This window comes from Phascolarctos cinereus, unplaced genomic scaffold (assembly GCF_003287225.1).
Source record: "Phascolarctos cinereus isolate Bilbo 61053 unplaced genomic scaffold, phaCin_HiC Scaffold_2;HRSCAF=192, whole genome shotgun sequence".
Taxonomy (NCBI): Eukaryota; Metazoa; Chordata; class Mammalia; order Diprotodontia; family Phascolarctidae; genus Phascolarctos; species Phascolarctos cinereus.
In genome coordinates, this window is record NW_027555625.1 from 392,841,723 (window position 1) to 392,913,811 (window position 72,089).

Sequence of the window (72,089 nt, forward strand, 5' to 3'; positions counted from 1 at the left end):
GGAGATGTCTTAGACCCTTGCCTTGCTGAGAAGGGCTAAGTCTATCAACGTTCGTCATCATGCAACGTAGCTGTTACTGTGTACAACGTTCTCCTGGTTCTGTTCACTTCATTCAGCATCAGACCACACAAGTCTTTCCAGGTTTTTCTGAAGTCAGCCTGTTCATCATTTCTTATAGCACAATAATATTCCATTGCATTCATATACCACAACTTGTTCAGCCATTCCCCAATCGATGGGCATCCCCTCAATTTCCAATTCTTTGCCACCACAGAAAGAGCTGCTATGAATATTTTTGTACATGTGGGTGCTTTTCCCATTTGTATGATCTCTTTGGGATACAGCCCTAGAAGTGCTACTGTTGGGTCAAAGGGTGTGCACATTCTTATAGCCCAAAGGGCTATAAATTGCTCTCCAGAATGGTTGGATCAGGTCACAACTTCACCGACAATGCATTAGTGTTCCAATTTCCCTCCATCTTCTCCACATTTATCATTTACCTGTTTTGTCATGTTGTGCCTGGAATTATTAGGTGCTTAATAAATGCTTGTTGATCGACTGATTTCTTCTCATCCATGAGGCCTATGGGATAGGTCACCTGCATCCATGTTTTTCCTCCCTGCCATATAACTGATGCTGAACTCAGAGATGGTTAGGACTGCTATCCATCCCTAGCTGGTGAGATCCAAGTTAGTGCTTGTCAGATTGTTAGTGTCGTATTTGGAATCAATCTTTACACACATAGCCTCAGAACCTATCAGCATCATCCTTCCAAATACATTGGACATATCCAGAGAAACCAGAAAGTCTAAGTCATTGATGTCACCAATTCATTTTTCTATGATCTGCTGAAAAGCATCAGGACCCATAGGACATGTAAGCAAATTGGTAGAGTCTCACTGGAATCCAGCTTTTTCCTTATCTTCCTCTGCCATGGGGACCTGATCATATCCACTGCGCAGGACCAAAACTGAAAACCAGTTCAGAAGATAGTTCAAGGAATCTTGAACTCTTGGTGCAATATACTGCTTTGCCTCGGTCTTCTTATTCAAAGCCTGAGAGTCCACACATATCTAAATCTTTGCAATACGCTTCTATTTTACTACCGTGGCACATAGACTGTAAAGTCTTCCAGTGATCTCTGATGGAGAATTTTCTAAGATCACTTTCAAAAATGTCATGAGTTGTTGAGAGGGATTGTATGTGTCATTCTGAGGACACATCCTGCATATACACTGAGAAGGTACCTGCTGAGTTTTGTTTTGTTTAGTTTTTTTAAACTCAGATGATCCTTATATTCCTCAGGCAACGGAAAGTCTTCGAAGTCAAACAACTCTGGGCTCACCCTTGAGTTGGAATGTTAAATACTTTCTTGATGTCATCTGCTAGCATTAGCCCACATGTTACCTTAAGCTTCTGAACAGGGTATGTTAAGTACTGAGTGAGCCGCAGGCACTTCAGACAGTATTCTGCAAGAACTCTGAATAGGTTGGAGTGGGTCCCAATTAATGTTGAAACTCTAGCCCGAAAGACCTGATCACAACGCTCAGTAGAGTCAGGGCATATCTCTTTTGGCGCATGCACATAATTCCACTAAAAATGATGCCATAGACTTGCTGGATGTTTGCTGGATTTGGAGGTTCCAATACTATGTTTATTTTCTTGATCACTCCACACTTCAATCAATCAGTCAACATTTATTAAGCACCTACTATGTGCCAAGCACTCAATCTACAAGCAGTTATTAAGCAACTACTAGGTACCAGGTAGGTTAAGAATACAAATACAATGATACATTATGAGAAAACCTATCTATGAGTACTTCTCACATAGTCCAAAGAAGCCTAGGCCCTGCATAGAATCAAGGGTTCTTAACCTGGGGTCCACGAATTTGATTTTTTTTTTTGTATTTTGGTAACTGTATTTCAATATAATTGTTTCCCTTTGTAACTTCATGTATTTTATTTTATACATTTAAAAATATTAATCTGAGAAAGGGACAATAGGTTTCACTAGTCTACCAAAGGAGTTTGTGACACAAAAAAGGGTAAGAATCTTTGATGTAGAAGTGTCACAAAAATCCTTCATAAAATATAAAATATTTGTATAAAATATGTAGACTATAATTGCCATGTGGGATCCACTGTACAGAACAGCAGGACAATCTACAACTTCTATCCTCAAACTTGTCTTTGTTTCACATGGTCCTTTGAATACAGGTAGGAAAAACCTGGGAAATACTGATGGGTTAGAGGGTGAGCTATTTCAGCAGAATACAATTTTTTTTCATGATAGCCTATTTTCGTTTTTCCTTAAGTGGGTGTCTTTAGCTTCAGGTCTCAAGCCCCTTTGACCTTCTGGGAGGAGTGGCTCTGTATACTGATCTAATCTTCAGCAGACTTGTCTTGAGGTTCTTCAATGAAGTCTGCTTGGGCTCTTTCTTTGGTCTCTGTAGCCCATAGTTGATGATACAGGTCAATATTTATCACTTCCAGTCACTTTCTCTGTCTACTGTGGTCAACCTTAGATTCCCTTGACCAATCTTATGTAAAGGAGGAAGATTCCCTCTTCCTTTCAATTGATGTGGTCAAGAAGGGTACAGAGTATAATCAAAAGGTTTAAAATGGGTATTAAAGGATTCTCCTACAACCCCACAACAATGTGTGAATAAATCTTTAATCAATTTGAGAAACTTAGAAGACCTTGGCCACTGAATGAATGCAACTGACACCACATAGGAAATATCTTGTAATGGTCAAGAAAATAACCCATGCCCCTTAAGAATAAATATGTACATATTAAGGTGCAGCTAGATGGTGTGGTGGACAGAGAGCTGGGCTTGGAGTAAAAAAGACTTCTGGACTCAGTTACTAGCTGTGTGACCTTGGGCAAGTCACATAAGTCTCTGTTTGCTTCAGTTTCCTCATGTATAAAATGGGGATAACAACAGCACCTATCTCCCAAGGTTGTTGTGAGGATCAGATGACATAAGAATTGTGAAGCACTTACAACATAGTTCAGTACTGTGTGTTTGCACCAATGGCTCATTACTAACTTATTCGGGTGCCTCGATCACAATGGACTCTAATCTTCAGGTGGATACTTTTTATTTGTGCCTGTTACACTAACAAAACAGACAATATTTACATAAAGCAAATGCCAAATTTAATTTGGACACAACAGCCAAGTAAATCATAGGTATAAGTTAAACAACAGCATAATTTTAACCTTATTCCTCCCACTCAAACAGCAATGAGAATAATTTTCAATAGACAAACGTTAATAGGGGAATGGGTTAGGTTTCAAGGAGCAAATTCCCGCAAAACTTACACTCTGAAGTGCTAACAAGGCCTGTTGTTAGCCTCAAAGCCTCATCAGGATGGCACACAGTAGGACTCCCTAGGCAGATGTAAAACTTCTGCACCATAAGATTGCTATATGCTGATATTTCAATGGATGGTCCCTCACTCATTATAGCACCTGAATTCTATTTATCTGTTTCCCACCTCAAGGTATATGTAGGGTGCCTTCTACGTGGTCAGCACCTCCTGGGCCAATGAGACCCTAGTTCTTAGAGCCTGTGCTGTGTGTTTGACTTGAGGCAATCACTTACGTAGACTTAGAAAAATATGCAGGTATTGTTGTTAGCCTTTTGTTAACCATGTAGTTAAGAGAACAGCTTTTGATTGGCTTTTGAGCATAAACAGGCATGCCTTCAAAAAGCACTAATAGGCCAAGGAGTCTCCTCTTTCTTACCTGGTTGTGTTTGAGTGAAAACCTCTGGACGAAAGGAAACCTCAGGTCCTTTCTATCTGTCCAAGGAAGATATGTGGCCTGTGAATACAGGCCTCTGTTCTTTGCCTCTTTGCATTTGTTTTTCCACTTGTAGGTGAAAGGGTATTAGAGACAGTTATGATTTTGTGAGCTTTTGTCAAAGAGATTTGATAAAAGAGTAAGAGAGTGAAATACCACAAGTCCAGGGATGGAAGTCTAGGTCAGTTTCCTAACAGCAGAGGCATCACTGCAGGCCTGAGGAGCAGAAGCCAGGCCCAGTTATAGCTAGGATGCATATTCATCCAGTGGGGTGTGTGGGGTGTTCTGCTGGAGGACTAGCCCTTCGGTGTAAGGGCTTGCCGTGCCCTTTTCAGGGCTGCTCCATCACCTTTGGTGTCAAGCTGATTCACTCAACTCTTCTCTGTGGCTCCAAGAAGCTGCGGCATGCACAGCGGCACACCTGGTAAAGCTGTCTGGGCAGAAAGGCTAAAGCAGGTTGTGGGTAACTGACAGGCCTCAGACCTGTTGGTGAGTTAGGGGGATGTCTACCCTAAACATGTGAAGACTTCCCCCTGCAGGATGGGTGAATGAGAATAATTTGTTTCATTGGCCATGAAGATGACTGCAGTAGGCACTGTGGAGTACTAAAAGTGTGGTCAGACATCGAAGACAACACATTCTGAGTTTTGTCTGGACTTGAAACTAAAGGACAAACAACAACTCGGCCAGTGATTATGTTGAGTCTCTCAGATGGTCCCAGTCTTCAAATGGCTTAACAATTTATAGATACCCCTTAGGGAATGACAACAATTTCTATGACCAATCTGAACACAGTTCCTGTACAGTATCACTAGAGTGGCACTTAGTTTAAAGCCTATGATTGACTGATTGATTGAAACTCAAACCTAATACAGAGATTGATTGATTGAGACTTCCTTAAGGTATCCAGGAATCTCATCATTTACTTTAAGTAAGTGTTGGAGCGGAGTGGGTTGATTTGATTGATACACTCCATCAGTGCCACTCATACACTTATACCCCTTGCCATTTGTCTTTCTAACTACTATTCTTGGCAAAGTCCATGCTCTCCTTACCTATAAGACTTAAAATGTAGTGTCAGGAGTAGTTTGATAATCTTAGGACTTGTGTTTTGGAAATAATAATTCAGCTACTATGTGGAGGATGGATTAGAGGAAGGAAAGACAGAAAAAGGGAAACCATTTAATAAGCAATGGTCTAGGCAAGACAAACGGGTACTTGAATTAGAGTAGTCATCATGAGAATGGAAAGATATTGTAAACATAGAATCTAAAGACTTGGAAACTAATTGAATATAGGAGTGGTGTAAGGGAGAGGGAAGAATAGAGTATGACTTTGAGGTAGTGAAATGATTGGCTGCCTAGAAGTATGGTGGTGCATTCAGCAGAAACAGGGAAGTCTGGAGAAGGGTTTGTTTAGGGAAAGATAGTGAACTCTGTTTTAGATATATTGAGCTTGAGATACCAATGGGACATACAGATACAGAATTAACACCAGGAAGCTGGTGATGTGAAAATTCAGTGAGAGATAGGTATATAAATTTGGGAGCCATCTATATAGAGATGATAGAAGTCAACTCATAGGAACTGAGAAGATTGTCAAAAGAGAAGAGGAGAGGTTCTAAGCCAAAGCCTAGGGGACACCTACATTTGGTTTTCTAGAAGTAAAAGATGATTTAGTATAACGGACCGAGGAGTAGTCAGAAGAGAGTTGTGAATTGACTCAGTCATTCTGCAAAGCAATTTAGAGCTATGCTCAAAAAAGTCACTAAAACGTACATACACTTTGATCCAGTGATAACACATCAAAGCATTCAAAGAAAGAGAAAAAGGACCCATATGCACAAACATTTCTGTAGCAACTCTTTTCATAGTTGCAAAAAACTTGAAACTAACATGGTTACCCACCTATTGGGGAATAGCTAAACAAATTACGACATATGAATGTAATAGAATATTACTGCGACGTGCAAAATGATGAAATGGACACTTTCAGAGAAAACTGGGAGGACATGGATGAACTGTGCAGAATGAACTGAGTAGAACCAGGAGAATAATTCCAATTTATACAATGATAAAAACATTCTAAAGAAAAACAACTTTGACAGACTTTAGAACTCAGTCAATAAACATTAAGAGCCCACTATATGCTAGGAACTGCGCTAAGCACGGAGGATACAAAGAAGGACAAAAGATAGTCCCTGCCCTCCAGGAGCTCACAATCTAATGAGGGAGACAAGCAAACAAATATGTACAAACAAGCTATATTCAGGACAAATAGGAAATAATTAAGAGAAGGAAGGCACTCGAATGAAGAGTGATTGGGGAAAGCTTTCTGTAGATTTTTAGTTGGTACTTAAAGGAAGCCAGGGAAGCCAGTAGGCAGAAATGAGGAGGGGGAATATTCCAGGCATGGGGGGGGGCGCAGCCAGAGAAAATGCCCAGAGTCAGGAGATGGAGTATCTTGTTTGAGGAACAGCAAGGAGGCCAGTGTCACTGGATCCAAGAGTATGTTTCAGGGATTAAAGGATGAGAAGATTGGGAGGGTGTGTGTGTAGGAGGGGAGTAAAGCATGAGGTGTCTGAATGCCAAATAGAGGATTTTTCATTTGACCCTGGAGGTGACAGAAATCACTGGAGTTTATTCGGGGGGGGGGAGGGGGTGACACGGTCAGATCTGCACTTTGGCAGCTGAATAGAGGCTAGGTTGGAGTAGGGAGACTTGAAGTTGGCAGATCCGTCAGCAGGCTATTGCAATAATCCAGGCGTGAGGTGAGGAGGATCTGCATCAAGGTGGTGCCAGTGTCAGAGGAGAGAAGGTGGACTACTCAAGAGATGCTGCAAATGTGAAATTGATAGGCCTTGGCAAAAGATTGGATATGGGAGCTGATGATGAAGAGTTAAGGGTAACACCCAGGTTACAAGTCTAAGGGACTGGGAGGATGGTGTTGTCCAGTTCAGTAACAGGGAAGTTAGGAGGTAGGGAGGGTTTAGGAAGAAAATAACGAGTTTGGTTTTGTACACGTTAAGATGCCTATCAGACATCCAGTTTGAAATGTCTAAAAGGTAGTAGAAATTCGAGATTGGAGGTTAGCTGAGAGGTTAGGGCAAGATGCATAGATCATTAGCAAAGAGATGGTAATTAAATCCATGGAAAGTGATGAGATCACCAAGTGAAGTAGCCTAAAGGGAGAAGAGAACGTGGCTCAGGTCAGAACCCTGTGGAACAGCCATATTTAGAGTAAATGACCTGGAGAAGGATCCAGCAAAAAGTTCTGAGGAGAGGTCCGATAGGTAGGAGAACCAGGAGAGAGTAATGCCCTGGAAACCGAGAGAGAAGAGAATATCAAGGAGAACAGGATGATCAAACAGTGTCAAAGACTGCAGAGAGTTCAGGAAGAAGAAGACCGAGAAGAATCCATTCGATTTGACACTTGAGAGATCATTAGTAACTCTGAAGAGAGCAGTTTTGGAAGCCAGATTTTAAGGGATTAAGAAGTGAGAGGAGAGAAAGTGGAGGCACCTACCACAGGTAGTTTTTTCCAAGGAGTTTAGCTGCAAAGGGCAGAAGGGTTATAGGATGATGGCTAGTGGGGAAGGAAGGATTAAGTGAGAGTTTTCTGAGGATGGGGGAGATATGAGCATGTTTGTCAGCAGTAGGGAATGAGTCCATAGACAGGGAGAGACTGAAGATAAGTAACAGAATGGGGATGACAGAGTGGGGAGTCTGTTGGAGAAGGGATGGAATGAGACTGCTCCTGCAGGTAAGAGGGGTTTGCCTCTTTGTGCAAGACAGGGGTGAAGGAGGAGTTAGTAGCAGAAAGCATCAGAGTGATATAAGATGAGGAAGAAAGAAGAGGAAGCTCATGGTAAATGACCTCAATTTTTTTCTGTAAAATATGAAGCAAGGTTTTCAGCTAAGAAAGGGGCAGGGGAAGAGAAACCACGTGATGTTTGAGGAAGAATAAAGAGGTTTGGAAGAGCCGCTATCCAGACTGGGACAGTGAGTTGATAAAGGAGGTTTAGAAGAACTGCCTAAGCAGCAGAGAAGACTCCCTTGAGGTTATGTAACAAATGTATAGTGACCCAGTTAGAATGATTACATGATTTTCTCCACCTACATTCAGCACATGTATAGAAGTGAAGGTGACAGATGGTGGTAGTGATCCAAAGCTAAGGTCTGGCAAGGCACATTTCGTTACATAAAGGGGCCAGGAACTCAAGAGAACAGGATGGTGTAGAGTTGACTGGTTCCCTAAGAGGTCAGGATGAGGAACAGAGCAGAAAGTGGGTAGGTAGTATAGGGAAGATGGCCTGGGAGAGAACTGAAGGATTGAGGTCCTGGAAGTCAAGGTGCAGATGAAAGAGTAGGGCTTGGTAATGGAAGACAAAGAGAGAGGTGGAAAGTCAATAGACAATGATTAGATCAAGAGATTTCAGCTTCATGAACCTGCAGGTGGTGCTTTTGTGGGTGATGGCAAGATCAATGTATGGCCATGTGTGTGACTGAGGTGGGGTGGAAGCGGTCAGGTGAAGTGAGTAGGCTAAGGGCCTCAGTGGTTAGGCTGTTTGAGTGGGCGTCAACACGTGTCTATGCCGGAGTCCTCTGCTGTGAGAGCAGGAGTTGGGGACGAGGGTAAAACCGTTAAAACTCAAAGTGCTGAGGAAGGGAGTAACGTGAAAGTCTGTAGACAACAGCTACAAGGACTTCGAGGGGGAGGGGACGAGAGGTGACTGAGGGCAAAGGCAGGAGCCTTCCAAGTGCCCTGTGAGTTCAGGCACTGACCTAAGCAGGGGAGAGGGCCTGGCCTTGGATTCGGCTTTTCCTGAAGGGAGCCCAGCTCTCGATTAGCACGCACAGTTTACACGATGCTTTCCTCGGCTCACCTGACGAAAGGGGATGAGCCTTCCTCACCGAAGAGGAAGGGGACAACAAGTATCATTATCAATCCCATTTCAGAGACAAGGAAACTGAGGTTCAGAAATAGGAAGAGACCTGCCCGAGGTCATACAGACAGATACACGCTGCGACAGGAATTCGATTCCGGGCATTCTGACTCCAGGCCCTGATGCTCCCTGGTCTCAGGACCTCGTGACGTACTCCGCGGAGGGCCGCATCTCTCGCGACCCGGGACCTGGAGAGACGCCTCCGAGGCCCAACGGCCCAAGCCGCGCAGCCGGGCCGTGACAGCTCCGCCACCTGCCCGCCCTTCCCCCGCCCAGCCTCTGACGCGCAGCGTGCTCATGCGCAGTGCGGGCAGGGCGCAGGCAGCCGTCAGAGCCTCGGGCCATCTACATCCGGGTCGCAGCGGCCCGAAGCCTTCGACTGCTCCTCGAAGCGGCGACTTCAAGCGTTAGCTCTCTCCGGGGGTTGCCTGTTTCCCTCTGAGGACCACTGCATTGGTTCTCCATTCCCTTCACCTATCTTCTCCTCGCCGTCCCGACGTCTTCCCTGACTTCCGGTTCGGACGACCAATTCCGGTTCCTCGCCGCCACTTCCGGGCGGCGCCGCCGGTTCCGGTGTGGCAACTTCTTGCATCTGCCGCCGCTGCCAGTCGGGGACTCCGTTCCAGGTGAGAGGAAGGGACGCGCTGCGCTGCCCCGAAGCGAACTGACAGAAACCGGCGGAAACCTCTGTGGGGAGCCGGTCATCCCCTTTCCCTCCCGCGTGCGGTCCGTTTCTCCTTTCCTGCAGGGCCTCGGGGCCTGCGGTGCGGGGACCCCGGCCGGAGGCCGAATCCGCTGCTGTCCCGCGCAGTCCCTGTGGAAATGAGCGAGACGCGAGGGGAGAGGACGGGGCCTGGGTGTTGGGGAGGGGGGCGGGAGGGGCCGGGGCAGCTCCCCTACGCGTCCCCCCGCCCCAGGGCTCGTGGCAGCCTCAGCGCCCCCGTCAAAGGAGACTTGTTTCCCCATCCTCTTTGAAAGCCTCCTTTGCTGAAGTCCTGCCCTCCCGCTTCGTCTGTACCCCGCATCTCCACAGTCCTCCCTCCTCTCCCCCGCCCCCGTCACCCCCGGCAGTTCTGTTCCTGGTAACTCCCTGCACCCCCCCTGAGGCAGCTCCAGCCTTCTGCACTGGTCTGAGGAGAGAGACAGAGACACACGAGAGAGAGAGATCTCGACAGGCTGACTGACTGACTGACTGACTCCCAGTGCTTTGCACAGAGCAGATGTTTGATAAATGTTCGTTCAGTTGGATTCCCCCTTTTTTGAACTTTTCTTCAAAGTGTGGGTAGTAGCATGCCATTTATAGAGCTATTACAAATTACTAGAAGTAGTAATGGTGTGAAAAGAGCTCTGGATGTGGCATCAAAGGACCTGGGTTCGAATCCCGGCTCTGCTACTCATATACCCTGTATGACTTTGGTCAGGTCGAATACTCTTCCTCAGCCTCATTGTTCTAATCTAGATTATGAACGGATTGTGCTAGGTGAACTCTTAATGTACCTTCTAATTAAAAATGCTGCCTCTTTTTTACAGTTATGCTAATTTGAATTCTGATCTTTTGATTATAATTGTTCATTTGTTTGATGTGTTAGTTTTTCCCTAAAGTTTTTTTTAATGAGTTTTTGTAACTATTGATAAAAAAAGTTTGTTGAGGGGAAAAGAAAAGCCTAACTGGAAATATAATTATGTATATATAATTAGAAGCGTGCATTGTTGCTAGTTTGCTGATTTTCATTTGAACATCATGCAGTACAACCCCTTCATTAAGTGGATTAAGAGAAAAGGTACTGTTGTTACCTTTTGCATTGTTACCTTGCTGATACAGTTAAACCCTTCATTTTGCGGAAGAGAGAACTTCTTGAAGCCAGACAGGTTAAGTGATTTACATGGTCGTACAGCTAATTCATATTAGAGTTGAGATTACAAACTGAATTCTTAGTACTGTGCACTTTGTACTCTACCATTTTCCTTTGAGGATCTTAGGATTTTGAGCTTGAAGGGACCCTAGAAATCATTTAGTCCCATCCCCTTCTGTTTTACAGATGAGAAAAGTGATACAAGAAGTTGAAGTCATAATCCTAGGGCAGCAGGTTTGAATTTCATCATTCATCTGTTGCTTAGTATTTATGAATATTTAAATATCTTTTATATTTATAGAGATAATATTAATTGTAATACTTATACTACCAAATATGTTATATTCTGTTCTAGTGAATGATACTTCAGTAACTGGCATTATTATGCTACACATTTGACTTTTTTTCCCCTTGGAGGAAATTGATTTTATATTAAGTTATAGGTTAGCATTTTTATGCAAAATAAATAGTTCATGTCACTTTTATGTAATGTGTTATTGGGGCTCATAACATTGAGTAAATAACTAAAATAGTCAGGTATCTTGAATTATATTAATAGTAACTTGAAAATATTTAAAAATGCATCAATTTTGTTGTAGCGTAAGTATAGTGTGTTTAAATAGTTATAATAGATCTTACAGCTAATAGGTCATATTGAAGATGCCAACAGATAGTTTTCATGCCAGTACTGAATGATTTTGAAATTTAGAGTTTACTTTTACCCTGCTATTTGCTTATAATAAATGGAGAGAGGAGGAAGTAAGGGACTATATTTTGGAAGAATTTAATTAAATGTTTCATTAGTCAAATGAAAGTGTTTAGAAATAGCTATATATATTTTTTTAAACTAGAATACCTTGACTTATGAGGAGAAATGAGTTTGTAAAAAATCTGTAAGTGCTATGTAGTGTTAGCTGTGGTGATGATGATGTATGGGAGTGGAGAGAGAGAAATACATGATGCTACTGAATAACAGTGTTATAAATAATAATTTTAAGCTGCCACCAATAACCAAACTGTTATTTTAAATAACATTAATATATTTTAAATAACATTACTTAACATATTTAATATATAATAATAACATATTTAAATAACATTAAATAACATTTCACCACTAAATTTTAAAACATTATTCACATCTTAAAGTATTGTGTATATATATTCGTTTTAAGTTTTTACTTGCCCATTCCTTCCTTTCTAGGTCTTTTGACAATAAACTGCTTGATCGCATGCTTCAGGGATGTCTCTCTCTCTCATAATCAAATGGGGTGGGCAGGAATATTCAATAACCACACTTTCCGAAGAAGACACAGTGCTAGACCTCAAGCAGTCCCTCAAGACACTTACAGGAGTGCTACCAGAACGACAAAAGTTGCTTGGTCTCAAAGTTAAAGGTAAAAAACATTCATTTTTTTTATAGCAGTTTCCAACCTTCTTCACTGAAATATTTATGTATTTTTTTCTTGAATGTTACTATAATTTTTAAATGTCCTTTTACTTTAGTACGTTATTTTTCTTCCGCTTTGGATATGTATGGTAAGTGGAGGTGTTATTACTCTTAAGTAGCACAAATAAGCCTGTAACATTTTAGTAAGCTGATATATGAAAAGCTATTTGAAAGAACTGTCAATAATGATAAGATTACTTTTTATTCTCTTGAGAATTGCCAATCCTTATCCTTTTTATAATTAACTTTTTCTTAGAGTTCAATTTGTTACACAGAAGCATTAGGTGAAACTGAATCTAGAATATTTCTTAAAGTTCTGGGCCTTTTGTTCATCCCATATAATCTTGTCTGCTTTTAAAGTGAGGAAGGTGTTCCCTTCACACCAACTCTGAAAGGGCCTTTCACAGCGTTTATGGCATTTATCTTTTGTAATAATAGCTTTTGAAGGATAAATTTTGTGTAGTTGAAGTGGTGACCATGTTGGGGAGGGGTGGTGTTGTGCTTGAGTCTTTTCAGAAGAATATTTTCTTTATTTTGAACTAGTAAAGGATGAATTTATAAAGGTAGGATTTTTTGTGGGGCAAAGGGGAAAATAGCACTAAGATCAGCTGCTGCTTTTTAGTATTTTAGACATGTGGCTGTTACTCTACAGTAACATATTGCTGTGCCAGTTTAGTTTCACTTGCTGTGAAATTGTACAGATGTTTATTTTAGGGTTTGTGTCATGGAATAGTGAAGTTGGCTTTTGAACTTTAGTGAAAAAACAGTCATTTGCTTGTATTGTAGGCAAACCTGCAGAAAATGACGTTAAGCTTGGAGCTCTCAAACTGAAACCAAATACTAAAATCATGATGATGGGAACTCGAGAGGAGAGCTTGGTAAATGTTTACAAACCATTTGTTCCTTTGAAGATGTTACATTCTACGTTACACTGTTGTACCTGAGATATAATTGTGATAGGGTTGTCACAGTTGAGGAGTAAATTGAAAAAAAGTAGCATAATGTTATAGGCAAGGTATTAACTCATAGCAGAACATAAGTATATATGGTGCTGTTTCATATAGAGCCATATGTAGGTACTAAAGTAGCTGGCATGGGGATTATATTTAATATGCCAAATCTTACAGTGAAATGTTGTCCTTAGAAATCTTTCACAATATATTTTGAAAGACATTCTCCCTCAAATTGCTTACTGTTATTTGAACTTTATAACATATGTTTTTAAAAATAGGAAAATGATAGATAATTTTGGTTTAATTTGTTAAAATAAAAATGACAAGAAATATTAAAATCAAGGCTCTGCTCGTTTTCCCTACTTATAGGAAGATGTCTTAGGCCCACCACCTGACAATGATGATGTTGTCAATGATTTTGATATTGAAGAGGAAGTAGTTGAAGTAGAAAATAGGTGAGTGCTCAGTACTTTTCATAGAAAATTAGATTTAATGTGAAAATCAAACACTTCCAATTATGTTTTTACTTTTTGCATTAGGGAAGAAAACCTGCTAAAAATTTCTCGAAGAGTTAAAGATTACAAAGTGGAAATTTTGAATCCTCCCAGGGAAGGAAAAAAACTTTTGGTTCTAGATGTTGATTATACATTGTTCGGTAAGTCGGCTAATAAGAATTTTCCCATTTTGGGGGAGTGACCTTTTTTTGGGGGGGTTAGGCAGTGGGGTTAAGTAAGACTTGCCCAAGGTCACACAGCTAAGTAAGTGTTATGTGTCTGAGGCCAGATTTGAACTCAGGTCCTCCTGACTCCAAGGCTGATATGATACTCTATCCATTTTTTTTTAACCAATGCAGTGAAATATTTTAAATTTATTTTTGACTTTATATCCCTCTCTTTTTACTTTTTAGTTATTCTCAAGGTTTTTAGATTTTAGAATTTGTCATATTGATTTGGAAATTAATGACTTAAAAAAATTGTACTGTGCAATATTGCCAAATGAACGTGTACAGTTTATGATAGAAGAATAAAAATATTGCCATGCTACCATCCTGCTTATTAGAAGTGTATTTGCAATCAGTAAATAGTAAATTGGTGCTTACTCAAAATTGAAACCAGTTTATCAGTGAATTAGCCTATTTCTTTTTTAAATGAGGGAAGCTGGGTTTGGTTTTTCACTGGGAATTCTTGTAATTAATCCAAATACATTTTTCAATAATTAAACTTAATTGTATATTTACACACTTTTCTTGTCTTCCCATCTTGACTTCAAACACTGATATATAAATGTGTTTATATTCTTATTGACTTGACAGAATATCTCTCCAAGATCAATTTTACTAAAAGGACAGTATTCTTTTAGAATTTATGATGCTAGCATGAAGTTCATGGCTTTAGATTCTAAGGGGATAATTCTATCGCCAAAGAATTAATTTTTTTCTCTAGCAAATATTTGATATGGCTTTGTTTTCTGTTGTTTACAAATGTTTCACTCATGTTTATGTTCATTAAAATTCATTTCAACATTGGCATCTACTATTTGCAATATATTTTATTAAGTCCTGCAAGTAAGAGAGATACCAGAATAACTAAGACCTGGCTATTGCCCCTCAGAGATTTTCATTTAGTAGGAAAAATAGAACATGAACACACATAACTGTTATGCAGCATGGAACATTATGTGTGCGTAAAAGAGGTAAAATGAAGTCCTGTGAGAATTAAGAGGAAGAAGAGATCTCTTCTACCCGGAGGCTAAACCAAGGCTTTCTGAAAGAAGTAGTGGTGGAACTGAGTTTTGAAAAATGGGGAGAATTTCAATAGCACGTATGGAGGAAAAAAGAGGGAAGAAAGAGAAGAGCATTTTAGGCCTCTGGTATGTTATGAGTATCACAGTGCAAAGAGGCAAGATGTCTTTATTGAAAGACAAGTAATCCAGTTTGGCCAGTGTATAGCATATAGATTTCATTAAGGGGAATAGTATGAGATAAGACTACAAAGGTAGTTTGGGGCCAGAATAATTTTGCACTAGTCCAGGATGAATTAAAAGGTGGAATAAATTAGAGTTAGGACAGTAATCCTAATAATCTTAAATTAATAATTGTCTCACTGATTTTCTTGATTTTCTTTGTAGATCACAGGTCCTGTGCAGAGACCGGGGTAGAATTAATGCGGCCATATCTTCATGAATTCTTAACATCTGCATATGAAGATTATGACATAGTTATTTGGTGTAAGCTACCTTGTTCACTTAAAGATTTCCTTCCATATCATTTCACCTTCCTGAATGCTAACTCCTAAGCCCACAGATTAGGATAGACCTAAAGAAGGGAGTCTCCTTTGGACATATGTAAGAGGAGGAGAACTAAGTGAGGTTGAGTGAAGGACTTTTTAACTTTCTCATATGGTACAGTATGATGTTTTGTGGGGTTAGCATGGGTAAATCAGGACCGTCTTCGTTAGTGTTCTTCCAGTCTTTTGAAATGATGCCATGTTTAATGGGAAAAAGTTATTCTCCACAGAGCGTGGTGTTAGATGAATGTTTTTATAATTTTTTTTATTAGGGAGTATTTTCATAATATGACAATATGGAATTAAAAAGTAGAATGTAGCATTCCGGCAGAGTGTTTGTCTACTTCACTGTTATTCCCATTGTAGTTAGTCCTTAAAGCTTTAGCATTTGGGTTAAATTTTTCCGTTGACTTTAAACATTCTGATTGTTTTCAGTTATGTGTGTGTGTGTCTGTGTGTGTGTGTAGTAATTCTTTTATCACTTTTGAACTTTCCCCAAAATTTTAATTCACTGGCCTCTTTCCTAACATCTTGGTAATGGTTTCATGTTCCTTCCACAAACATTTACTTTGTATATTTTATGGACGAAGTACTATGTTAGTTCCTTGAGGAGATAAAAAATTAAATAAGACACTGTCCTAGCCCTCATGGAGTTTATTCTCTAGTGGTGATCTGTATGGCTTGTTCCACTGTTCTTTGGACCAGAGGAAGTTGTCTCTTATCATTTACCTTTGGCCTACTCATGAACCAGTATCTGAATAGTTGGAAAATGAGCACATTGTGTATAAGTAGTTTTGTTAGTTTTTGGTGTCATCAGTCAAGGCTGCCAAGGTTCAGCAAATGTTATATTTGTTGACTCTGGCAGAGGACTGATATGGTTGGGTAGTAATCAATTTGCCAACACATATAGGAAGACACTTAGAATTGTAACCAGGAATTCTGTTTGGTAGCATTTGCATGAATGAGCTAGAGCCCTGTGTACCCCAAAATGTACAAATATGTGGCTTGGGAATCATAAGGTAAGGGTACCATTTCTGAAAGGGAATTTGCAATCTGACTTATAAGTGTTCTTCATTTGTAACTATTTTAAGCAAAGGATGTCTGTTTGTTATAGATAATAGGAGTGTAGATTTAGAGTTGGGAAATATCTAAGAGATTCACTAGTGGAAAGAGCTGGAGGATGGCCTGGGATTGAATCTTGCCTCTCCTATGTGTGACCTTAGGCAAGTCACTTAACTTCTCTGGACATCAGTTTATTTGTCTGTAAAATGAGGTGATTGAACTAGTTAACCTGAAATTCTTCCCAGCCCTAAGTCTATCATGTATTCTGCACAGTGGTACAGAATTTTCTTTCTTGAAGATATGCCAAAAACAATTGCTGTACTTTTTTTGTTTGTAAAGGTTGAAGATAATGCTACACTAATGGATATCTAATGTGATTGCTTTGCTTCTGGCATTTTTCAGAAGAAAGCTCTGTTTGCACAAAGAGATTGAAGATTTTACTGTTATATAATTTGAATTCTTCATATTGCATTATTTTCTTTTATATTTTAGCTGCTACAAATATGAAGTGGATTGAAGCTAAAATGAAGGTAAATGTTAGAAAACAATTTTTATGACTACCAAAATTTCAAGTTCCTAGAAACTGTAAAAAATGTACAGTTTTAAGTATCATTAGAATGTAATCAACAAGATAAAAAGCAGTACTGTAGCTCTGGGAGAAGAGATGTTATTACAGTTTATTTGGATTTGACATTCGATAGTTTTCAACACAGACTCGCTTCTCTGTTGTAGCTATTTTGTGTCTTAAAATGCCAATTTGAGTCTCTTTCACTGACTACAATTGTAATGATTGCAAAAGAATGATATTCTGGACAACTAAGAAGTTATATGTTTTTCTTTCTTTTTTTTAGTTCAATTGTGTCTACTCCTCACTGATCTTTTTAACTTCATTTAGTAAGATTTATCAGCTCAGCAGAATGTTAGTCATATGGGTAGAAAATTGAAGATGCAGGAAATGACAATTGGAATCTTCCTCTAATTGAGCTGATGTTCTTATGTATTGATATTGTAGAAAAAAAAGCAAGCCAAGAGCTGGGGAAGAGCAGCAAAGTCTTTCTGAAACAATTGTCACTTCAGTCATGGGTATTTTTATTTATAGGAGCTGGGAGTAAGTACAAATGCAAACTATAAGATCACCTTCATGTTGGACAGTGCTGCTATGATAACAGTGCATACTCCAAGAAGAGGCCTAATAGATGTAAGAAGTGTTTTTATTTGAAAATGTATTTACCTTTTGTTATGCTTGCCAGGGTTCCCACAAAATATTAAGAGAATTAGAAGAAGGCCTTTCATACATTGAGTATATCATCTGTGTAGCACTTACAGAAACCCAAGAATAAGGAGATATGGGTGGTGTAATAGGCCAGGCCTGACTTAGGCCAGTGTGATTCTTCAGGTTTAGTATTGGAGCAGAATGGGACACTTACAGAACATCTGATAGTTACCAGAAGGAGGTTTACTTAATCATGTCAAAGGAGAGAGATGCAGAGCAGGTAAAACATATCCTACAGCAATATAATATTGATTTATTTGTGTGTACCTTCCTTGGCTTTGCATTGTCCATGATGGTCTGCTAGTCAGAAGGCTGAAGGAGGAACCAGTAAACTCCTATGCCTTGGCTTTTGAAGTCACGAGACCAGGAAATTATATCAAACTGATTCTTTAGTCCTTTGAATCAGTCAGATTTAAAGATTGTCTTAATGCCTTTTTTTTTTTTTTGCTTTTTGGCCTGGCAGTTGGGGTTAAGTGACTTGCCCAGGTCACACAGCTAGTAAGTGTCAAATGTATGAGACCGAATTTGAACTCAAGTCCTCCTCACTCCAAGGCTGGAGCTCTACCCACTGTGCCACCTAGCTGCCCCATCTAGATGCCTTTTAAGGAAAAACTGGAGTAGCTTGTGTCGGGGAGAACCTTATGAAAAGCTAAATCATCTTCTGTGGCAGGGCCCTAGGAATATTGTTTCTACAGCAGATAGGTTTTGTTCTCAGTTGTTGAAGGGAATGGCCACACAGTGTAACTTGAAGTATATGATGCTTCACATTATATTCTTTTGGTTAATAAAGAGCCAAACTGATATACCGTAGGAAGAGCTTATGAATTTATGCAGATGGACAGAAAAGTGGCAGATGAGTTTTGATTTGGCCAGTACGAGGAAATTCAGTTATGGAGAAAAAAAGCCAAACACAGACACACAGACTCACACACACGCACACACACACACCCTTTCTCTCCTCTTGCTCTCTCTCTCTCTCTCTCTCTCTCTCTCTCTCTCTCTCTCTCTCTCTCTGTGTATGCATATATGTGTGTGTGTATATATATGTGTGTGTGTGTGTGTGTGTGTGTGTATGTACATATATTTATAGGTAGATATGCATCTGTCTATATAGCACACTAAACTGACAGCCTCATAGAACAAAGAGACTATCAAGTCTCTTCTGGGCCGTAACTGGTGTGTATGTATGTATGTATGTATGTATGTCTGTCTGTATGTATGTATGTATGTGTGTGTGTGTATGTTTGTGCGTGTATGTGTGTGTCTGCCACCAAAATCAAAAAAATGTTAGCAAAATATTACATATTAAATTAAGGAGGGTATTAAAAACAAAAATAAAAAACATTTTCCTACATCTGTATAGAATTATGATTTATTGACATCTGAAATTACATGTGTAATTTTGGTTGTTGCCATCAAGAAAGACATAATAGGCTAGAGAAGGTCTAGAGAAGAGCAACTATAAAGATAGACATTAGGGAACAGGTGTATGTGGATAGATTAAAATGATTAAGAACTGGGAATATAAAGAAAGGCAAAAACATAATCTCTACCCTTAAGGATTTCAGATGGATGAGACAACGTGCACATAATTGTAGAAATATAAGTTCTATGTAGAGCAATTTAAGTCTATGAAAAATGAATGTGAAACTATACATGGCAGATGATAAGTGTGTGTATCCATCTATCTATATTCATCTATAGATATAGATATTTCACTTATAACAAGAGGTATTTTAACTGTATTCAAAAAGAATTTGGTGAAACGATGAATGACTACTAAGAGAATCTGAGATATGTGTAACCTGAATCTGTGGATTGTATTCTATCATAGCATGTCCCTCAGGCACTTTGTTAGCAAAAGACTATATGAATCTAGTATTGTCCTAATGTGATATTCCCTATATATTTCTCTCTAAATATTTGTTTTGTATTTTTTTCATTCACTAAGGTGCATGCAGATAAAGATTTAGGAAGAAGAAAAGTTGTCAACAACAGTTTTCTTTGCAGTGGATAGAGAATAAAATTGAATAGTAGGCTTTTCCAGAATGAATATTAAGCAAGACTCTGTGTCAGTGAACTTTGATTGCAGGATTCTGTGCACCATACTACACTGCCACCAGTGAGGGTGCAGTAGTATTGGTTGTGTGGCCTCACTTTGTAAATAAATGATTTCCAAAAATAGCAAACTATTAATAACCATTTTAAAGACTGCCCCAAATCATTAATAATAAGAAAACTGTATATCAAAAGAATTCTGAGGTTTTAGCTCATACCCAGAAAATTGATGAAAAGGGAGGTGCCATGGAAAGATAGACATACTAAAATACCATTGGTAGATCTGTGAAGTGGTCCAACCTTTGTGGAAAGGAATGTGAAATTATGCTAAGGGAATAATTATATCCTTTGTCCCAGAGATCCTGCTGCTAGACACATACCCCAAAGAGGCAAAGCCAGAAAGATGTCATTTACAGCAAAATATTCATCAAAACACTTTTTATGGTAGCAAAGAAGTGGAAACACAGATGATTCCCATTGATTGGGTAATCGTTAAATGAATTGCGATACATGAGTTGAATGGAATATTACTGTATTGTATGAAGAATTCAGAGGAGAATGGGAAGATATATAAACTGATGTAAAAAAGGAAGTGAGCAGAACCTTGAAAACAAAATACACAAATGATTGTGTAATTATATTAGCCAAGTTTGACCTTGAGGGTGCAGTAAGGAAATGCACTTATCTTCCATCTTTGCAGAGACAAAGGTCTATGGATGTGGAGCATGGCATATGTTGTCAGACTTGGTTAATGTGTTTGTTTTGTTGAGATGTATTTTGCCCCTCTTTTTTATTCTTAGTTACAAGGAATAAGTTCCTAGGAAAAGACAGGGAGGATAGTTTTGAAAAAGGAGGTGGCATAAATACAAGAGATGTCAATAAAAATTTTTGAAAGTATGGTGGTGGGTGACATCATAAATTAGAGGAGTACAGAAGAAATTACCTTTCAGATAAGGGAAGAGTTCATGAACAAACAAGGGATAGACAGGTTCACAGGAGGTAAAATGGACAATTTTGGTAACAAAGTTTAAAAAAAAATTGTACAAGCAAAAACAATTCAACTAAGTTTTGGCTATAAGCAAGAAATTGGGAAAAAATCTTTGCAATAGGTTGCTCTGATGTCTCAGTTATAAGATTTATAGGGAGCTGATTCAAATTTATAATAACAAAAGCCATTTCTCAGTTGATAAATAATCAAATGATATGAATAAGCAGTTTTCAGAGGAAGAAATCCAAGTCATCAACAACTATATGAAAAAAAATTCTCTAAATCACGCATATTTAGAGAAATATAATTTTAAACAGTTCTGAGGTACCACCTTGGTACACCTGAGGTGCACCCATCAGTTTGGCTAAATTGACAAAAGAGGAAAATGACCAGTGCTAAAGAATATATGGGCAAAACAGATACATTAAAGTACTGTCAGAGCTCTGAACTGGTCTGGCCATTCTGGAAAGCAATTTTGACCTATGCCCCCCACTGCTCTGAAACTGTGTACTCTTTGACCCAGCAATACCACTGTTAGCTCAAAGAGATTTTTTTAAAAAAAGTAAAAGGAAACTTGTACAAAAATATTTATGGCAGCTCCTTTTGTGTAGTGAAAAATTGGAAACTGAGGGGATGACTGTCAATTTGGGAATGGTTGAACAAATTATGGTATCTGAATATAATAGAATACTGTTGTACAATAAAAATGATGAAGGGGATGGTTTTAGAGAAACCTGGAAAGACATGTATGAACTGATACAAAGTGAAGAGAGTAGAACCAGGAAAACAGTGTTATTGGAAAGTCGAACAACTTCGAAACACGTAGGTGCTATGGTCAACGCAACGACCTCCCACAGTTCCAGAAGACTCAGTGAAACATGTTACTCCAGATAGAGAGGTGATAGACTTAGTGCAGATTGAGGCATATTTTTTTTGGAGGGACATGGCTAAGGTTGGAATTTGTTTTGCTTGACTATGCAAGTTGTAAAGAGTTTTTTTTTTTGTTTTCTTAGTTGGGGTAGGGAGGTAGAGAATTAGGAGCTGAAAGTAAAATTGAATTTAGAATGTGTAGGGGACTAAAAAAGGAAATTTAGAGTTAAAAAAAATTTGAAACCAGTTATGTTTATTAAAAAGAACTTGTCACCATTATATCTACTATCATCTGTCAGGAAGGGGCTCCTATCTTTTTAAATGCGATATCACTGCCAAATTAAAGGCAAAATAATGATTTTTAACAGTACAGAATTTTGAAATTGTGAAAACAGACACTAGAAAAACTAGGAACTAAAATGTTCTTCACTAAGATGCTTTTTGGTATCTTAATCAAGATTCCATGATTTGGATGTCAAATGAATAAGAGAAAATATCCAAAAGTATAGGCCCATATAATCAGAGGCCTCTTGAGTATTTTCATTTGTTATACATTTTAGAAACTGAATGGCTTTCTTGTTAATCAAAAGATTGACTCAATTTGATGGTAGAAGATTTTTATTTTATTATTTCAGAGAGACTACTTTGGCTTTAATTTTGTTTGGACATCAGTGAACTATCTAGAAGTTGATTTTGTATTTTCTTACTTAGAGGAAAATGTCTAAGCATCATAGGTTTTTTTATTATAGAATTTGAAAGTTACTCAAAACAGAGACTCCATTTTTTCAGTTATCATAATTTGTTAATTTGCTGGTCACCAGAGAAAATGAACACTTGCCATTTGGCATTACAAGTTGTTATAGTTCTCATTTCTTTTTTAGTGGAAGAATTTTTGTTTAAGACTTTGAGGTCATATGTAAACAAAATTTCCTTTTTATCCTCAAGGTAAAACCACTTGGTGTTATATGGGGAAAGTTTTCAGAGTTTTACAGCAAAAAAAATACCATTATGTTTGATGATATTGGAAGAAATTTTCTTATGAACCCACAGAATGGATTAAAGGTAATCATTGTATTGTTATTTTATATGACCTAGAAGAAATGGCAGTAACAGAAATTTGGAGAAACAGTTGTTTGGAACTATTCTTAAGACCACAGGCCAAAAGAAGCTTAAATTGTTCATAAAAAATTCATAAAATTTAGTAGTTCTCTCTGTCTTACTGGTATTTTTTCTAAAATCTATAAAATCTGTATGTGACATACAGATTTAACCTGAGGTTAAAATAGCATTTGAGCACTTGAATCTTCACAGTTTAATTTTATCATATAAGACATTTATAGCAAAATAAGTAAGATAGTTAAAAATACTTTTTTACTTCATTCGCCCTGTATGTTTGAGTCATGTGTCTTTGATTAACTGACTCATCCAGGTTTTTTTTTAATTGCTGTGAAAGCAGTCTAACTGCAGAACAACATGTACTGACTGACATTTGACTCACATCAAAAGTAAAATTATCAATTTATTTATTAGCATAACATAGAAATGTTGGCAATAAAATTTTTAGTTATCTTCTGTTTTTCCTAGCAGCACATAAAAATAGATTATTAATTAAAAAACAAAACCTAAGGCAAGCAAATTTTGGTGCTTTCCTCACAGATTGACATTGGACAAGAATGCTAGTTTATTGAATTAATGGGACACAGTTGAAATTTAGGCTTGGAAAAGAATGTACTTGAAGATAGTATAATCTATATTTGGTAGTGATGACTTTACTTTTTTAAGTAAATAATGTATAATGCTTAGGGGAAAATGCCCTTCAAGAATTTGAAGGTCAACATGTATTTGGAAGTATAAGTATTTGCTTTTTTCAACAAGATTTCATCTTAATATAAGGATAATAATTAAGAATTTTTGCTTGTGTGGACAGGAATGTTAATTAATGGCTGTCAAAAGCATGACCTTTGAGTAGGAAGAATCCACTCTGTTGGCTGATTGATGGTTAATCTAGTATCTGCTTGAAAATATTTAGGGAAATATTTGCCTCATGCCACTTTTAGATACGTTACTAAGAAGATTTTCCTTAAATCAACCCTAAATTTGTTTCTTTGTGATTTTCACTCCACTGTTCTTAATTCTGCTCCCTGGGGCCAACCAGAACAAGCCTTTGAATATTTAAAATTAGTTGTCATGTCCTCCTTGAGTCTTCTTCAGGTTAAAAAGCCTCACTTCCTCCAACCAGTTTGCATGGATTTGAAGCCCTTTACCGTTCTCATTTCCCTTCTTGAATATTCATCAGCTTGTCAGTGTCCTTTCCAAAACGTGTTATCCAGACTGCAACACAGTACTTTAGATGTGGCCTGACCAGGGCAGACTACAGGAGACTACACCTCCTTATTCCTGGACAATATGCTTTTCTGAATGAATCCCCAAAGGTCATGAGCTTTTAACTGCCACATCGTTGTTGACTTGTATTGAGCCTGCAGACCACTAAAACAAGCTATTGTTGTCTAGTTATACCTTCCCTGTCTTATATTTGGGAAGTCATTTTGATCTTATGGTATCTGGCCTATTGTTACAGCTTATCAAAATATTTTTTGATCCTGATTTTGTCATCTGTTGTGCTAATGATTCTGCCTAGCTTTGTGAATCTGTAAATTTGATGAGTATGGCCTCTATGCCTTTCTTTATGTTATTAATATAAATGTTAAATAGCACAGAGTGAAGCACACATCTTGGTGCACTCCTTTAGAGACTTTCCAAGTAGATATTGATCCATACCTACTCTTTAGGTCTAGCCATTCATCCAATTCCAGCTGTATTAAGTTAAGTATTAAGTATGACTATTTAGAGTACACCTTTACCACAAAAATATTAGGAAAGACCTTAGCAAATGCTTTGCTAAAACGTAGGTGAGCTTTATCTACAGCATCCCTCTGACCTAGCAGTTTAAAAACATGGTAAAAGAAGGAAATAAGATTCATTTAGTATGTGTGACCTGTTCTTGATAAAATGATCCTGGATCTATGTACAAATACTGCCTCTTTTTTTGATTTTTTTTTATTGTGACCTTAACAGTTATCCACAAATTCAGATATTCAAGCAAACAAAGAACAAAAATAGAGAATTACATATGAAACTGAATTTCTTTTGCATTTACTGTATCATTTTCTAGGTGTTCACTAAATGTCTCTTTAATGTTACGTTCTAGAATTTTGCTAGGAATCAGGCTCCATGCCCTGTAGTTTGCATATCAAATTCCTATCTCTTTTTTGACCTTTAATTCTATGGTATTTCTCACATTCTTCATGATCTTGGAGGTGTGGTTCAGAAGTCAGTCTTGCTAGTTATTTCAGTATTCAAGAGTATAGTTTGGGTTAAGTGACTTGAACTCATTAAAGGTAGCTGGGTGCTCTCTGATTATCTTTCTGTTTATCTTGAGTATCAGCTCCCCATTGACCATTTTTGTTCCGTTCTTTCTAGGTCACATTACCCTTCTTTACACTCATATGTTCCAACCGGGTTGAACTACCAGCTGTTGTCTAATCTGGTTCTGCCATTTCCTATCTATGTGTATTCACAAAGTCCTTCACTCTACCCATTATAACTCTGCTTTTCTTTTGAGACACGGCTCAGTGCTACCTTGAAACCTTCCCTGCTATTTCAGCTTAGAGCATTTGTTCCTTCAGGTGTCCTAAGACACTTTGCTAGATCTCTTCTTTCTGCCCATAATATTCTGCGCTGTGTTGAAGTACTTGCATGTGTGACATATCTGTCATAGTAGACTACCAACTCTTTTAGGGCACGATTTTCCTGTTTTCTCTCTTTGGCTCCTCAGTGTCTTTCATAGGACCTTATACGCATCGTTGTTGAGTTTTTCACTTGTGGCTGACTCTTTGTGACCCTGTGGACCAGAGCATACCATTACTGTCCATGGAATTTTCTTGGCAAAGATACTGGAGTGGTTGGATTAAGGCAGACAGAGGTTAAGGGACTTGTCTGGGTCACATAGCGAGTAAGTGTCTGAAGCTGGATCTGAACTCAGATCTTCCTGATTCCAGGCCTAGTGCCGTAGCTACTGAGCCATCTAGCAGCCTGTACCTTACCCAGAGCAGGGACTGAGTGAAGGTTTGTTGGCGTGTGTAGAGTTGTGCTGGGCAGCCGCTTAGTTCACCTAACCTTTCTTGACTTGAGTTATTGGTAGGTAGTACAGTTCTTGTTTGTGCTTGCTGCTGCTGGCCACAGAATGAGACAAGTGATTGAATAAAGACGATTTGAGGTCATTGCCATTCTTATTTCTTGTTTTTGTTTTGTTTTTTGGTTTTTTTTTGTTTGGGCAATGGGGTTAAGTGACTTGCCCAGAGTCACACAGCTAGTAGGTATTATGTGTCTGAGGCCGGATTTGAACTCAGGTCCTCCTGAAACCAGGGCCGGTACTCTATCCACTGCGCCACCTAGCTGCCCAGCCATCCTTATTTCTGAATGGTAATCTGTATAATTTAGAGTTGACATTGTTTTCTTAATTTGATCAAAATGAGGGTAGATCAACAAAGATACTGCAAAGTAAGATTTCTTTTTGTAAAGTCACCATAAATGTTGGAGGAACGTTTTTTTGTTTGAGGAACAAAGTTCTATTTTGTGGCATAAAATAATTCTTGGACTTTTCTAAAGGCGGACATTCTTAATGCTTTACACTTAATATGCAAAATATGTCCATGAACCCCTTAGTTGAAGAGAAGATAGCAGTAACGGTTACATATAATTGTTTTTGCTTAAACATCGCAGGAGAGTTTGTCAGTTCTTTAGTTTACTGAAATGAAATTGAGTCTGTGTTTGAAGTTGATGTTGTATACTCCAATGTCAACTTGGAAGGTCTCTAGAGAAGTGCACCAAGATGTGTGTTCACTTTGTGCTATTTAATATTTGTATTAATAACATAAAGGCATAGAGGCCATACTCATCACATTTACAGATTCACAGAGCTAGGTGGAATCACTAGCACAGGGTCATTACTTTGTTCCAGCGCCTATCCTTATAGCTTGGAAAGACGACTTGTAAACAAATATTCCTCATTCATTTTCTTTATTAAAGTCATCACTCTAGCCTTGACACCCAGGCAAGGGATGAGAAATAATGAGATTAGATTATATTTTGGCTAATTTCATCTGAATGAAATTATCTATATTTAAGTAGTATAAAATTTAGTTGAGAGAGCTGCTTAAATGTTAGAAGGGGAAATACAGAGCAGTAGAACTGCTGTACGTAGTAGACCTTTGGGGATGCAAAAGTTAGAAGAGAGCTAGAGTTGTATTTCAATCCCTGAAATTGATACTTTACGGTGAAGGAGGTGGCACAATGTTGTTGGATTCTGAGGAGTCTTCAACTTGCTCTGTGACTGTCAGTTCAAGATCTGAGACTATTCATATAGAAATATTGCTGTTAGTGTTCAAAGGACTTAGTAATTTTTATAAACTTAATTATCTCTTGTAAATAGTAGACCATTAAATGATTGCTATAGATTTCTTTCTTTCAGTCTAAGGTGTTGAATGATCTTTGTTTCCTCATAGATAAGGCCTTTTATGAAAGCTCATCTAAATAGAGATAAAGATAAGGAACTTTTGAAGTTAACCCAATACCTCAAGGAAATAGCAAAATTAGATGACTTTTTGGAACTGAATCACAAACACTGGGAAAGGTAAGCACTAAATTTCCATTTTTCCTCTTTAACACCAACATGTTTACAGAATTAACTAGGAAACTTAAATATGCTTGACACTTTAACTTCATTTTTGTTTGGAATGGGTCATTCTTTAAGTGTTTTACAATTTAGGAGACCAAAGAGAATTCTTTCCCCTTATCTCGGAAACTTCACCTTTTTCAGAAACTGTCTTCTAAACATTTTGCTCCACTAGCAGTACATGCTTTAAAAACCTTTTATAGGATTTAGAAAAAATAGCCTGTCATGAACTTTCTGTTTGGAAGAATGGGAAAGAGTACTTTTGTTGTCTCTTCTTTATTGCAAGGATTTCCTGAGGTAGGTACTATTGGTATCTAGTCCAGCACCCTCACTGAACTGGGTTTAACACATTTGGGTTATAGTCTTATACCTTGGAAGTAGTTGTATGACTTTGGGCAAACCACTTAGCACAGCTTGATGGGAGAACAATTTTACTGGGCCTGCCAAGTTGTGAAGGTAATGTAAAGCATTTAAACACATATCAAAAGTTAAAACTCCAGAGAAATTCAAGGAATTATTATGTCTTGCATGTAATTGAATTCCTGCTGGAATCAAATCTTTAAGTTTAATATTTTAATAGCTTATATATTTAACAATACTTAATGTTCATTTTGTTCCATGATCGTAACAATAAAACATCGTTCTTTTAATAATATCGCATTTTTATAATGCTTTCAGATTATATCAAAATCCTTCATATGCATGTATATGTAATATAAACATGCACATATAAAGTTTTATTTAATGTTTACAAGTACTTGCAGGATTTACAGAACAGCTGTTATTATTGTGATCATCTCCCATTTTTCCTATACAGAAAACCGAGTCTTAGAGAGATTAGGTGAGATTATGTAGTTAATGGCAGACCATTACAAACTAATTTTTTCTGGTTTCCAGGCTGGCCCTCTTTCTACCCGCCATGATACGCCATTTATAGTTGGAAAATGTGAAAAAGATTTGGAAGCATATATGGTAGTCTAATGTAATTTCACTATGGCAATAGGGAAGAAAAAAACCTTGCCTCTATTATCTGGGCATCTTTTCCCATTTCATATTCATGATTAAGATCTTTTGGCTCATTTTTTGCAGTGATTGTCATCTACTATAAGGTTTTTAAAAGTACTTTGAAATGAATTTGTATATCACAGTAGATTGGGGTTCTTAGCTTGGGGATTGTGAGCTTGTTCTAAAAAAGTTTTGATAATTATATTTGAATGTAATCTTTTTTTGGTAATCTTATATATATTTTATTTTATGCCTTTAACAGCTTTATTCTGAAAAGGAGTCTGTCAAGTACCCCTGTAGTAGATCTACATGTTTATTTCTGCTTTGGCAGGCAAATCCTCATTAGTTTTAAGCAGTGCTTTCATGCTATGCTTTTTTTTTCTTTGGAGGAAAAAATGCTAAAACTTTTTTTAGGGTTTATATTTGGATTGTTTTAATAATCTTGGTGTGAGATAGCTTTTAAATCTTGATAATTTAATTTCTTGCAGGTATCTCTCAAAGAAGCAAGGGCAGTAGTTCTAAGATGCCTCGGCATTTGTAACTGAAGATAATTGACATCTATGGACCTTTCCTTGCTTTTATGCTAGATGTTGTGATGGTAGTGCTGGACACTGAAGCAGACACCAGACTGACTGACTGCTTATACTTGGTCTTCCAGTTTTTTATTTTATTTTATTTTGTATTTTTTTGAAGATCACAGCAATAAGCTAAAAAGAAAAAAAATCAGTTTCTTTTTCTTATGTACACTTCAATGTTACTATTTAAAAATAATACCTATTTCTGCACTGCTACCAAGGTATTATTGTAAATGTTTTGTTTTGTTTTTCCCCCACAAAAATGGAGGAAAATGTATTTACTGATTTTCCTAATGATGTCATTCAGTAACTTTGGAAACAACTTCAGGCTTTAGGTTTTTGTTTCACTATATCTCCAAAGATCAAAACCTGTCTTGAAACTGGAAAGCAAGATTTTATTTTATATTTTTAAAACCAAAAAATTTGTGCCAGGAGCCAATTTTGGTATCCTTTTAAATTAGACACAGTTTTCCTTCCCTGTTCCAATATTTAAATTTCTAAATACAAACTATCTCAGTTTGGTTTGTATTTGTGTGTCAGTGTTTCTTTTTGTAAGACAGGAAAGCACCAGCCCTCAGGCAGATGTGCCATATTGGGAAGAGGTGGATCCTGGAAAATAATTACTGACAAACTAAATTTGAAGGGGAAAATAGTCCAGCTGTATTTGATGGCTAAGTAGAAGCATTTCTGCCTAAAAACCATTGTCATAAGCAGTTTAAAAGCACTAAATTTCAAATAGGACACGTCACAGATTCATCCCTAATAAAGCATGAACAAAAGCCCTTGTTCTGTTCTAGTTAAATCTTGTCCAAGTGCAAACACCATGTCTCAATTGAAATACCTAGCCATACAGTTTTCAAAAAGTCATTTACTTGCGATGCTTAAGCCTGCACTATAGAAGTGTGATGTGACTGCTGTTTTGCATTATTGACAGTGTTACATTATACAGTTCTTGTATTTGAAAGAAGTCCAACTCTTTCAAATAAACATGGCATATATTGTTCTTAAGGGACTATAGCAGTGGTGTAAATAATAAATACCTTTTCTTAAAACATTGGATATCTATTTGACGTGGTCTTATGTGTTTTGCTTTTTTTTGCCGCATTACACAGTAACATCAAGGTTGGGTGGTGACCTTTTGAAAAACAATTAAAATTTTATGATTTGAGAAGTGCATTTAGTATCTTTTTGCATGTAGAATAATGCAGAATAGGCTTTAGTAGCTAAATGAAATGCGTTAAAGCCTTTCATTTTTGTAAAAGGTTGACTATTTTGAGAACTTTTTTTTTAACCTGAGAAGCTACAGTGTGCAAGAGCACACTATATCTTCACTTAGAGATTAAAATATTATCGGAAGATAATTTAAATTCTTAAGCTATGTTTAAGCTAAAGGTTATTTTTTTTCTGAATTGTTTTTCTTTTCTTGGAATATACTCACTTGCAGAAGACAATTATCGCCATTCCAACCTTCATTAGTGATTGAAATGACTTGAAAACATCTTTAAAAACTAGTTATTTTAAAGAATTAAATGACAAACATCTGGGATTTTATAAGTTGTTTCAAATGGAATAATGCAGGGTGATAACTCAAGATTTGATAGATGAAACTAAATTTTATTTTCTGCCATTAGGTGGTGCCAAAGCCCCGATTAATTAGCCACTGTGTCTAATTAAACAGCAGAGGGAGAACTAGAATAACAAATTTAAGTGTGTTAAGAGAGTTCACTTAGAAACTCATCTGAGGAAAATACATAGCATATTGATGTAAGGAAGTACAGTTTCAGGATTGCTGTATATTATTTTTCCTCAGAGTTGACTGCCAAATAGCATAAATCAAACTACATGGAAGTACAGAAAACTTTTACCAGAATGTTAAGAGAAAATGGTGGTCTAGTTAATTGTCTGTAATGAAGAGTTACTACTTTAAATATTAAAGACATTATGGCTTACCAATTTTCACCTAATTAAAACACAATTAAGTATATATCAGTAAGAACACTGGATACAGTTTAATCCTTAATTTAGAAATATTTCAAGATTTGAAGTGCTCAGTCCTTGTGAATGTTAATTATTGTACAGATTGAGTACCTAAGAGTCAGAAAATTTTGGAACATAGATTTCCAGGGAAAACTTCTACTGTAATGTGATTTTAAATTTTAGGTTTAGAATCTCTGGATACTAAATAGGAATTTTCATTCTTGAAACAACTATCATTAAGCAAAAACATCTACTTCGTGCAATATTTTGGAGGCAATTTGTATGAGAGGGTGAGTCAAGCAAAAAGCAAACAAGAAGAGGTCCTGTTCTTAGGTAGTTCACAATCTAATTTGGATCTGGTGGGGTAGAAAAATCAACCATTACGATGTCACCAATAGGAATATGTCCTTAATTTATATCTCACATTAGAGCAAGATTCCCCTTCTTACCTCATTTTGGGGAACTGGTGGAAATGGTGAAGTGGTGGAAAAGTATGAATTAAAGGTAATGAATGGGTATTATTTGTATTTATCTACCACTAATAATAGCTAAGATTTATATAGTGTTTGCTTCATACCAGGCACTGTACTAATCACTTTACGCCTATCTCATTTGATTCTCACAACAATCCTTCGAGGTGGGTATTATTATCCCCTTTTACAGTTGAGGAAACTGAGGCAAACAGGTTAACTGAATTGCCCAGGTCACACAGCTACTAAGTATCTGAGACTGGGTATAAACTCCACGCTGGAAGTCATAGATGTTTGCCTTCTGCCAATTGGTAGGTGAAGATCTTATGCTGTTCTTTATGTTCACAGTTTTATTTGGTATTTCATAACATAATTATATAATATACATTACATAATATATTATAAATAAAATGATTTATAAAAAGTAGGACTAAAATGTGAGTGTAGAATAAGCCAGTCATTATAGTCTTTTCTTATTTCAGGTAATCACAGCTCTCTCTAGAGGCAGATTATTACAACTTCCTCTGAAGTGTTTACATACTTCATCTCATTAATGTAGGTTAGCTTGAATATCAACCCAAGGGGCCCTCTAAAAAGGTATTAAACACTGATTAACACTGTATAGGAACTCATGCTTTGGGGCTTGACTGGGGGAAGGATATGTATTTGTCTTGAAGAAAGAGGTAACTACTCAGAGCTGGTGTAGTCTTCTTGAGCTTAGTTTCATAGCAAACAGTGGAGAATTTCTGGAAAAGGAGTATGAAATTTGAGAATTAGGCTGGAAATTTTAGGGGTCTAGTATCTCAGCAATATAAGAAAATTAACAGTTTGAAAAGCATTATGTAAAAAAAAATTAAAATTATTTTACTGTAAAAAGAACCCACCCTGAAGTCAAGAGGATCTGAGTTCGAATGAGGCCTCAGACACTTGACACTTACTAGCTGTGTGACTGTGGGCAAGTTGCTTAACCCCATTGCCTAGCAAAAAACAAAAAGCTCCCTTATTGCATTCAAAATAAAGTTTTTTTGAGAACTTGCTTATTTCATAAAGTGAGGCATACCTGTAAATTACAGAGTGAAAGCAATCTTTCTGTGCTAACCCTTTTTACCCTTAACATCTTGGGGAACCTCTGAGTGTGTTATGCAGCTTCTCATTGCTCATCTCTAAGAAAGGCAAACAACAACTGTTTACTTCATAAAGTGGTATGAGGAACCAAGGACGTGGCAAATATTTTATGCATTTAACTCTTGAAATTATGGATGACAAGAATTGCGCGCTATTGGAAAGAGAATTTCATCATGAATATCATATATCTTTTGCAAATGCTAATGTAGTTTCTCAAGATCTAAACATTGGACCATACACTTCATAGCAAAGAAATCACTACAGGAAATTAGTTACCTATAGAAAGAGTGCTATTACTGTTTCTAGGCCTGTCAAAGACCATCTAATAAAGTGACTTCTCTAGGGCCTGGCACAAAATAAGCACTTAAAAAATGCTTGATGGCTGACTGACATTAAAAGATCTTTCCTGTCCCATCTTTTTTAGTTTTTAGTTTAATTTTATTTTTTTTTCTATTATCAAATATATATATATATATATATATGTATATATACATATATGTGTGTGTGTGTATATATATATATATATATATTTTTTTTTTCCTTTCTCATCTCTCTCCCCCACTGGAAGAAGGCAAACAAAAACAACCTTTTTAACAAACATACATGGTCATGCAAAACCAATTTCCATATTGACCATGTCCAAAAATGTGTGTCCTATTCTGCACATGTAGTACACCACTTGTCAGAAGTGGGTAGCTTTCTTCATCAGTGATCCTCTGGAATCATAGTTGATCCTTATGCTGGTCAGAATTCGTAAGTCTCTCAAATTTTCATATTGACAATGTTGTAATAAAATAATTTGTTCTTTCAAATGCTTATTTCACTCTGCAAGTCTTCCCATGCTTTTCTGAAACCTATCATTTCTTATAGCATAACTATCTTATTACATTCACAGACACCTAATTTGTTCAGCTGTCGCCTAAATGAGGGGCCCCCCAGTTAGTATCCAGGTTTTGGCCACTACCCAAAGAGCTACTATAAATATTTTTGTCTTGTAGGACCTTTTTTCCCCCATCTCTTTGGAGGATTATAGGTCTAGTAGTAGTAGTGTTTAGATAAAAGGTATGCAAAACAGTTTAACTTTTTTGGGACCAATATCAAATTGCTTTGCAGAATGTGTATACCGATTTATAGCTCTCTACCAATAGCATCAGTGTGCCTGTTTTCCTGTGGCCCTTCCAACAACTGTCATTTTCCATTATTGTCATTTTTGCCAATTGGCTCTATGTGAGGTGGAACCTCAGTGTTGCTTTAATTTGCAATTCTTATTATTAATGACTTGGAACATTTTTTTCATATGTTACAAATAAATTAGGTTTCTTCCCTTAAGAAATGCCTGTTTATATGTTTTGACCATTTGTTATTTGGGGAATTGCTCTTTTTTATGAGTTAATATTTTAATATAATCATACATTTAAAACAATACATATATGGTACTTACATAGCCTCCTTTTTTAATTGGCTACTTTATTTATATTTGGATATTCACCTTTCAAAGGTGGACAACTGAAGAGTTATTATAAAACTTACTCATACTTATTTTCCCTTTGAAAATATCCTTGTTTGTAATTTTATAATGGCATCTTTAAAATAATGTATGCTATTTAACATTCTTAAGTAAATTATGGAATTCATAATTTCTACCATGTATCTTTAGAATCTGCAAGTATTTAAAAAAATCAGAAATGCTATTTTTAGAATTCACTATTTGGAAGGAAAATTTCATTCTATTCACTGTAATTTATAATAAAGGCAAATCATTTTCTATATGCTTATCTTTAATAGGCATTGGAATGTACTGTGTAAATTTTAATTTGGATTTAAACTTAGTTTATTAAAATTTCATATCAATTGCTAAGATAAACAGTGCCAATAATTTTTTTTCTAAAAAAGCTCTTATTTAGATTGAATATGCTGTAAGTACTTAAAATTTAGAAAATTGTATTTTGATTTTAAAGAGATAGTAGGGAATTCCATTTTAATTTTTGGACACCTGTTCTCTGGATGTTAATTTAGTCTGTATATCTTCTCAATAATAGTTCCTAAGCGTACCAAGTATATAATACCATCAAGGTATTCTAGAAATTTAGCCCCAGCTTTGTCATCAAGGCAAGTTGCTTAATCTCTCTTGGTTTGGGATTAGATATTTTCTAAAGTCTCTTTTCTAGATATTGAAAGGGAAGTCACTTCCTCTGATTTAAATCTGCATTTTTCCAAGTTGATTTACAAAAGAATTTCAAAACGTACTTAATGTTGCACTTTAAGATGAGGCATAAAATCTAAATTTAAAGAAATGTAAGGATGTACACTATTACAATATTGAAGCAACGGGAGGCGGCATGGTATTTGGGAAAGAGTACTGAATCAGTCCAAGAACTTGAGATCAAGATCAAATCCTGGATTGCCATTAGCTATCTATGTGACATTGGGCATTTTACTTTCCTTCTTTAGGTTTTAGTCTCTTCAGGTTTAATGAGATTATCACTAATGTCTCTTCCAACTCTAAACTCCGTAAAGTCTTCCAAATACATACTAAAATACATTTGTGTATAAATATATCTTTAGGATGCTTTTGAGTATACTTGAAATGTGTATTTTAGTGAATATTCTTTGTGAGATTTTTTTAACTAATGGAAACAACACATCTTTTTATTATATAAACCAATTTAGCAATAACTTATTTTATAGTGAGGAATTGCTGTTAATCTTACAAATTGGAATCAGCTTCTTAGATATCTTGAAACTGAAACCTTTATTGGAGAAACTTGCTTCAAAGATTTTTTCCCCCAGGTACCTTTTCCCTTCTAATCTTAGCGACGTTAGATTATTTTGTGCAAAAACATTTTTTTTTTGTATAATCAAATTGTCTATTTTATCTTCTTTAATCCTCTCTGTCCCTTGTTTGGTCATGAACTCCTTTCACATCCTTAGATCAGAAAGGTAATTTCTTGTTCCTATAATTTGTTTATAATGTGACCTTTTATATTTAGGTCATATATCCATTTGGAGTTTATCTGAGTGTGAAGTGTTGGGCTAACCCTAATATCTGCCAAACTGCCGTCAAGTTTTCCCAGGAATTTTTATTATCTAGATAGTCATTAACCTAGTAGCTGAGATCTTTTGGTTTGTTAAATACTAGCCTGTTAGGTCCATTTTCTTCTCTATGTTGTGTATGCAATCTGTTCCACCGATCGTCTCTATTTTTAAAAAGTATAAGTTTTGACAACTGATGTTTTGTAGTATATTTTGAGATCTGATCCTACTAGACCTCCTTCCTTTGCACTTGTTTTTTTTTTCCCCCTTATTATTTTCCTTGAGATTCCTGACTTTGTTTTTCAAGATAAATGGTTTCCCCTACTAGTTCTATAAAGGAATCCTTTGGTAGTTTTATTGGAATGGCACTAAATAAGTTAACTTAGATAATGTCATTTTTATTATGTTGTTTTAACCTACCTATGAGCAATTAGTATTTCTCCAATTATTTAGATCTGTCTTTTGTTCTGTAAAGAGCACTTTGTAGTTACATTATATTATTCATATATGTCTTGGCAGATAAACTCCCAAGTGTTGTATATATTCTGTAGTTATTTTAAATGTAATTTCTCTATCACTTATTGCTGGGTTTCATTGTTGATATAGAGAAATGCTGATAATTTGTAAGTTTATTTTATATCCTGAAACTTTGCTGAAGTTATTGTTTTAATTAATTTTTAGTTGACTCTCTAGAGTTCTCTAACATTTACAAAAAGCAATATATTTTTTCCCTCTTTGCCTATGTTTATGCCCTCAATTTCTACTTTTAGCGCTGTATTATATAGTAATGGTGATAATGGTCATACATGCTTTAGCCTTGATCTTATTGAAAAAGCCTCTAATTTATCCAAATTAGTATAATGCTGGCTTTTTGTTTTAGATAGATACTATTTATCTTATGAAGGAAAGGTCCATTTGTGCCTATGCTTTCTAGTGTTTAATTCTTTTTATTGATATCTAATTTTTCTTACATTATTGTAATTATCCTAAGTATTTCCCCCTCTCCCCCACCCAGAGAGCCATCCCCTATAACAAATAGTATTTTTTAGAATGAAAAAAAAAAGCACAGCTGACCAATATATTGAAAAAGTCTGAAAATACATGCAGTGTGTATACCTGTGGGCCGCCTACCTCCATGAAGGGGTGGATTGAGGGTGTCTTCTTATATTCTTCATCCAAGTCCTGCTTGATCCTGAAAATTTTGTTATGTTTACTTTTGATTTTCTGGCACCCAGTTCTCTCCATTTGCATTGTAGTTAGTGTACACTGTTTTCTTGACTTTTCTGCCTTCGCTTTGCATCAATTCCTATAGCTCTTTCCATGTTTCTCTATGTTTATCACATGTATCATTTCTTACTTAACAGTAATATTCTATCCCATTCAAATGCCACAATTTATTTAGCCATTCCCAATTGATGGATTTCTACTTTGTTTCCAATTTGTAACTATCACAAAAAGTGCTTCTATAAATATTTTGGAGTATATGGGGATTTTCTTCTTATCAGTGACTTCCTTACAGTATGAGCCCAGTAATGGACTCTCTGGTTCAAAAGGTAAGGACATTTTAATCTCTTTATTTGCATAGTTCCAATTGCTTTCCAGAATGGTTGTATCATTTCATAGTTCCACAAGCAATGTATTAGTATGCCTATCATTTTACAGTTGCTCCAGCATTGATTATTGCCATTTTTTGTCATTTTTGCCAATTTTCAGAGTGTGGGGGTGAAACCTTAGGATTGTTTTGATTTGTATTTTTCTGTTATTATTAGTGATTTAAAGCATCTTTCACGTGAATTTGAATATTTTGTGATTTTTTTTGAGAGCTATTTATTTATGTTCTTTGACCGTTTATCTAGTGGGGAATGTCTATTAGTCATAGCTATGTATCTATAGAGAGATATCCATCTCTCCATATATCTCTGTAGATATCTGTACATACATAGGTATAGCTGTATCTACACACACACACACACACATCTTAGATACCAAACCCTTATCAAAGAAATTTGATACAAAGATTTTTTTCCCCATTCAACCACTTTTCCTTCTTATCCTAGGTGCATTAAATTGATCTATGCGAAAGTTTTTCAGTTTCAGATAATCAGAGTTACCTGTTTTATCTTTTGTAATTGCTTCTATTTCTTGTTTGGTTAAGAATATATCTTCTGCCTATAGTTGTGAGAGGTATATGATCTGCTTCTTTTCTGTTTTTTAAAAAATGGTATAATCTTTAATATTAAGGACATATAGCCATTTAGAATATATTATGGAATATGGTATAAGGCATTAGTTTAAGCCTAATTTCTGCCAGATTGCTTTCCACTGTTCTAGCAATTTTTTTTAATCAAGTAAGGAGTTTTTTTTTAAAGGTAATGTATGTTTTCCACTTTATCAAACAGTTCTATTGTTTCTAATTCTTCCTTGTCTAGTCTGTTCCACTGGCCTATATTATTTTTTAACCAATACAAGATGGTTTTGATGACTTCTGTTCTATAATATAGTTTGATGTCTAGAAGCCTTGTAGTGTTTTTAACAACAGTGTATATTATATCTTGTCAGAAGCTTTTCCTTCAGCTAAATGACGTAATCAAGATTTTTTTTGTTACTAATGTAGTATATAATGTTGTTGTTTTCCTGAAATGAACAAACCTTGCGTTCTTGTTGTAATTTCAGGCTGATTATAGTGTATAATTTCTGTAATATGTTACTGTAATCTCCTTGACAATATTTTATTTAAAAATTTTGCATTGATATTCATTAGGGATATTGGGCTATAGTTTTCTTTCTCCATTTTGAATCTCCCCAGTTTAGGTATTAAGAGGCTATTGTAATAGTTTGGGTAAAAGATAATGATCCTGTAGCCATGGGAGTGGAAAAAAGGTTATAGATGCAGATATATCATGCAAGAAAAATTTAAAAAAATGGCAATTAAATATACTAATTATAAATAAATTTATACACACACACACATTACACATCTGTATATACACACATATATTGAAAGTGGAAATTTGAGAATGACTCCAAGGTTGTACATCTGGGTGGTGAGGAGGATGGTGGTATCCTCAATAGAAAAAGGTAACATGATATAGTAGAAAGAACTCTGAATTTGGAGGCAGAAGGTATGAAAATTGGCTCCAACATTTCCTGGCTATGTAAAATTGGTTGCCACTTCAGCCTATTTAGGTAATTTCATCCCCTGCAAAAGGGTGGTATTACTACCTATTTCATGATGATATCATGTAAACCTTGAAGTGCTTTATGTGAGTCATTACCGTTAAACTCCAAAGTGTAAGAATTTATGCTTGTTTCAAGTGACTTCTTGTCCTCAGAACCAAGGGAGAGCCTGTCTGCAAATAGGCAGGTTTCCATCTGCCCTAAGACTTACATTTCTTTGACCTAAAAGTGCATTATTATATACTATAAAAGGTATTCTGTCAATGTATGAGGATAAAGCAACCATGCTAAAGCAATTCCAAAGTGTCAATTTTCCTTTATACAAGGGGCAAGGGAGACAAACCAAGATGGCAGAGTAGGAGGAAGCAATACACACACACACACACACACATACATACATATATATATATATATATATATAATACATACATACATACATACATACACATATATATATATATAATATATATACATATGTAGATATAGATATAGATATATGGCCCACCTCCCTCCAAAAAAGTTCTTAGAAGAGTGCCAGACTGACTAGTGCTTGGAATATATAAGAAAACGCTGTAATTGGTCAATTTTCCAGCTGAAAATCACAAAAATTAACCCATAAAAAAGTAACCAGGACAAGAACTGTAGAACAGGAGTGGTCCAGGATCCCCAGATCCAGAATACAGAACAGGGCCCAGCACTATCCCTCTGGCACAGAAAGGGAGTGCAGAATTGACCTTAGCTATCCTTGTGACCCTAGAACAGTATTTCAACTCTCAAAGTTAGAATAGGAAATGATGAACAGGCTGACTTCAGAAAAACCTGGAAAGACTTGTATGGTCTGATGCCGAGTGAAATGAGCAGAACCAGGAGAATGTTGTACACAATAACAGCCACATTGTGCGATGACTAATATTGATAAACTTAACCCTTCGCAGCAACACAAGGATCTAAGACATCTCCAAAGTCCTCGTGATGGAAAATGCTATCCACAAAGAAGAAAGCACTATGGAGTTTGAATGCAGATCGAAGCATACTATTTGCTATTTTTTTCCTTCTGTTGTGTTTTGTTTCCTCTTTCTGGTGGTTCCTCCTATTGGTTCTAATTCTTACTTACAGCATCACTAATGTGAAAATATGTTTAATAGGAATGTATATGTATAGCCTTTATCAAATTGCATGCCATCTGGGGGAGGGAGCTGGGGAGGGAGGGGGAGAAAAATTTAAAACTCAAAAGCTCATGGAAGTGATTGTTGATAATTCAAAATAAATTAATAAAAAAAGAAATTAAAAAATGAATTATTATAAATATTTTTGTACATACAGATTTTTTTCCTTATCCTTGATTTCTTTGGGATACAGATCTAGTAGTGGTATTACTGAGTCAAAGGGTATGCACAGTTTTATAGTCCTTTGGATGTAGTTCTAAATTGTCTTCCAGAATGGTTCAACCAGTTCACAACTCCACCAACAGTTTATTTGTGTCCCTATTTTCCCCTATCATCTCTAGCATTTGTCATTTTCCTTTTCTATCATGTTAATCAATCTGATAGGCTTGAAGTGGTTCCTTAAAGTTGTTTTAACATGCATTTCTGTGATCAGTCGTGATTTAGAGCATTTTTTCATGTGACCATTGATAGTTTTGATTTCTTCTTCTGAAAATTGTATGTTCATATCCTTTGACCATTTATCAATTGGGGAATGTCTCTTATTTTTATAAATTTGGCTCAGTTCCCTATATATTTCAGAAAGGAGTTCTTTATCAGAGAAACTCATTGTAAATTCCACCAGTTTTCTGCTTTCCTTCTAATTTTGACCGCCGTGTGTGTGTGCGTATGCGTGCACGCGCGCGCGTGTGTCTGTGTGTGTGTGTGTGTGCACGCGCAAAAGCTTTTTATTTCATGTAATCAAAATTATCCACTATGCATTCTATGATCCTCTCTTTCTCTTGTTTGGTCATAAACTCTTTCCTTATCCATAGATTTGACAAGTAACATTTTCCATGCCCTTCTGATTTGCTTATATCATCCTTTATTCTTAAATCACGTACCCGTTTTGATCTTATCTTGGTACAAGGTGTGAGGTGTTGGTCTACGCATATTTTTCTAGTTTTCCCAGCAATTTTTGTCAAATAGTGATTTCTTGCCCCCAAAGCTTGGATGTTTGGGTATCAAGCACTGGATTACTATGGTCACTTACTTTTGTATGTTGTATGCCTAATCTATTCCACTGATCCACCACTCTATTTCTTAGCCAGTACCAGATAGTTTTGACGATTACTGCTTTGTAATATAGCTTGAAAGCTGGTACTTGTCGGCCACCTTCCATCACCTTTCTTTTTCACTGATTCCCTTGACATTCTTGATGGTTTGTACTTCCAGATGAATTTTGTTATCATTTTTTCCAGATCCATACAATAATTATTTCATAGTTTGGTATGGTACTGAATAAGTAAATTAGTTTAGGTAGAATTGTCATTTTATCATATTGGCTCAGCCCACCCATCAACAATTAATATCTCTCCAGTTGTTTAGATTTGTCTTTATTTGTATGAAAAGTATTTTGTAATTGTGTTCGTGTAATCCCTGGGTTTGTCTTGGCAGATAGACTCCCAAGTATTTTATATTGTCTACACTTACTTTAAATAAATTTTTCTTTCTCTCTCTTCCTGATGTGTTTTGTTGGTAAATATGTAGAAATTCTGATGGTTTATTTTATATCCTGCAACTTTGCTAAAGTTGTTAATTTTTTCAAGTAGTTGATAAGGCCTTTCCTGACCTAAAGTTGTTAGTGCTTTCCCTGTCCCCAAATTACTTTTCAGTTACTTTTCTTTTTTTTTTTGGCTAAGCAATGGGGTTAAGTGACTTGCCCAGGGTTACACAGCTAGTAAGTGTTATGTGTCTGAGGCTGGATTTGAACTCAGGTCCTCCTGAATTCAGGGCTGGTGCTCTATCACTGCTCCACCTTGCTGCCCCATGTGCTTACTTTTTAAAAAAAATTATTTAATTTTAGTTTTCAACATTCACTTCCATAAGATTTTGAGTTTTAAATTTTCTTACCTTTCCTCACTTCTTTCTCTCCAAGATGGAATGCAATCTGATATAGACTCTACATATACATGCATATTAAACATATTTTCACATTAGTCATGTTGTAAAGAAGAATTAGAACCAATGGGAGGAACCATGAAAAAGAAGAAACAAAACAACAACAAAAAAGAGAGCAAGTAGTCTGCTTCCATCTGCATTCAGACTCCAGAGCGCTTTCTCTGCATGTGGACAGCATTTTCCATCATGAGTCTTTTGGAGTTGGCTTAGATCCTTGTATTGCTGAGAAGAGCTAAGTCTCTCAAAGTTAGTCGTTGTACGAGGTGGCTTTTACTGTGTCCAGTGTTCTCCTGGTTCTGCTCACTTCACTCAGCATCAGTTCATATAAGTCTTTCCAGGTTTTTCTGAAGTCTGCCTGCTCATCATTTCTTCTAGCACAATAGTATTCCATTACATTCATATACCACAACTTGTTCAGCCATTCCCCATTTGAAGAGCATCCCCTCAATTTCCAATTCTTTATAACAGAGCTGCTATAAATATTTTTTGTACATGTGGGTCCTTTTCCTTTGCACTTAACTTTTTTACATGCTTAGTGTTTACTTATCTTTGTACAAAAACTGCACCTTTCCCAACTCTCTGCACCCCAAATCCTCTCCCCCACCATGTTAACTCTTTGAGAGCAGGGATTGTTTCTTTTGTTTGTTTTTGTATCTCCAAAGTTCAAAATAGTGCCTTGCATATAATAAATGCTTGTTGAATTGAATTGATTAGGGCTTCTGACTTAAATTTGATAGATTATATCTTGCTTAATGTGAACCACTTTTTTTAGCCTTTCAAAATCAATAGAGAAAAGTCTGTGTGTCATACTTAAATTTTACTAGATTTGGATGACCTTAAATTTTTCTTTGCACTTGGACAGGATTTGTCTGGTCATTTGACAGGGGGTAAAAATGTTAACTCTTGGAGGGGCAAAACTATGCTTCTATTTCCTTTATATCGTCATTATCAATAGAGAACTGGATATAGTTTGTTCTTAATAAGAGCTTACTGAATTAACATGCATAAATGAATTAACCTAATTACAAATGGGCAGAGTCCCTAAGAGTCATAATATTTACAATTATAAATATGTGATTTTTGAAGTTACTTCTTTAAAGGCCCCCAAATTAAATTCAATCAAGTACAGAGTGTATTCCTCTCTCCTTTTTGCATCCACATTTCATTTTCACTTTCACTTCACCTAAAGAGGAGAATACACTGAATTAAGGGGAAAAAAATTTAAAAGCGTGTTGAAAAAGAAAAAAATCTCTCTTGCCATTCTGGATGCTCTTATGGTGTTGGATAGTCAATGCAATGATTTCATGTTTTTTAATTGCAGTAAGGTTAGATGGGGTTGATGAACTTAATTTGTAGATCACTCTTCAGCCTGTCACTTGTATTGTCTGAACTCTAGAGAAATTCACATTTTTCTTGTAATTAATACAATTACAGTCTGTTTCTCATAAATTAATGAATTCACTCAAGTCACAGCCCCAGTTTATTAAATCTCATTTTTTCAATAACTGGAGAAATCTTCCTTCTCAATAGTAATTACTCCTATTTCTCTAGTAAATATTTATTTAAATTTAAACTTATTAAATATATACAATTTATTATTAAATGAGTCAATAACAGACATAGCAATTCATAATATTTTACATGTGCAAAAGATCACAACCAGAATCTCTTTCAAGACTTAACTATAAGAGCAGGTTGACTTTTGTTCACTTGTGAAAATAAAGTCTCATGTCATTCAGTAACGTCTCCTCCCTTGAGGTTCATACAATCCATATCTACCACCCAATCGAAATCCTGGTAACTGTTGTCGTTGAACTTCCAGGATGCCCCTTTCTTCCTGCCTCAGTGAGTTCAGCACCTGACTCACAGTCTTTCTCAGTCTTCATCCTCCTTGACCTCTCCACAGCCTCTGATACTGTTGATCACTCTCTTCTTCTTAGATTTTTAGGACCCTACTCTCTCCTGCTTCCCCTCCTACCTGACTGCTCCTCATTCCCCTTTGCTGGATCTGCCAATTGTTGGTTAACCACAGGGCTCTGTCCTGGGCCCTCTTTCTCTTCTCTATTCTATTTCACTTGGTGATCTCATCAGCTCCTATGGATTAAATTATTTATCATCTCTATGCTGATGATTTTCTTTTTCTTGTTTGTTTTTAATTTTTAGGCAATTGGGGTTAAGTGACTTGCCCAGGGTCACACAGCTAGTAAGTGTCAAGTGTTTGGTCTGAGGTTAGATTTGAACTCAGGTCCTCCTGACTTCAGGGCCAGTGTGCTTTCCACTGTGCCACCTAGCTGCCCCCTATGCTGATGATTTTCAAACTTGCTTATCCAGCCCTTACCTCTCTGCTGACCTCCAGTCTTGCAGCACTAACTATGGTATCTCACATCCTCAACTGCTTATTGTATGTCTCAAACTGAATCATTTGTAGACATCATAAATTCAACATGTCCAAAACTGAACTCATCATCTTTCCCTCAAAATCCTCCCCCCCTTTCAAACTTCCATATCACTGTTGTGGGTAGGACTGACTCTCCTCTCAGTCTCTCATGCTGAAACCTAGATGTTCTTCATGGCTCATTCTTTCTCATCCGCCATGTCCGATCTGTTGCCATGGCCTGTCAATTTCACCTTTGCAACATCTCTCATCTCCCTCTTCTCCTCTTACCTCTGCCACCACCTGAACGTATGCCTTCATTTCCTCACTTCTGGACTATTGCAATAGCCTGCTGGTTAGTCTGCCTGTCAAAAATCTCTCCCCACTCTAGCCCATTCATCACTCAGCTGTAAAGGAGATCTAACCACCCTACCACTCAGTAAACTCCCTATGGTTTCCAAGATCAAATACAAAATCCTCCGTTTATTGTTCAAAACTCTTCATAACTGAAGTCCCCCTTAACCCTCCCCCCCTCACCTTACCAATCTTCTTACACCACCACATACTCTTTGATCCAGTGACATTGCCCTTGCCCTTTCTCAGGTCTGGGCATTTTCCTTATCTGTCCACCATGCCTGGGATAGTCTTTCTCTTTAGCTCTGCCTACTGGATTCCCTGGTTTCCTTCAAGTCCCAGCTAAAATCCCATCCTTTACAGAAAGCCTTTTCTAATTCCTCTTAATTCTAGTGTCTTCCCTCTTTTAATTATTTCCTACTTATCCTGTATATAACTTACTTGTACTTAATTGTTTTGGTCATCTCCCCCACTAGATTGGGAGCTCCTTGAGGGCAGGGACAAGTGACTTGCCTTTCTTTGTATCCCCAGTGCTTAGCACAGAGCTTGGCATATAGCTGGTGCTTAATGCTGTTCATCCTTAGAAGAGGACCAATGATATCACAATGGGATGGGTGATACCTTGACTTGCATGTAAATGAAGCAGCCTCACTTCATTTTCCCCGAGTCATGGAAGTCCAGAGCAGGACAAAAGTCAAGACTACTGGTGATAGCCCAGGGTACAACATTCTGTGCTTCACCCACCACAAAGGCACAACCACTGAATGAAAATTTTGCTACAACTAGTCCTAGACAGTCAGCAGATCAATCAGTAATCATTTATTTAGCATCATAATTACAGATTGACTGGCTCACTTTCCAGGACTTGGAGGTAGCAAAATCCTCATCCTTAGGACCCCAGATAAACACACGTTATATTGAATTTCATAGTAGAAGACCCAGCAAGAAGAAAAGATGATGGGCCTCTGGGTAAGTTGTTGCTTGTGAATACTTTAGATTAAAAGTTTAGAGGAAGATTGTGGAGACCCATTTGAGCATGTGTTGTAATATCAGACCAGACATCTAGAAACTTTATCACTGAATATCCCTAGCACCTAGCACAGTCCCTGGCAGATAGAAGGACCTTGATGAAAACTTTTGATTAATAAGCTACTGATCCATGTAAACTAGGATTCTCTGTTAATCAATCAATCAAATGAAACAACCCTTGTTCTCAAGCTGCTCACATTCTAAGGATTAAATATTTGCCATAGAAAAATCATTGTGTGCTGGTAATTGAGAGTGGTCTCTAGTTCATTTTATATTAAAAAGCCTCAAACTTAAGGAATATTTAGGTTCATGTATATAATGTGTTGGGTGGTTTTACCTGCTGGTAAAGTATGAAATGATAATAATAAGAACTCCCTATCATGTCTAGAATCAAATAAAGTCCCTAATAACCTGATCCCTTGCTACTTTTCTGCTCTTCTCTGCATTGTAGGTGACACTGACATTTTTACTAACAGGTCATGGAAAGATAGTCGTCATTGCAAAACACATGAATGGGCAAGAAATGCCTTTTTCCTTCTCTGTCACTGATGGTGGTGGGGGAGTGAGGGGGCACCATTTAGCACAACAGCTTTCTCTGTAACTTGGAGTCACAGGGGAATGAGCATATCTCTAAAAGATAGTCTCACAGTATCAGATCTTTTCAGTAAGTACTACAGCTCCTCCTTGTCTTCAACTACCTTATCAGCCACACCATCAGTCATAGTCTCAATGAGTGAACTAGGGGACCTAGACACCAGAGTTTTCCCATGTGGAAGTTGTGCTCTCACAACTAACTTGCCATCTTCTTCCTCTCAGAATTCCAAACCTCCCCCACCCCCCAAATATTTCTGGAAATCTTCACATAGTTTATGACCTAAGAAGCTACTGGAATCTAGGGAAAGTATCTGCATCTGCATGGTTACCTGGATTCAGGGTCAGACTTTCACACAGAGTTATATGTTATGAAACCCCAACAAATTAAAGAGTCTGTTCTAAGAAAAAGACAAACGAAATTAGGGTGCATGTGACCATGGCTTACTTTCGCTCAATCTGGCTTGACATGCATTGCGTGGAAGTTATAAACCGAATCCTGGTTATGAAGAAGTTGCATTGTTTATAGACAACACCTTCTTTTGGTTCTGACAACCACAAAAGGTCATTCAAAAGAATTCTAACAATTTGAAAGAGGGTTTTATAGCAACGTCAAGGCTAGGTTGCTCAAGGTTTACATAATATCCGTATGAATTAGGTCTATAAGTAGTATTATCTCCATTGAATGGCTGAGATTACTCAGTATGACTGGAATGGTAAAGTCACACAGGTAGTTTTTTTTTTTAAACTCAAATTTTGAATTTCTACTCTTTTATCCCAGGGCGAAACCCTGTCCTTTTGTATTCCCGGAGAATGTGTTGGATAGAAGAGAAGGCAGCACATTATCTGTTTATAAATTTAGTATAGAGATGATCATACTTGTGTGCCTTTACCCCAGTGATGTATTTTACCTTTAGACTTGAAATGGTTCCAATCTGATTTTGCAATTCTCATGCAAATAAAAGTTCATTTTGGGAGGAAATGCCTTTGGAATGATTGTGGAGAGTGAATTTCCCTGAAAACTGATAGGGGTATTATGCTGTTATGTGGACTCAAGAGTCAGAGAATACTTTAGATACCACATGCCATTTGAAGTTCGCAAAACCCTGTGAAGTAGGTGCTGTTTTCAATTTCATTTTAAAGATGAGAAAACAGGCTCAGAGATATTCGGTCACTTACTCAGGGTCACAGAGCTCATGAGTTGTCTGAGGCAGGATTTTAACTCAGGTCTTACTGACTGTGTTCATGAGCATGAAAGCCCTAGCAATTTTCATTTTTAAATGTCATTTTTATTGGTTGAAAGAATCAGAGTAGAGGAAAGGACCATTAACAGAAAGAAACTGTTAAACTCCAAATAGGCAGTTGTGAGGTTTTTTTTATCTCCCCTCCAAACCCCTTCCTTAGAGTTGCCTAATGATGAAGCTTAGTTGTCTGACCAACCTCTTTTTAGCCTAAGCTCTGACCTTTTCATGCTAAAATTCTTGCCTGCTTTAGCTTACACCATTTGTTCTGAACCATTTTCTTGCAAAGCAGGACCAGCTGTGCTGAATGGCCTTCCTAAGCCCGCTGTACTTGTATGTGTAAGAAAGCACGTGGAAATCCAGAACTTGGGTTTTGAACAGAACGTGGGTTGTGTCTGACCAAAATAATCAGAGTTATAAAATCACTGAATCTCAGAGATGGAAGGGACTTCAGAGGTTACCTGGTCCGACTTGTATCTGACCAAGAGAGAATGAATACCTGAAAATACACGGAGTGGAACAACATTCTATACAAAAGGTCAAGAAGCCTGTTCCAATTTTGAATGGCTGAGCTTGTTGAGATCCTTTATCTTATGATCTGATAACCAGCTAACTAACATTTATTAAGCACCTACTGTGCTAGGTGCTGGGAACACAAAGAAAGACAAAAGACAGATCTTGCTCTCAGGGAACTTAGAGTTTGATGACTTATAAGAATAAGAATATTGCCAGGATTAAATAAGAAAATGAATGCAAAATATTTCTTTTTTAAAAATTATTTTTTTAATCAGCAAAAATCCACCCTTTCTCCCTCCCATCTCCACCCTTCCTCCCCATTTAGAGCAAAATAAAAGCAAATACCTTGTTACAAATATGTATACCTAAGCAAAATAAATTACCCCATTGGTTGTATCTAAAAGAAAAAAATACATGTACATATACATGCACACATACATACATACATACATACTCTAAGTGTCTGTGAAAATGCTTTTAAAATCATAATGTAGTACACAAATAATAACAGCTTTATGTCTGCTTTAGGCTTTATAAAATACATGCTTCATCCTAAGACTAAGGTAAATTGTGCAAGACTTTTTTCCCTTATTTTATAGATGAGGAAGCTGTGGATCTAAATGTGTAATGACTTGCCTATGGTCACACAGGTGACCAGTTGAAGGAGCTGGGATTTGAAACTTCTTAGTAATAATAATAATGATGATGATGATGATAATGATGATGATGATGATGATAGCTAGCATTTTTCTAGTGCTTTAAGGTTTGCAAAGTGCTTTGCAAATATTGTCTCATTTGACCTTTGCAGCAACCCTGGGAAGTAGGTTATTATTATCACCATTATATAGATGAGGAAACTGAGGCAAACAGAGGTTAACTGACATGTGTAGGGCCACACAGTGATTGTCTGAGGCCAGATTTGAATTTAGATTGCTTATTCCAGGTCCAGTGCTGTATTCGCTATGCCACCTAGTTGCTTCTATACTCTTGATTAGAAGTCCAATTCTCTTTTTAATATGCCACATTGTTTCTCAGATGTTTCTCATCCTCATCATCCTCATCATCTGCATCCTCCTCATTATTATTACTATCTTTATCATCATCTTACAGAATCATTGATTTAGAGCTGAAAGGGAACTCAAACGTCATCAAAGTCCAGCCTTCTCATTTTACAAACGAGACAATTAGGCACAGAGGGGATAAGGTCATACAGGTTGTAAGGTTCAGGGCTGAGAATGAAATCCAGGTGTTCAGCTCCAAATCCATCACTCTTTCCACAGTACTATGATGCCTCTTGGACCAAAATGACAGCAGTTTCAATGGCTGACATATTAAGGAGAGGAAGATTCCACAATTTCTCACTTGGCTAATTCGTAATCCTAAACCAACAAGTTTCTCACCTGAAAGGAAAAAAAAAGCCAAGTAGAGTTCCATTATCTACTGGAAGCTATTATTATATACATTAACTTATGAAAACAGATCTGCACTTGAGAATATTTTTTTGTGACTGTAGCCACATCCATAATCAACGTGTCACTTCTCCGTTACTGAAATGCTGACTGATATATGTGTGTTGATAATGGGGAGGGGAGGGAGCAGATAGTACTTGTCAATATATTGATTTGGGAAATCAGAGAGTAGGTAGGTCTTGTAAAACTTTTTCATTTAAAGAGGAAGGGAGTCTCCAATTAGGAAGCTGAATTGGAAGGTTATAGCCATCCAAAAGACGGGTTTATGTATACCATGAATGTGGACTAATTGGGGAAGGCCAATATGAATCAGTTTTTGAAAAGTATGAATTGACAAATAGTTTAAAACAGGGGTTCTTAAGCTTGTTTGTGTGATGTACTCCTTTGGTAGTATGGGGAAGTCGAAGGACCCCTCATCAGAATAATATTTTTAAGTAAATGTAAGTAAAATGAATAAATTTTAAAATAAATAAAAATAAAATAAAAAAAACAATCTATGTTGAAATACAGTTATCAAAATGAAAAACAAAATAAAACAAATGAATAGATCTCAGGTCAAGAATCCTTGGTTAAAAACAATATAGTCTTATTATTTTCAAGTATGTTAAATAGCACTAATCATTCAGTTCAACAAACATTTATTAACTAGGTTGACTAAATGTCACCAGCATATTTTTGGACGTACTTTAAGAAAAAAGTATGACTCTGCTGTAGGAAGATCTGGCTACAGATATGAAAGTCCAGGTATCAGAGGAACTTTGCTAGACTACTCACGTGTTCTCTTTAACTCATTTGACTCTACTCAGGTTAGCTCTGGGAACTTCAGTGTGTAGCTTATTTTGCTCCACTCCAAGAAGCTTTGGGGAACAATGGCTTATGGCACCTCTCCAAAAGAGGGTGCTATCAGCTCCTCTGCAAGCACATAGGCTAAAAAAATATGTAAACTATAGATGGCAAGAAGGCAAGCGAAGAAACATTTATTAAGTACTTACTATGTTAGGACTATTTTAAGCCGTGGGGATATAAATACAAGCAGAAAGACAGTCTGTACCCTCAAAAAACTTACACTGACATGGTATTGAAGACTAGAAAGTGAAAGGTATAGCAGGGAGGGGAATGAAGCCCTTCCCCCAAATAGAACAGATTTTAACATAACACAGATAATATAGATCCACACTTAAGTCCATGGAAAGGCAAGAAAACTCCCTTAGCCTTTTCAGAGACCTCAACCTTCCCAAAGAGCCCTATGTAGTCCTCTAAATTTGTAGTATCAGGATTCTCCTTCCTTTCCTCTCAGGGTGGGAGTACAGGGACAGAACTTGGGGACACTAGAGAGTCAAGCAACCCTACCTTTTGGTGCCAATGTATTTGGCAGACTCTTTCTTCTGAGATAATAAAAGCTAAACTTCAAGAAAATCCATGACCAAACAATCAGATTCTAAGTTAATGGAGTCTGAACTCATGAGGTTTTGTAGTAGAATAGAAATGTTTTTATGCAGTCCTAGAACTACGTTCAGAAGAATTGCCCTTCTAAGTGTGATCCTTGCACTATCTATCTTTGACAGAGAGACATTGCTATTCTTGATCAGCATTTTTTTTTTAAACCAGCTCTCCCATTCCCTAGGGAATACTGGGGGCAGTGTGTGACTTCCTCCTCCTACTGACCTTAGAAGTTACTTGCCTTAAAAAGTTGGAAATTGAGGGAATGCCCATCAATTGGGCAATGGGTGAACAAGTTGTGAAATATGAATGTAATGGAATACTATTGTGGTATAAGACATGATGAGCAGGTGTATTTCAGAAAAACCTGGAAAGTCTTACATGAACTGATGCCAAGTGGAGTGAGCAGAAGTAAGAAAACATTGTACATGGTAACAGCAACATTGTGTGATGATCAACTATGATAGACTTAGCTCTTCTCGGCAATACAGTGATCCAAGACAATTCATGATGGAAAGGACTCATGATGGAAAATGCTATATTTAGAGAAGGAACTACAGAGTCTGAATGCAGATCGACGCATACTATTTTCACTTTTTTCCCCTTTCTTGTGGTTTTCCCCTTTTGTTCTGATTCTTCTTTCATGATATGACTAATATAGAAATATGATTAATATGATTTGTACATATATAACCTATATCATATTGCTTGCTATCTTGGGGAGGGAAGGAGAAAAATTTGTAACTCAAAATTTTACAAAAGTGAATGTTGAAAACTATCTTTACATATAATTGGAAAAAAAATACTATCAAGTTGGGGGGGGGGGATGTTACTTGCCTTTATAAAGCTAAGAGTGGCTACAAAATGACATTTACCCATAACAAGAGTTTTTATTTAACATGAAATTGTCCATCAATCTGGTTATGTTTGGGTCAATCCCCTTTATGATCCACATATGTTACAGAAATGAAAAAAAAATTATCTGACCACTCCCTCCTCTTTGTGGTATATTTTCTATGCCTCTCCCTAAGACTAAAACAGAAACTCCTTTGCTATTGTAACTCAAGTCTTAAAGACCATTGCTATGAGACTTTCTCCTTCTGGTGGAGATCAATGCCCTGCTCCCTAGGATAAGGTAAAATTGGAAAGAAGAGAGAAGAAAAATTCAATCTCTACTTCTTTGGGGTCTCTTCAGGGTCTGTAGCTTTTTTGTTCTTTGCACTCACTTTGAGCACTTCTAGCTTCCACATTTGAGAGAGAAGATGAATGATGCCAACTTCACTTCAGGTTGCTAAGGGGAGAATAAGACTCTCAGAAGAAGCCGACATAAGAGGAGTGGGCAGTCTCTATCATGTGTCTGTCCCCAACTTGCACTAGAGATTTCAGGAAATTTCTTCTTTTAATGAGCAGAGTTATCTTGCTACCAATGGGAAAGCTCCTTCGTTCTGTATTATCTGGTATATAGTCTTCTATGTATACTTTCTCTGATTTCTGTTTTGTCATTGACTTAGGTATATGGGTTCCTTTGCTACTTATGTGTTCATTGGGGAACACATGATATTTGATGGAAAGGGAGTCAAGCCTTTGATATAAAGCTTGGCATCCTTCTTTCTCCATAATGAATGAAGAGCAATCGAAGATTAGCCTGAACCTAAAAACTATATTCCCTAGACCAACAATGTTTAAGGGATTGAATGAATGTAATTCATCCCCCCTCTCTCTAACAAGAGCAGGTTGGCCAAGCTTCTGGCCCCAGCCTCCTGCTTCCTTCCTCTTCTGGCAGTAATTAAAGTCTTCCTGGAAGAATGGTAGAGGGAGAAGAGACTAGAGAAGTCTGTTTTGCTCCTCTTTGGGTCATAGAACAACATTCTCCATGCTATGTGTGGGGAGCAGCCCCTACTATGAATGAATGAAAACAAAGATCTGCTTACTTGGAAACATGAATGCTCAGCTTGTGAAACAGCTTTCACAGGAAAAGAGCCTTAGTCATCTGAGGCTGGTTTGTACTTTTGGAATACACAGCTAATTGAAGTGAAAATGTGGGATAAATTTTGTTATCGTTGAGTCGTTTCCGTCATATCCGACTCTCTGTAACCCCATTTGGTTTTTTTTTTTTGGCAAAGATACTGGAGTGGTTTGCTATTTTCTTCTCCAGCTCATTAAGTACAAACCTTTGGGAGAATAGCTTCTTGGGGGGGGGTGTGAGTGAACAGTTAATTTAATTGAGGAAAACAGAGAGCATGCTGTTGCATAGCTTAAAAAATGTTATGTTGACATAAAAAAAGAAAAAGAAAAGAAAAGAAAAAGAATGCTGTCATTTCCCAATTCCTACAATCCTAGAATCTTCTCCTCCTTAGTTAGACAAAGCAAACTGACCACTTCTGGCAGTATGTACCTGACTCCACATCTGTTGTCCACCATAATCGTATTTCATAGATTTGAGAAAAATAATTCTCCTCTCACTTTCATTATTTATCCCTATTGATTAATTTTTTTAAGCTACATTAAATTATATTGTGTACCCCTCAGCTTTTTGGCATTATGCCAGGAACTAGAGTGCTGTTGGGATATGAAATAGGAAAGAAAAATTATCTATTTTCATTTAATAAGCCTATATGTCATATCCAGAGTTGGTTCTGATGATTATACTTAACTCAAGATTAGAGGGAGAGGCTTGGTAATATGGACAGAACACTGGCCTGGAGTCAGAAAACACTTGATTTAAATCCTACTTTTGACACTTAATACTTGATTGACCTCGGGCAAGTCACTAAACTTCTCTGGGCCTCAGTTTCCTCATCTGTAAAATGAAGAGGTTGGATTAGAGGGTCTTTGAGATCCCTTCCAGTTTTAGATTGATGATTGGGGAGCTCTCTCTATTAACATGTGTCATTTAGAAGAAAAATTCTAGGTGTTGCTGGAGGCAAGTAGAGGATAAATGATTTGTCTAGGGTCAGAGGCTGGGTTTGAATATGGGTCTTCCTGATGCTAAGCCTAGCACTCTATCCACTACTTCATGCCCTCTGTAATAATGATGACGATGATGAGGGGCAGCTAGGTGGCGCAGTGGATAGAGCACAGGCTGTGAAGTCAGGAGGACCTGAGTTCAAATCCGGCCTCAGCCACATAACACTTACTAGCTGTGTGACCCTGGGCAAGTCACTTAACCCCATTGCCTAGCCAAAAAAAAAAAATAATGATGATGACGATAGCAATAGTCCCTTACATTTATAGCAGTCAGTCAGAAAGCCTTGGTTGAGTGTTTTGTAGCTTGGGAAGATCACACATGCACTATCTCAGTGAATCCTTCAGCGCTGCTGCCACTGCTGCTGCTGTTCAGCCTTCACTCTCAAGAGGACCATGGCATCAGGAAGATGATGCCATGACTTGCAAGTGAATTGGATTGAAGTGAAGGAAGGCTGTGCAAAATCCTCTACCTCACTTTCTCCTCTGGAGCCATCTGGGTCCAGGGGCAAGATACAGATAAGGACGACTGGAGATGTAGTGATGCTCGGGTTTGCTGGGTAGTTGATTCTTGGTTGTAATCCAAGCTCCTTTGCCTTCTGGAGTATCATATTCCAAGCCCTCTGATATCCAGGCTGGTAAGTCCTGTGTAACCTTGTGTAATCCTGACTGTGGCTCCTTGCTATTTAAATTGTTTCTTTCTGACTGCTTGCAGTATTTTCTTCTCGACCTGATAGTTCTAGAATTTGGTTACAATATTCCTTGGAGTTTTCATTTTGGGATCTCTTTGAGGAGATCCCAGGATCGATGGATCCTTTCAGTGACTATTTCCCCCTCTGGTTCCAGGATATCTTTTTTTTTGATCATGGCTTACAGGTTTATGACAGTCCACAGGCATGCAGGAGAGGCCTCTCTTAATTACAAGTGAGTGTGACCTGGTGATTATTCTTTCTGCCCCCTTCAATTAAGCTTCTGGAGTTGCTAATATTGGCCTGACAACTGTGCCTTTTAATTCTGGGTGGTCTGATTTGGTATTTTTTCTATCTCTAAGTGAGAGTTGTCTCTACCTTCATGAGGCTGGGCAGGTCACATCACTGCTATCTGCCTCAGTTTCCTCATCTGTGAAATGGGGATAATAAAAGTACTTATCTCCCAGTCATTGTGAGGATACATTAGACATTTGTTAAGTGTATTGCAAACTTTAAAGCACTATATAAATACTAGTTATTATTATTATTTTCATCACCATCATTACTATAGGATCATAGATTTAAGGTGGATGAGATTTCAGAGGCCATTTAGTCCAGGCCCATGGAAGTTAAATGACTTACCTTTTATGGGGATTGATTTCCTTTTATTATTTGGGACTCAGGGCCAATCCTCCTGCAAACTGTGGTTAACTAAAAATGTCTTAATAATAACTGTATCTGACTAAAACCTGTCCCACGGGAAGTGAAATTTTACTTAGAGCCTTAAATATTAGAGGAAGAATTTCAACTGCTATCAACTCCCTGGGGACGTGTAAATCCTCCTTGGTCAACCTATTTGAGAATCCTCTAAATATGGTTTAATCTGAAATCTGACTTACTTTACCCACAGAGTTTGTTTGGTGAAGTTTATTTCTTTAGGGGATATATAAAATTATGATTCTATTTAACTAAATTGGTTCAATTTTTATGATTTTATTATGGGAGATGTTTCTCCCATTATAAATTTGGCAAGCAAGTATTAATATCAGAGATGAGAAGTATCCAGGGCAGAAGTTTCTACTACTCTACAGTAATAAACTGGGGTACTTACCCTGGTTTTTGAGTTTTGGGGGACTTACTAAACGTTGTCTACTGGAGAATGAGTAGGTCAACTGCCCCACCCCTCCAGTGGAGAAAGAGGTAGGTCTGCAAGATAGCATAAAAGACTTTATATATTGAGCCAATCCATAATTTCTCCACTAGCCCTGAGTCAAAGAAGGAAGCACTTCCCCTACCTCCTTTTATGCAAGGAAATAGGGATAGGGCGCTCACAAAGGAAACTTTGCCTCTGCCATTACCATCACCCCTCTAGAAATGGCACAGAAACCATTTTCCATCCCTGTTGGGAGAGTGTGTAGGCCAGAGCCATCTTTGCTTCCGTATGAATTTGGCTCTGATTATAAACCCAGTCACAGGAGCTTTCTGATTTGTCCAGGTAGACTAAAGGAGAAAGACAGGAGATAAATGGTTAGCATTCCTTATCTAAGGTGATGAGAGAGATTAATGGTAGCTGGGTAGCTTCACAGCCCATTACAATAAACATAAACCATCCTGAACAGGTTGCTAGCAAGCAGCTGCTCCTAGGAATACAGATGAGGCAAAACTCCTCCAAAAACCTAGCCAGTGCTGAAGGTAAATGCAAATTAGAACCAGAGAGAATGACTGGGAGCGTAATAAGGTTATTCAGTATGCATTCTAGGTTTTCCCTGTTCTCACACTGAATGTTTATTTTATTTTAGCATTTATGAGGGTGAGAGAGGGAATTAATTTCCCTCCTAAAATATAACACTCTAGAGAAAGACACGTCCAAATACATTTTGCTCACAAATGCTGCCCTAGTAGAGGGACCATGCTTAAACGGAATAGAAAGAGATGATCAGATCTCTTTTCCAGGCAGGATGGCTTAGCAAATAGGTGCTGAAATTATTACAGCCAGGAAGGTGAGAAAAGAATGAACGGGCTTGTCACGTGAAAGCTGAAAACCTCTATCAGAAGGAAGAAAGGCAGTGTTGTTCAGTGGAAAAAGCATTGGGACTGGCATCAGAAGACTTGGCTTCGAATCACAGCTCTTCCACACATTGTGAGATTTTGGGCAAGTCACTTAACCTCTCTAGGCCTCAGTTTCCTCATCTGTAGAATCAGGATGTCATACTAGATGTCCTCTAAGGTCCTTTCCAGCTCTAAAGCCATGATCTTGTAAATCAGGGTGTGATAACTGAAAAGAGCAGTAAGGTAATAGTTTATAGACTGTTGAATAGGTCCAGTTCTTTTTTTTAAATTAATTTATTTTGTTTTATCAACAATGACTTCCATGAGCTTTTGAGTTTTAAATTTTTCTCCATCTCCCTCCCCACCATTTTCCTCAAGATGCACACAATCTGATATAGGCTATGCATATACATTCCTATTAAACATATTTTCACATTAGTGATGTTGTAGGTAAGAATTAGAATCAATAGGAGGAACCACCAGAAAGAGGAAACAAACACAACAGAAGAAAAAAAATAGCGAATAGTATGCTTCGATCTGCATTCAAACTCTTTCTTTGGATGTGGATAGCATTTTCCATCACGAGGCCTTTGGAGATGTCTTAGATCCTTGTATTGCCGAGAAGGGCTAACTAAGTCTATCAATATTAGTCATTGCACAACGTGGCTGTTACTGTGTACAGTGTTCTCTTGGTTCTTCTCATTCACTCAGCATCAGATCATACAAGTCTTTCCAGGTTTTTCTGAAGTCAGCCTGTTCATCATTTCTTACAGCACAATAGTATTCCATTACATGCATATACCACAACTTGCTCAGCCATTCCCCAATTGATGGGCATCCTCTCACTTTCCAATTCTTTGCCACCACAAAAAGAGCTGCTGTAATATTTTTGTACATGTGGGTGATAGGTCCAGTTCTTGACAAATGTTGAAATAGATAAAATTTGCCTTCGGTAACTATTCTTTCCCTTTCTCACCCTCCTTAAACTCTTTTTCATCTAGGAGGAGCGGATCTCACCTTTGCCCCATGATAGTCACTGGGGCATAAGGAGGGAAGGCGCATGATAGGGATACTTTCCATCTCTGATATTAATACCTAGTTGCCAAACTTATTATGGGAGAAATATCTCCTCTTCGAGTTCATGTAGGTGGGTAACTGCTGCCAAATATATTTATTTACCACAATGCAGAAATTATAGAGGTAAAAACTTAAGTTTTATTATAATGTTCAAGCATAGGTTCAGGCCTCAGAGAAAATCTGAACTCTATTAGGACTCCTACAAGTCCTCCTGTAGGCAAAATTACATCAGAACAACAAGAGAAATAATTATTTTATATATTGAAATCTAGGCCATGTGACAAATGAGAACCCCAAGAAATAGAGTTTCTGGGTAATTAATAATTCATTTATTAATTGGGCTAACTAGAAATCAGCACATTGATGGTCAGTAACTAAAAATGCCAAGGGAGACTCTGAAATACCTTAGATCCATTCTGAAAGAGAACTCCCTTGACAAGTGAAAAGCAACCCTGATTAGCGGACATTTAATGAGGAGGTAGGCGAAAAGGCTTCAGCTCCTCCTGCTGAGAACATGGCTTGATCATGAGACTCAGAAGCCTCAAGGCATCTGGGCCGGGGAAGAAGCCCTCTCCATCTGGTCCTCTCTAGCTAATGTTCTCCTTCATGAGCTGGGCTGCCCTGAACTCTAATGGAGAGGATCAGGGACAGGGATTCTTCCCTCAGGCAAAGACTGACTCAGGCTGGATACTGTTTATACTGTAAGCAGAAATCAACAAGCAGGAGCCTTGAGAGCCAAGAGAATATCCTCAGCCAGCCATGCCCTGAAGAGGCTGACTGACCTTTTCAGGAGTCAAGCCTTAACAGAAATAGGAAGAAAAGAGTGGATCACAAATTAACAATTAGTTGTTAATATAATAGTATAATATTAATTTCTCTTAGCCATAATCGTCAAAGAGAAGATACATCCACAATCCTATATTCCCTTCAATATCGTAAAAATTGAACCAACTTAGTTAAACAGAGTCCTAATTTTATATATTCCCTAAGGAACGAATTTCACCGGACAAACTCTATAGGTAAACTAAGTCAGGTTACTGATTAAACTATGTTTCGAGGATTCTCAAATAGGCTGATCGAGGAGGATTTATATATCCTCAGTGAGTTGAGGACAGTTGAAATTCCTCCTTTGGGTTCTTATCTAAGGAATATTTAAGGCTGTAAGTAAAATTTCACATCCCGTGGGATAGGTTTTAGTCAGATATGGTTAATATCAAGACAGAGTTTTGGTAACCATAATTTGCAGGAGGATTGGCCCTAAGTTTGAAATAATAAAAGGAAAACAAAAACTCCCGCAACAGGTAAGTCATTTAATCTCCATAGGCCTCAGTTTCCTTATTTGTAAAATAAGTGGGGCGATGTTTGGATCAAATGGCCTCTGAGATCCTTTCCTCCCAAAATCCGTGATCTTACAGTAATGATGGTGATGATAACAATAACAGTAACTAGTATTTATATAGTGCTTTAAGGTTTGTAATATACCAAATATTGTCTAATTTATTACAAGGACTTGGAGGTAAGTGCTACTATTATCCCTGTTTCACAGATGAGGAAACTGAGACAGAAGTGAAGTGACCTGTCCAGGGTCACAAAGGTGGAGACAACTCTCACTTACAGACAGAAAAAATGCCAAGTCAGACTGCCCAGAATTAAAAAGAGCAGTTGTCAGGCCAATATTAGCAACTCTAGAAGCTTCATTGAAGGGGGCAGAAAGAATAATCACCAGGTCACACTCACTTCTAATCAAGAGAGGCCTTTTTTGCATGCCTGGGGACTGTCATAAACATCTTTGGAAACTCTCTCGCTACTCTGCCTTCCCTCTATGCCCTACCATGAAGGCCACAAAGTTGACACTGTGAAAGAGTTCAGACCAGGTCCCTTAGTTGTTTTTTAGTTGTTTTCAGCTCTGACTCTTCATGACCCCATTTAAGGTTTTCTTGGCAAAGATACTGGAGTGGTTTGTCATTTCCTTCTCCAGCTCATTTGAGAGATGAGGAAACTGAGGCAAACAGGGCTAAGTGACTTAGCCAGGGTTACACAGCTAACAAGTGTCTGGGGCCAGATTTGAACTTCAGAAGATGAGGCTTCCTGACTGCAGGCCCAGCACTCCATCCACTGTGCACCTAGCCTCCCAGATCTCTTTTAGGCATATTATTTTGGACTGTGATGGAGAACAGAATGGAAAGGGAAGAGGCTACTGGAATAGTCTGGGTGAAAGATTCAACCTAATGTAGAAGTCATGCAAGTGGAGAGAAGAGGACAGAGGTGAGAGTAATTGTATAGTAGACTTAGTAAGGATTAGCAACTAAATGGGTAGAGGAAGCAAGAGAGAGGAAAGAGGCAAGGACGTGTTCCAGTTTGTGAACCTAGGTGACTGAAAGAATGGTGGTGCCCTATATTAAAGCTGTCTCATGTTCTGGTTTCCCTGACCACTCTCTTCTCCTGGTCAGCATAATAACTAAGGTTTATGGGGAGCCAGTATAAAGGGCAATAGGAAGTAAGATTGCAAAGGGGAACCAGGAAGTTAAGTAATCGGTCCCAAAGATCAAAATAGCATATTTTGCAATTTGTGTGATATGTTGACTGAAATTTACATCCTGGTAATATATACCAAATCAGGAGAAACCATCTAGGTGCTGCTTGTCAAAGTTCTGGTCCAGTGATATGTAAATGCCAGACAAAATTCAGACCCCCATAAATCCAGACTAGCGGAACATCAAAAAGATGCAGATAACTTTTGACGTTTTATGAATATTTTTGAGATGCTTTGGATACGTTAATGAACTAACCCCAAAGAGGCACAGAGAGAAATTGATCTCCCCCCCTCAAAAAACCGCTATAAAATGGGACCTCAAACTTCTGCCTTCTGAGCACTCTAGCCTCTCCACTGGGGCCATGCTGCCTAATGCTGCCAACTCCAATCCATGGTTACACGAGTGATGTTCTCTGCCTCTTCCTTTCCCCATCCTCAGAACCCATCCTCCCTTCCTTCACTAGCTCATTACCTCTTACCACACTACTGTTGCCTCTGAACCACTCTTTACCATTTGTCTCCGCATTTCTGTGCTTCTCCCCCCCTACCCCCATATCCTCTGTGTCTAATTAAAATGTGATTGCTGCCTTGTTTCCTGCTGCCAATGTGTTCTGTCCTGGTGAGTACCCAAAGAACTGGGCGTGTGTGTCCCTATTTTATAATTTCACAAATTGATGATCAATTCATTCCCTCAACAGAAATGGAAAAGTTTGGAGGAAGGATGAGTTGGGAGTGAGGAAGGAAATAATAAGTGATATTTTTGAACATGTTCAGTTTGAGATATCTCTGGGACAATCTGGTGAGATCATAGGAGCATAGACGTAGAGCTGGAAGGGAGGTCAGAGGTTATCTAAGCTAAGCCTTGATGCTAAAAGAATCCTACCAACCCCCCCCCCTTTTTATTCGCACCTCCATTGAACTACCTTATGATAAACATATTTGAAAGGTGCCTGAAGTCTGCTTACCCTGAAGTAGGGCATTTGAAAAGCCTTCCTGAATATAAAGAATGCTACCTCTAACCTTTATCATCACTCAAGCCTAGCCTGTAGTTTTGCACAGGCCTAGTTTTCCTAGAACAACCACTCAATATTTTGTATCTTAGGTACCAGACTAAGAAATGGGGTAGCTGGTAGATTAGTTAATACACATTATATCTTTGTGTGTGTCTGTGCCACCAATAATTTCTATACTATCCGTAACCCTTGTAATTAGATTTGAGGAGAATGGGGATGTATTTATTGAGATCTGGAACGGAACTAATTCAGCCTTGACATAGACCACATATGACATAGGACATTTGCAAAAGGCAGAATGTCAAAGTAGATCCTAGACTTGGGATCAGGAAGACATGAATTCAGTTCACATTCCTAAAAACTGTGACCTTGGCCAAGTCACTTAAACCTCTCTGAACATCATGGCCCTCATCTATTCTGTTTTCATTCCCTTCCCAGGCTCTACTCCTCATTCTCCAGACTTTATCACAATACAGAAGCCTCCTCAATTCGGAAGTTCTTTCCAACCCCTGATTTCTCACACTGGAAGTACTCTCCACACCTGCAGCAACTTTCCCTGTTTGGCTGGTTCCTCTCTGAACTTCAGTTTTAAGGAAAACATCCAGGCCAGCCACATCTCAGTTCTTCCTAAGGCTCCATGCCTGACTCGCTGGACCTTCTCTCCCATCCTCCTACCTGGGTACATTTCCCTTCCCCAGCCATTGCTTCATCCTCACCCCCAACTTTTCAGCTCCCTCTTTGTCTTCCTCAGTGTTGCTTTCCCCATTACAATGTAAGCTCTTTGAGGGTGGGAGTCTTTCTGCTTATCTTTGTATTCCCAACACTTAGTACAATGCCTGGCACATAATAAGCACATGATAAATACTTGTTCATCTGACTTGACTTAGTGACTTAAAACCACAATAATTCCTGCAGTACAGCCTCATCGTGTTGTAACTTATGTAAAGTGTTTTTCAGACTTTAAAGATCTATAAACGTTTCAGTTATTTTGCAAAACATAAGACACGGTGTTTCCTTTGCCACTGTTTGCCCTCTGTTCTTGAGAGCCACCAAAGGGAATTCTTAGTTTGTGTGCAGATGGAGATATTCTAATCCTTTAAGGTCAATTTCGGAACCTTCCCTGGCAGCTCCAGTCAACTTTGGAATCACACACTTAAAGATGAAAGGGCCCTTCCTGTTGTTTGGTTGTTTCAGTTGTGTCTGAGTCTTTGAGACCCCATTTGGGATTTTCTTGACAAAGATATTGGAGTCATTGGCCATTTCCTTCTCCAGCTCCTTTTACAGAGGGGGAACCTGAAGTCAACAAGCTTAAGTGATGTGGCCTGGGTCACACAGCTAGTAAGTATCTGAGACCAGATTTGAACTCAGGTTTCTTTACTCCAGTCCCCGTGCTCTATGCATTCCGCTGCCCCAAGGCGTCCTTAGGAGCCATTTCGTTCAGTTGTCTCATTTTATACCAGATGATGAATCTGAGGTCTAGAAAGGTTAAGTAATTTTTTTTTCTCTTTGTGCTTGTCCATAGCTTTCATTTTCTGATTATATTCAGTTTAATTCCATATTATGTACTGACTTCTCTTACCTTTCATCTGTACAGATGTTGCTTCTCCTATAACATAAAAAGTCAGTGACGGCAGAAATTGTGTTATAGTCTAAGTTAAAAAAAATCCCCAAATGGGAACATATTTCTAGGCATGTAATAAGCTCATAAGTCTAGAGCTTGAAGGGACCTTAGAGGCTATCTTCATTTTACAGATGAGGAAACTGAGGCCCAGGGTGATGAAGTAAGCATCAGAGATGGAATTTGAACTCAATTCCTCTGACTATAGATTAGTGCTCTTTCTATTGCGCCAAGCTGCCTTCCTTAGTATAGTTCACAAGAGCTAGATCTGAAGAGGAATTCAGAGAGAATCTGGTCGAATTCTTTCACTTTACAGTCGAGGAAAGCAAGGCTCACAAAGGTAAAGTGACCTTTGAAGTGACCTCATTGGCTGCAAATAGCATGCCCAGGATCAGAAATCAGGTACTTGGCTTTGAATCCATTGTTCTTAGGACTACGCGTGTCCCAAGCATTATGGTTGGATTGAGAGATCATCCTCCTTCCTCCCTTCCAGAAGATGAATAAAAATGACAAAAAAAAGAAGATGACTAAATTGTCCAAAGGGGTGAAAGAAAAATAGAGACATTAATGCACTGTTGCTGGAGCTGTGAATCGGTCCCACACATCTGGAAAGCGATCTGGAACAATGCCCCCAAACTTATGGAATTGTACACATCTTTTGTCTCAGCAATACCACTACTAGGCCTCTATCCCAAAGAGATCAAAGAAAGAGGAAACATACCCAGAGGTACAAAAATATTTATAGCAGCCCTTTTGTGGTAGCAAAGAATGGGAAAGTAAGAGGGTACCCATCAATTAGGGATCAGCTAAACAAATTAAGATATAGGAATATAATGGACCATCCTTATGCCATAGGAAATTAAAAAAAGAGGATGGTTTCAGAGAAATCTGGGAAGACTTATGGATTGATGCAGAGTCAAGTGAGCACCACTTGAGAATAATTTGTACAACAAAAATGCCCCAAACTAACAACCTAGAAAGCTGCAAGAACTCTGATTAATGTGATGACCAACCCTGATTCCAGAGCGTCACCAATGAAGCGTACCACTTGACAGAGAAGTAATGTATTCAAGGGCAGAATGAGAAAAAAACTTTCGGACGCAGTAATAAAGGAATCTCTTTGCTGAACTGTGTATTTGTTGCAAGAGCTTTCTTTTTCCCCCCTTTCTCTTTTTCTCTCTTTCATGATAGAGGAGTAGTAGGGAGAAAAAATAAATTTTTGTTAATTGAAATTTTTAAATTCAATTTTTTAAAGAGATCATTCTTCATTAAAAAGAGTGCCTGTGATTCTCTCAGGATAGTTTTTTTATTATTATTTTATGATAGAAAAAGTGGGAAGTGAACAAGAAGGGATATCTGAATCACAGAAATAAAACATAACAAATCCAGCAGCCTTACTAGGAATTCTTTTTTTTTTCTTCCAGGCAGTTGGGGTTAAGTGACTTGCCCAGGGTCACACACTAATAAGTATTAAGTGTTTGGTCTGAGGCCAGATTTGAACCCAGGTCCTCCTGATGTCAGGGCTGGTGCTCTATCCACTGCACCACCTAGTTGCCCCTAGAACTTTCTTTTTTACTCCTATTAGGTCACAGGGACAGCTCATGAGCTCATGAGATGGCTCATGAAGCTAGATTAGAAAGAATAAAGGTAACTTTCTTTTTTTTAAAAAATATAAATGTATTTATTTTTAGTTTTCAACATTCACTCCCACAAGTTTTTGAATTCCAAATTTTCACCCCATCTCCCCCCTTCCCCCACCCCAAGATGGAATGCATTCTGAATATCCCTTCCCCTAGTCTGTCCTCTCTTCTATCTCTCTCCCCTTCTTTTATCCCCTTCCCCCTCTATTTTCCTATAGGGCAGGACAGACTTCTGTACCCCATTTCCTGTATTTCTTATTTCCCAGTAGCATGTGAAAACTTTTTTTAAAACATATGTTTTTAAAACTTTAGGTTTCAAATTTTTTCCCTTCCTCCCTCCCCACCCACCCTCATTGAAAAGGCAAGCAACTCAATATAGGTTGTACATGTGCAGTTATGCAAAACACTTCCTCAGTAGACATGTTGTGAAAAACTAACTCTATTTCCCTTAATCCTATCCTGCCCTCCCATTTATTCTATTCTTTCTTTTGACCCTGGCCCTCCTCAGAAGTATTTACTTCTGATTAACCCCTTTCCCAATCTGCCCTCCTCTCTATCATCCCCCTGCTCTCTTGTCCCCTTCTCCCCCTATTTTCCTGTAGGGTAAGACAGATTTCCATACCCAATTGAATTGTATATGTTATTCCCTCCTTAAGCCAAATCCTATGAGAATAAGATTCACTCATTTCTTCCCCTGTTTCCCCTCCACTGCAAGAGACTTTTCTTTTCTGTTTTTTTGTGAGATAATTTACCCCATTTTACCTCTCCCTTTCTTCTTCTCTGAGTATAATCCTCTCTCATCCCTTAATTTTATTCTCCAGATATGACCCCTTAATCTTCAACTCACCCTGTGCCCTCTGTCTATCTATCTAATTTTTTTCCTCTAACTACCCTAATACTGACAAAGGTCTCGTGAGTTATAAATATCATCTTTCCATGCAGGAATGTAAACAGTTCAATCTTAATAAGTCTCTTATGATTTCTCTTTCCTGTTCACCTCTTCATGTTCCACTTGAGTCCTGTATTTGAAAGTCAAATTTTCTATTCAGCTCTGGTCTTTTCATCAAGAATGCTTGAAAGTCCTCTATTTCACTGAATAATGATTTTTTCCCCTGAAGGATTATACTCAGTTTTGCTGGGTAGGTGATTGTAATCCTATTCTCCTTTGCCCTCCAGGATATTATATTCATTCCATGCCCTGCAGTCCTTTAATGTAGAAGCTGCTAAATCTTGTGTTATCCTGATTATGTTTCCACAGTACTTGAATTGTTTCCTTCTGGCAGCTTGTAATATTTTCTCCTTGACCTGGGAACTCTGGAATTTGGCTATAATATTCCTAGGAGTTTTCCTTTGGGGATCTCTTTCAGGAGGAGATCTGTGGATTCTTTCAATTTCTATTTTGCCCTCTGGTTCTAATATATCAGGGCAGTTTTCCTTGATAATTTCTTGAAAGATGATGTCTAGGCTCTTTTTTTGATCATGGCTTTCAGATAGTCCAATAATTTTTAAATTCTCTCTCCTGGATCTATTTTCCAGGTCAGTTGTTTTTCCAATGAGATATTTCACATTGTTTTCTAATTTTTCATTCTTTTGGATTTGTTTTACAGTGTCTTGATTTCTCATAAAGTCACTAGCTTCCAATTGCTTATTCTAATTTTTAAGGAAGTATTTTCTTCAGTAATCTTTTGGACTTCCTTTTCCATTTGGCCAATTTTGCTTTTTAGGGCATTTTTCTCCTCATTGGCTTTTTGGACCTCTTTTGCCATTTGGGTTAGGCTGTTTTTTAAGGTGTTATTTTCTTCAGTATTTTTTTGGGTCTCCTTTAGCAAGCTGTTGACTTGTTTTTCATGATTTTCTTGCATCACTCTCATTTCTCTTCCCAGTTTTTCCTCTACTTCCCTTACTTGCTTCTCAAAATCCCTTTTGAGCTCTTCCAAGGCCTGGGACTGATTCATATTTTTCTTGGAGGCTTTGGATGTAGGAGCTTTGACTTTGTTGTCTTCTGGTTGTATATTTTGATCTTCTTTTTCACCAAAGTAAGATTCTATGGTCTGACTCTTTTTGCACTGCTTGCTCATGATCCCGGCCAATTACTTGAGTTTTAAACTCTTTGTTAAGGTAAGAGTCTGCTTCCAATGTGGAGAGTGTACTGTCCCAAGCTTCAGGGGTTTGTACAGCTGTTTTCAGAGATACTTGTAGGGACCTGTAAATTTTCAGTTCTTCCAAGGTGGTATGATAAGGGGCGAGGTGTTTACTCCTTTCCTGGCCTGTGACCACAAATATTCCTTTCTGTCCTGTAACTGTGAGGAAGGGTTCCTCTCCACAGCCACTCCAAGCTCCACCATGCCAGCACCAGCGTTCTTCCTCACCCCAGCACTGCCGCTAGAACTGTGACCCAGATCCAATCATGGGCAAAGCAAGAGATTCCTGCCTCAGCACTGGCAAAGAGATCCCTGCAATCCCTCTCTGATCAGCCACTGGATTCCCCCTCAGTCTGTGGGCAGAAGCTTGGGAAGCAGCTGCCCCCCCAGGGGAATGGAGCTGAAACCCCACCTTCCTGTCTCAGCACCGACAGAAACAGACTTTTCCCACTGACCTTCTAAATTGTCTTTGGCATTGGTGGATTGAGGAGTCTGGAAACCTCTACAGCTGCCTACGATTCAGTCCTCTGAGGCCTGCTCCAGGTTCACTGCAGCCTGCGCCCACGCAGCCCAGCCTGGCATGATACACCTTTCTGATCAATCATCCAGGTTGTCTTGGGCTGGAAATTTGTTTCACTCTGTCTTTTTGTGGGTTCTGCTGCTTCAGAATTTGTTTAGAGTCATTTTTCATGAGTATTTGAAGGGGTTTGGGGGAGAGCTCAAGCAAGTCACTGCTTTCACTCAGCCATCTTGGCTCCGCCCAATCTAAAGGTAACTTTCTTAAGCTGTAAACAAATATATTTCATGAAAGAGAAGTTCCTGAAAAACCACACACACACACACACACACACACGTGCACACACACACACGCACACCCATTGGTGCTAGCCTAACAAATCAACCCTCAGCTCAGAAGATTTTGCAAAGGAATTTTTATTATTAGTTCAGGCTTATCACATAAATATTAATAAATAAATAAATAAATTTAATTATTTTATTTCAAAAGTCATGTTCATTGCACTGAAAAGAAGCATATAGCCAGATAAGGTCCATATCTAAATATCAGTTACATTGATGACATTGGGCTGTTCCCTGAAGAACAAAACAAAATTTTCTCACAGGTTTATTTGTGCATTTTCACAATAAAGTTTGGTATCCCAACAAACAGTTTCACATGGGAGGATAGATGTGTGGGTCTTAGTTTATTTTTTCTTTTCTCTGTTTCAGTTCAGCGTCATCCCCTTTCTACATCTCTATCCACACAGAATAGTTCTGGCTTATGTTTTCCTATGTTGCAGAATCGTTTTTGAGATTTCAAAGGTAAGCTTAAGAATAATGTAAACATATTGATTTTCTTTCTCTTTGGCCCAAATGGGAAACTAGTCCTCATTTCCTTGTTTCAGCAGAAAAGATCATGCTCGTCTCAGTCGATATAATGTTCAGTCATCATTGCCTTGGTCTTGCTGTTAGCAAGAGAGTCTCAACAATCATAGCATCTTTCCTCTCATCTGATTTAAAACATCCTTTATAGGCAATGTAAGGACATTTTTCCTAAGACTTTTGCAGTCTTACATCCTACTTATGTCTAGTTCTTCTTTAATACTGGGTGGCAATTAGACTTCATGGGAAGTTAGAAGCTTAATATCTGCTCTGGCAGCATCACTTTTGCAAATAAATAGTAATCTGGGCACTGAAAGGTTGTGCTTGGACATGTCAGGCCCTACTGAATTTCAATGTTAGTCTTTTTTAAAAAAGCATGCATGAGAAATACAGTCTGATATCAGGAAATAGGGCTGAGTACAGGAAATAGATCTCCTTCTCCAGGGTCTCATTAGATATGTTGTCTTTGTATCTAGTTACTGATCGTTAAATCTTTCCATCTCTCAAAGATATATTACTCCATTTGCCTTTTTGTGTGTGTGTGTGTGTGTGTGTGTGTGTGTGTGGCAAAGTCCAGAACATTATGTTCTTACTAATTATCATAAAACTGATGCATTTTAAAAAAGTTTCAATACAAACAAAATCTGGCAGAAATAGCACTCCAATTCACATTTTGCATAAAAGGATACATTCTCAATGAATGTCACATATAAATAAGAAAAATACACAAATACTTGGGCACTCTACAAATGTTAAATACTCCCTTCAATACTGCTGGAGTATGGTTTCATCATAATCCCTTCACTGATGCAGATTGCAACTCTTCTATGTCTTAGTTGCAGACATTCTTGAGTCACTGACCACCTTGGCTGGCCTTCACTCTGGTGATGAGCTACTTTGAATTTTGAAAAGCTGGTCCTTGGATGGACGTATATTCACAAATTTGATGTTAAATAAGAGTAATAAATTAACAAATATGTAAAATTATTTTAAATACAAAAGTTAGTTCCAAACAGATAGGCTATAAAGATATCAAGGGCCACACATGCAATCCCCACTGCTAGGGAGGCTGAGGCAGACGGTTCCTATGAGCTTAGCAGTTCTGAGACTCAGGAAGGTTAAAGAGGATTGACTGTTAGCACTAAACCTGGCACCAAGCCCCTTCAAGTTGGGGTGCAGTGGTGTTCCTAGACTGCCAAAGAAAGGGCAAACCAGCCCAGGTCAGTAACAGAGAGAGTCAAAGCTTCTGAGCCCAGCAGCAGTGAGATCAGGCCCATAAGTGGCCACTGCCTTTCCAGCCTTGGGGGAGATGCGGAGACCCAATTTCAAATAAATAAATGAATAAATAAATAAATAAAAGGTATCAAGCTAAATAAATACTGATTGATTTTTTTTACCTCAAATTAACTGGTTGTTTGGTTCATTGAGCATCTGGGAACTGAAATATAAAAAAATAAATCATAATCCATGAAAAATAAAAATAAAAGAAAATTGACAGATGACATTCACATTTCATTTCACTTGATTCTTTTTTTTCACGTTTGCATCATTTCTTCTCTTCATCCCATGTAGTATCATGGGAGCTTAACCTGTGGGAGAAGGCCAGAAATGTAGTTATACTGCCAACTGTAGTATCACTTTACTCCTATTTTCAAACAAAACAGCTTCCTGGAGCTCTAAAACCTTGAACAATTCTTATTTAGGAGCCCAATATCAGATTTTCCTTATGTGCCCTGGATTTGTGCTTGAGGGCTGAGATTATGGTTTGGCAAATTGGGGTAATCACCCTGGAGTCCTATACTTTGAGGAGCCCTTGCAAAGCTTTCTGGGCCAACTACGAGAAATCAGTGGGCTCAGGACAAGGTGGTTCTATGAGTTTGTGTTTAAAAATGAACAGTTAACCTTGAACACTCCTAAAACACAGATCTACGCCTTGGCTCTGCAGTTCTGAGGTGATAGCAGTGGGCTTATCAAGCCAGTTGAGTGTCCACCCTAAATCTGGTGCAGAGGGCTTCCAGGCTGCTTAAAAAGGGCTAACCAGCCCAGGACAGAAGTGGAGCTGGTCAAAACTCCCAGGTGGATGGGACTGGCCTGTGAGTGGCTCTTATCCTTCTAGCCTGGGTGAGATAGGGCCACCCATTCTCCAAAAGAAAACGAAAACAGAATTAAATTGAATTTTAAAAATAAAGTTAATAAGTCCAAAGGAGGGCTGTGGGGGACCTGGACTGACTGGTGATAAAGTCCCTCTCTTCCCTTCCACTTATCACTTAGGTTGGGTATTGCCTTTTTGTCCCATCTCTTCTTTCTTTTTCCTTCAAAGTCACCCTTGTCTTCACTTATATCCAAACTCTGGGTGACCCAGTATGATTTTTCCTAGCTTTCATATCCCTCTCTAGGATGCTACATAGTAGCGGCTAAACACAGAGAGAGCCTAGCATGGAACTGGTACTTCTCTCTTCATGTCCTCTTTTTTCCACATCTCTCTTTCCTCCAACCTTATTCCTTTATCTTCCTCCCTTTGTATTGTTCCCAAATCCCTTTCTTTCCCCTCTGCTATCCCATCATTCCCTATGTCTGTACTTCCTTGCTTCATTCCCTGTCTTTGCATTTTTTTTTTTTTGGTGCAGAAGTTAACAGAACATAGTACTATTTCATGCACTACTCACAGGACACAGATGCCCAATTGCTCCGGAATGAATTATAGTAGCGATCGATGGCCTGCACCTGAATCCTCTTCCCCTTGTGACATTCAACTTGAGCAGAGGTTGTTTCTGTGAAGCTATTCTGGATCAAACAAAGGAGAAAACAATCTGTTAACACTCTGTGACGAGCCACTCAGTATTGAACAAGGGTAGGAAAGGAAGCGTTATTTCTCCAAGCATGGTCTTCAACCTGTCGTTCATGTTGTATCGTAAACTGTAACTACAAATGTTACAGTGTCAAGTGGGCACGCTAGACGGTGGGAGATACGGTCAACTGTGGGGATATGATGCCACCTGCTGGTATTATACAATAATGCACCCGCTGCGTAACCGGCAGCGTGCTAAGTGCTGGTCGCAGCTACTTGTCGTATTGACGGTGTTGCTGAGGTATTCACAGTAAATGGACAGACTGATAGGTGAGAGATTCAATTAAGACCTTTCCTTATACCACAGGCACAGGCAGTAATAAGTTGCTAAGTTTTCATCTATGTGCCACAGTGCACAATGAAGAGCAAACCAACTTACTTTTTCTTTCTTGCCCTTGCCATGAACTTGAACAATGAAATTTAGTGGGAAATAGGAATGTGGTGTACTCCAGGTCTCAGGATACTCCCAACTTAGTTCCACAGTCCTAGAATTCTTTAAGGGTTTGACACGAAGGTTCCTGGGTGGGTCTGGTTTGACTATGGAAGAGAAAAGGGATAACATTAATTTTCCTGAGGAAAATCTGGATTCTCTGAAGCTCTCTTAACACATCAATAGCTCAGGGAATAGACATGAAGCAGTAGGATTCAGTTGTGTTTGGCATAGGTCATGCTCCTCTTCTGGTAAACCATCTTCAGTGGCTCCCTATTGCTTGCTAAGTAAATTTTGAGCTCCTTTGCATGCTGTTCAAAGCTCTTTGCCATCTAGCACTGAGCTAACTTTCTAGCTTTATCTCATGTTACACTTTTGTTTTGCCCTTCCTTGTTATCTCTAGTGCCTAGCACATAGTAATGCCTCCCCCAACAAACAAGATGCTTCAGCTGACAATCCCCTAAACATGCCCTATGATTTTTCTACCTCTCTTACTCTATCCGCTACACTTAGAGTCTTATTTAGAGCTGGAAGGGACTTAAGAGGCCATTAAATCCAAGCCCATCATTCTACAAATGAAGAAACTGAGGTTAAGTGATTTAATTTACCCAGGGTCACACAGCTAGTAATTATCATCATCATCACCACCAACATTTATATAGCACCTACTATGTGCTAAGCACTTTGCAAACATTATCTCACTTGATTCTCACAACAATCCTCTAAGTAGTTGAGTCAGAATTTGAACCCATGTCTTCTTGAATCCAAGTCCAGTATTCTAACAATTGCCCCATACCAGTTAAATCATAGATCTAGACTATTGCCCATTCCCATCCACCAACTTCTACCTTGAAAAAAGCCATGGAGGGCAGTAAAAGAGGCAATAAAATACTATATTTTGCTTCACTTCTCCTGTGAACATGTTATGCTTCAAGGGTTCTTG

The 72,089-nt window shown here is 37.9% G+C and overlaps 2 protein-coding genes across 4 annotated transcripts in view; one reads left to right on the top strand and one right to left on the bottom strand.

Moving 5' to 3' along the window:
• The first annotated feature begins 9,075 nt into the window (after positions 1–9,075).
• On the top strand, positions 9,076–29,929 carry UBLCP1 (ubiquitin like domain containing CTD phosphatase 1). 3 transcript variants are annotated; one of them, XM_020992377.2, is made up of 12 exons: positions 9,078–9,384; positions 10,798–10,845; positions 11,816–12,008; positions 12,848–12,939; positions 13,384–13,469; positions 13,554–13,669; positions 15,142–15,240; positions 16,854–16,891; positions 17,461–17,559; positions 22,496–22,612; positions 27,115–27,242; positions 28,778–29,929. In XM_020992377.2, the coding sequence occupies exons 3-12, from the start codon at positions 11,855–11,857 to the stop codon at positions 28,803–28,805; spliced, it is 957 nt and encodes a 318-aa protein (XP_020848036.1). In that variant the 5' UTR covers positions 9,078–9,384; positions 10,798–10,845; positions 11,816–11,854; the 3' UTR covers positions 28,806–29,929. The 3 variants fall into 3 exon arrangements, with proteins under 3 accessions (XP_020848038.1, XP_020848036.1, XP_020848037.1); XM_020992379.2 differs by lacking the exon at positions 22,496–22,612 and having other exon boundaries at positions 9,076–9,384; XM_020992378.2 differs by lacking the exon at positions 10,798–10,845.
• Positions 29,930–68,192: 38,263 nt separating this feature from the next.
• IL12B (interleukin 12B) overlaps positions 68,193–72,089 on the bottom strand; it is a 9,382-nt gene continuing 5,485 nt past the window's right edge. The window contains exons 5-7 of the mRNA XM_020992371.2: positions 71,096–71,253; positions 70,535–70,652; positions 68,193–69,457 (exon numbers count right to left, since the gene is read on the bottom strand). Coding sequence (XP_020848030.1) covers positions 69,453–69,457; positions 70,535–70,652; positions 71,096–71,253 — 281 coding nt within the window. The 3' untranslated portion in view covers positions 68,193–69,452. The remainder of the gene's footprint in view (positions 69,458–70,534; positions 70,653–71,095; positions 71,254–72,089) is intronic.

Excerpts from the sequence above, each read along its gene's own strand:
- UBLCP1 (XM_020992377.2), top strand. The coding sequence starts at position 11,855 with ATGTCTCTCTCTCTCATAATCAAATGGGGTGGGCAGGAATATTCAATA. Across the intron at positions 12,009-12,847 it reads GCTTGGTCTCAAAGTTAAAG|GCAAACCTGCAGAAAATGAC; the intron begins GTAAAAAACATT and ends CTTGTATTGTAG. Across the intron at positions 22,613-27,114 it reads ACCCACAGAATGGATTAAAG|ATAAGGCCTTTTATGAAAGC; the intron begins GTAATCATTGTA and ends GTTTCCTCATAG.